At 31.1% G+C, this 72,089-nt stretch overlaps 4 protein-coding genes, 1 long non-coding RNA gene and 2 pseudogenes across 8 annotated transcripts; 4 read left to right on the forward strand and 3 right to left on the reverse strand.

Moving 5' to 3' along the window:
• The first annotated feature begins 16,311 nt into the window (after window positions 1-16,311).
• Window positions 16,312-22,161, forward strand: LOC111301621 (N6-adenosine-methyltransferase non-catalytic subunit MTB-like). 4 transcript variants are annotated; one of them, XR_016328065.1, is made up of 7 exons: window positions 16,312-19,416; window positions 19,709-19,792; window positions 19,917-20,021; window positions 20,148-20,256; window positions 20,530-20,591; window positions 20,935-21,086; window positions 21,552-22,132. XR_016328065.1 is itself a non-coding variant. In XM_022897429.2 (6 exons), the coding sequence occupies exons 1-6, from the start codon at window positions 16,744-16,746 to the stop codon at window positions 21,693-21,695; spliced, it is 3,267 nt and encodes a 1,088-aa protein (XP_022753164.2). In that variant the 5' UTR covers window positions 16,312-16,743; the 3' UTR covers window positions 21,696-22,161. The 4 variants fall into 4 exon arrangements, 3 of the variants coding, with proteins under 3 accessions (XP_022753164.2, XP_022753166.2, XP_089600537.1); XM_022897429.2 differs by lacking the exon at window positions 20,530-20,591 and having other exon boundaries at window positions 21,552-22,161; XM_022897431.2 differs by lacking the exons at window positions 20,148-20,256; window positions 20,530-20,591 and having other exon boundaries at window positions 21,552-22,161.
• On the reverse strand, window positions 22,100-23,490 carry LOC149514540 (uncharacterized). The gene is made up of 2 exons (XR_016328069.1): window positions 23,408-23,490; window positions 22,100-23,030 (listed from the first exon to the last, which is right to left on the reverse strand). It is a non-coding gene; the product is annotated as an uncharacterized LOC149514540 (long non-coding RNA).
• Window positions 23,491-24,028: 538 nt separating this feature from the next.
• Window positions 24,029-25,061, reverse strand: LOC111301913 (protein NRT1/ PTR FAMILY 1.2 pseudogene; annotated as a pseudogene).
• A 12,260-nt stretch (window positions 25,062-37,321) lies between these two features.
• On the forward strand, window positions 37,322-38,286 carry LOC111301914 (protein IWS1 homolog 1 pseudogene; annotated as a pseudogene).
• A 1,059-nt stretch (window positions 38,287-39,345) lies between these two features.
• Window positions 39,346-40,627, reverse strand: LOC111301622 (F-box/LRR-repeat protein At4g14103-like). The gene is made up of 4 exons (XM_089744196.1): window positions 40,321-40,627; window positions 39,724-39,791; window positions 39,495-39,638; window positions 39,346-39,396 (listed from the first exon to the last, which is right to left on the reverse strand). The coding sequence occupies exons 1-4, from the start codon at window positions 40,625-40,627 to the stop codon at window positions 39,346-39,348; spliced, it is 570 nt and encodes a 189-aa protein (XP_089600322.1).
• Window positions 40,628-49,041: 8,414 nt separating this feature from the next.
• LOC149514541 (aspartic proteinase nepenthesin-2-like) lies at window positions 49,042-49,809 on the forward strand. Its single transcript, XM_089744197.1, has 2 exons — window positions 49,042-49,436; window positions 49,488-49,809. The coding sequence occupies exons 1-2, from the start codon at window positions 49,042-49,044 to the stop codon at window positions 49,807-49,809; spliced, it is 717 nt and encodes a 238-aa protein (XP_089600323.1).
• LOC111301916 (aspartic proteinase nepenthesin-2-like) lies at window positions 49,809-50,312 on the forward strand. Its single transcript, XM_089744198.1, has one exon. The coding sequence runs from the start codon at window positions 49,809-49,811 to the stop codon at window positions 50,310-50,312; it is 504 nt and encodes a 167-aa protein (XP_089600324.1).
• Window positions 50,313-72,089: the final 21,777 nt, after the last annotated feature.

Here is a 72,089-nt window from a genome sequence, read left to right on the forward strand (position 1 = left end):
TAAAAAAGTTATCTGTTAAAATTGGAAGATTAGAACAGTTTGAGTCTGTTAGGACCGAAACCTGAAAGATATATTGATTCAGTAGCTTCGGGTGAGGTATATTTCTCCACTGCTTTTCCTCTGTTTGCTTTTTTTAGGGCTTTTAGAATTTTGCTCAACTTTCTTTCAAGTACCTTTTAAGCTTTTTCTATCATCTCAAGGTAATTTGCATTATCTTGCTCTATCTTTTTAGCTTTAGCCCGGGTATTGTATGAATGTATAGCTATTCTTGCACCTTGGTACCACAATTAAATATCAATGATGATGCTATGATAATGAATGAATGAATGTGATACAATGCAATGCATGGAAAGAAAAAAAATAAAATAAAATATTTACCCCTTAAAAATTTAATAAAAGTGAACTTTCATTTATTCTATAACAGTCTGTTTTGCACCAAATATAATACCGTCCCTCTATAAAAATGCTTAACTACCTTATACTAGTCTTTAGCCTCCTCAATAAAGTTCAACAATCTTTATTCAGGCTTTTTTACTAGTGTAATTGAAGCTCTCAATGTCTCATGCTCTTCTACCATATCGCCTACCTTGGTTATTGTTTTGCCTATCTAAGCTGTGAGGTGCTTATATATCTTTGTCTTCCCAACCCTTCTTTCTTGTCATACCACACCTGATAGGATAGTTCTCTATGCTTTTTTGTGAGGGTTCTGACATGATCTTTTTGTAATTTCAGTGTTAGGGTCAAAATGTAGCCTGAAAGCATTTTATTTTCCTGTTGAACTTCTTCATAATCATTTTTTTATTTATGCACATTCATTTTTTAACTTTTCATTCTCATGAGCCAAATTTGTGTTGTTTATTTCTTTGGCCTACACCTGTATACGTAACCTTTTATGCTCTTGGCTCAGATTTTTCAATTTTTTAAAGGCATTATCCTATTCTCTGACAACTTTTTGAGCCTTGTCGTATTCTTTAGCAATCTTGTGGACTTGAATTTTTAGTATTTCTACCTTGTTTTGCCACTGGTCCTTTTTTCCATGAAGCTTTAAAATTTTTTATTTTAGTTTCTCTTTTTCTGCTTCATATTCTTTTCTTGCAGATTATAGTTCTAGAAGCATATCATCTGACTCATGGTCTGTTAACTAGTGCTGGTTTGTAGGCATAGGTGCCCCCTCTTGCCCTCTTTTAGTTCTTCAATTCAAATGCTTTAAAATGGCTTTATCAGTAAATGGTCCAGAGCTTTCCCTCTTTGGGCTTCTTCCAAGCTTTGATCATGCTACCAATTCTTTGAAAAATTTTGGGCTTCTCATATGAACAATCAAACTCGCTGAGCTTATAAGTCTTAAAAGTAAACTATTCAGCTTCATGTTATCTCTTTGCCACCAATGGTGCATAACTCGTTGACCCCCATAAACCTAAAAGTGAAACCTCTACCTCATCTCTATATTGATATAACATAGGTTCCTTATTCATCTACAAAGATAACCATTTTACTTGATTAGCTATGAGCTCTTGCAATAGATGTTTTCAATCTTTTTGAGTCTTTGCTTTTGGCCAAATGCTTTAACAAAACTCTCTAATGGGTTTTAGGTGTAGAAATAAGGCTTGAAAAAGGCATTCTTTTTGCATTCAAAATGGTTTTTCATCCACATATATAGTAATGGTATGCAACCCATGAATCTTACCTTATTATTTTGTCTACAAAAGTTCAGAGATTTAATGATTTTTGCCAAGATAGCTGGAAAAAGATTACACCTTTTTTCTATTTATTTGAAAAGATCAACCACTTCTATCTCAATGTGGCCTAACACCTTAGGGAAAATGACCAACCTATATATGGCTAGAGTAAAGACATTCATCCCCTTATCATTATTTGGATGATTGACAATGAAATCTTAAAGAATCTCCTGTAAGATACCTTTATGCTCTCTTTTTTCTCGAATGTAAGAATCTATGATCTTTTTTCCCATTCCAAGAATTTAGCCCAAATTCCTTTAATTCCTTGATTTATGCTTTTTTAGATATATTCTGTCTAGATATAGTAAATGCATGCCCACTAAAGTCAAGTACTCTTTTATAGTTGGCATCAAATCAACCTTATTAAAGATGAAGCAATGGTAGGAAAGATCCTAGAACTGTACCATTACCTTAATGAGTGAGTTATCAACATCCACTGAGAAGAGATATGTAATATGCCTAAACTTCTGACATAAAGCTTTCTGCCTTGAAGGAGTTATACTATTTTGTATATCTGATAAGCTTTTCAAATAATTCTGTTTAAAGAGTCAGTGAACTTTTTTTGGTAGTGTAGAGATATGATCAGGTGGCAAACAATCCCTTTTTTTTTGCTGCTTCTTCTCTGATTCTATCTTTACATCTATGGGAGAGTCACATTTGAATAGTGTAAATAAGGTACAAACCTGACATTTTGTGGAATCCATGAAAGCTTTTGTTGAAATAACTTTTAAGGCAAAAACACTATACAATCTGTAAACATGTTTATGAATATGCATAAAAGGGAAAAGAAATAAAAGAAGATAAAGAAATTAGTTAGTCACTTTAATAAAACATATAATAAACACTATATAGTAAGTAAGATAACAACATGACCTTGAATTTTGGATTAATTACAAAAGGTGAGAGGATAAAACTGTATCTATGGTTAGGCTCTTAAGGTTGACTATATACAATTTGGGTCAATTCTAAAAGGTTTCCAAATTGTTCCTTACATCATAGTCCATCACAGACTAGTAAGGCACCCCATTCTCGCCCATCATAGGCTATAAGCAGAAAGAGTTCAATTTGAATGGGAGTGTTTCGCAAGCCTATGCGAAAACATAAAATCTCACAAGGGCATAAGAACTTCACTCGCTCCTGAAGGTAAAGCCCGGGTGGAGAGCTTATGTTATGCATATGCAAATGAATGATAGATATATATACAATAAATAATTAATTGAACATGTATAAGCCAGGAAAAGAACAAAATAAATGAATAATTAAGTAGGTATAAACAATGAAAAGAAAATAAAAAAAATAAATAATTAAGCAAGTATAAAAAATCTCAAATTTATTAAGTAAGGCCTAGATAACAAGGAATCATTTACTGGCTTGACTCTCGAGTCTCTAGCAGAGTCATCAAACTGTCATAACATATAGATCTATGAACCTACCGCTAGACATGAATTAAAGGAGTCGTCACCAATCTTTTTTGTTTAGGTGTGATTAATCACTTGATTGAATCTATCCTATTTAAAGAGAAGTCTCAAGATTAACTTAAGTATATTTAAATAGTAGATTATGATCTATGAAATCAGATGTTAGGTTTAAGAGTACGATTATGCATTGAAAATGTTATAGTACCCCTACGATGCCCTTCTAAAGGATGGTACCGATTTGACTTTTAATTATCCAAGCCTTGAACATGTTTATGCTTTACCAAATGTTTAATATTGAAAATTAATCCAAAAATTATCCTAATAGTTTAGTAGTAATTTAAGATAATTTTCTCACTTCAAGAGTATTCATGGAGACTAGTGTCCTATTCTTAAGAGGCTCCATCGTCGAATTTATTAAAGTGTTTTATTCTGAAAAATTAGTAAAATCTCTTAATAGTTTGGTAGGACTTAAAAATAATCCTCTAATAGTTTAGAGAATAAAAATTATTTTTATTTTTTATTATTTTTTGAATAACCAATTTATAGAATTTCTCAATAGTTTGGTGGATTCCATAAACTTTAAATTCATAAAAATTCTCCAATAGTTTGGTAGAATTCATGAATTTATTTTGTAGGGATTTTTATTTGAAAAAGATTTTTTTTTATATTAAAAGGATTTTTTTTATAAATATTTTTTTAAAACTTAAACAAAATTATTATTATTTTTATTATTTTGAAAACTTTATTTGTAAAGATTTTCTTATTTGAAGACGTTTTTTTTTATAGAATCATTTAAAAAAAAACTCATTTATTTTTAAAAATAAAATAGCAAAAAAAAAATGAGATAAAATAAAATCAAATTAAAAAATAAAAATAAAAATAAAATGAAAAAAAACCTGCGATCGGGTCGGGTCAAAACGCAGGTCGGCGTGTGAGTCACTAAGTCAATGTGTGGATCTTAGGTTGTCCCAAAGCAACGTCATTCTGGTCAGTATAAAAGGCACTTTTCAGTATTTTTTTTTCAGACGTCCTCTTCTCCATCTCTCTCTATCCCAATTTTCTCTGTTTTCTCTCTAGAAGCCTCTAAGAAATCCATCAAAAACTTCAACCTAAAACTGGGAATTCCATCAGTTTATGGGAAAGTCGCTGAAAAATTCAACCAAAAATTGAAAAACCCATCAATTTTTGGAAAGATTGTTGGAGTATGGTCAAAAAATTCAACTAATCATCGAAAACTTTATCGAAAAATTCATGTTCATCCTAAAAAACCTAAAAAAACCTAAAAATTTCTAGAAAAACCTAGATTTCTTCAAAATTTTTTAGATTTCTCTCAAATTTGCCCCAATTGCTCTCAAAATTATCTAGAATCCTAATTCCAACCCCAAAAACCTAAAATCAAACAAAAAAACTTAGGGTTGAACCCAAAATCCCAAAATCAAACTTTCAGAATATTCTTACTACCCAAAATTTTTCCAGACTTTTCTCTGTAAGAATTTTTTCGTCCATCCTCCACAAAGCTAATTCAATTTATAGGTAAACCTAGAACCAATTTTAAGAAACAGACAGGATCAATCTCAAGCTTGAATCATGGGATTGCATTCTATCCATCGTGATTTTTGGTCCAAAATTTCAATTTTATTGATATGATTTGCATTAAAAACTTTAACCATGTGGGATTCTAATTCTGATTCTATCTTTCATGTACAAATTAGAGTAAAAAGGAAAGAAAAAAAAAAGAAAGAAAAAAATAATGAAAATAATAATAATAATAATAATAATGATGATGATGATGATGATGATACTAATAATAGTAGTATACCATATTATTATATTATAATATATACTATAATAATAACAAAAATACTAATCAATAAAAGAAATTGACCCAATTGGACTTGGACACAAATGAGTGTCTACAGAAGGATATAAAAGTTGACAAAAAATGAATAGTGGAAGCTTTTCAAAATATCTATGGTAGTTGTAAGAGAAAAATCATGTTGCCAATGTACAAAACATAGATGCAATTGAACGATAACTAGATAAATACCATTGAGGATGATGCTTAAGCAAACTTGTGACACAAGAGATTGACACATATGAGCGATAAGGGATTACAGGTTTTGGCAACATAGTATCTCATTATCTTGACCAAAGATAAGTCTTTCAATTCATGTGATCATTGTTTATTTGGCAAGCATTGTAAAGTTTCTTTTTGTAAGAGTTTTCAAAGAAAAAAAACCTTATTGGAATTGATTTGTTTTGATATATATGGTCCTATTGAGATTGAGTCATTGGGTGGTAACAAGTATTTTATTACTTATATTGATGATACTTCATGTAAAACTTGGATGTATATGCTAAAAAATAAAAGTCAAGTATTACAACATTTTTAAAAATTTCATGCCATGGTGAAAAGGATGACAATGTTGCTCTTGAAGTGTATTCGGACTAATAATGTTAGAGAATACACATTTAAAGACTTTGAAGAGTACACATCCAAAGTATACGATTAAGCATGAAATGATAGAACTTGGAACACCGCAATATAATATTGTAGCTGAAAGAATAAACCGTATCAATGTGAAAAAAGTTAGATGTATGTTGAGGATGACAAAATTACTGAAGCCATTTTAGGTTGAAACAATCAATATAACTTGTTATTTGCTTAACAGATCATCATCACTTCTTTTGGGCTTTGACATTCCAAAAAAAGTATAGATAGAGAGAGGTGCTCCATGCTCTCATTTGAAAGTTTTCGGGTGTAAAGCATTTATGCATGTGCTGAAAAAACAAAGGTCAAAGCTTAACAGTAAAACCACATAATATGTGTTTGTTAGATATGGTGATGTAGAATTTATCTATAAGATATGGGATCCAATGAAGAGAAAGATAGTCAAAAGTAAAAATGTGATCTTTCATTGAAAAAAACCATAGCAGACCTTAAAAAAATGAAAAGACAACACGAGTTATTATTGAGTGTGATGTTTTAACATCGATTAAGATTCTATAAGAAAGAGTCATAGATGATGAAATTGAGCAAAAGACATAACTTAGATATATGAATGAGCTAGCCACAGTTAATAATAAGTCAAAAGCAATCAATTTTGAGTAGGAAAAGCAATCCTCTCTACTTGAAAGTGTTGAGTAAAGTAAGCAATTCTTTTGACCAAAAAGTGTTGAGCAAGGTAAGCTACTTCAGCATCAAGTGTTGTAAAGTCTTAGCCTAAGAGATCTACCAGAGAACACAAGCCTTCTACCAGGTGTCCAAGTTCAGATTTTATTTTAGTTACTATTGAAAGGGAGCTAGAGAGCTTCCAAGATGTGTAGACTACTTTAGATAGAGAGCATTGGTTAAAAACAATGAAAGTAGAGATAGAATCATTGTAAAAAAAAAGTACTTATGATCTATTAAACTTTCGAAAATGAAGAGGTTATTGAAAAATAAATAGGTGTTCAAACAAAAAAAATAGTGACAAGCTAGTGAGGTATAATGCTCGATTGGTGGTGAAAAGTTTTTCTCAGAAATATATCATCGATTTTGATGAGAGCTTCTCTCCAATTTTGAAAATGAGTTCCATTCGAGTAGTATTAAGATTAACAGCTAGTTTGAATCTTAAGCTTTTGTAACTTGATGTTAAGACTGCATTCTTGCACGATGACTTGCAATAGGATATTTATATGGATCAGGCTGAAGGTTTTAAGGTGAAAGGGAAAGAACACTTAGTTTGTAAACTAAAAAAAGCTTATATGGCTTGAAAGAAGCTTTGCGACAATGGTACAAAAAGTTTGATTCTTTTATAGTGAGCCACAACTATAAAAGAACAACAGTGGATGCTTGTGTGTATGTCAAAAAATTTCTTAATGGTAACTTTATTATTCATTTATTATATATTGATGATATATTGATTATGAGACAAGATGCTGGTATGATTCACAGGTTGAAAGAATAATTGTCTAAGTCTTTTGACATGACAAATTTAGGTCCAGCAAATTAGATTCTCAATATGGATATTATCTGAGATAGGAGAGTTAGAAATTCGTGGTTGTCACAATAAAAGTATGTTAAGCGGGTGCTTAGTAGATTCAACATACAACATGTTAAATTAGTTAGCAGTCCACTTGCCAACCATTTTCATTTGAGTAAGAAATCTTGTCCGATGACTAAGAAAGAATAACTAGCTATGTCTAGTATTTTTTTATTCTTCTACAGTTGATTCCTTGATGTATCTTATAATTTGTACATGGCCTGACATTGTGCATACAGTTGGTGTAGTGAGTAGATTTCTTTATAATTCAAAAAAGGTTCATTGGAAAGTAGTGAAATTGATTTTCAAATATTTAAATGGCACCTAAAAAATATGCTTGAGTTATGGAGTTTCACAACCAATTTTAAAAGGGTTATTGATGCTGACATGACAGATGATCTTAATGGTAAAAAATCTACTTTAGGATATTTATTCACTTTTACAAGAGGAGTTATGTTTTAGCAATCTAAGTTGTAGAAGTGTATTGCCTTGTTAACTACAGAGGCTGAATATATTGCAACAACCGAAATAGGTAAAGAAATACTTTGGATGAAATGTTTTCTTCTTGAATTAAGGTTGAATCAAAAAGAGCATATGGTATTTTATGATAGCCCAAGTACTTTAGATTTGAACAAAAATGTCATGTACTATGCTAGAATGAAGTACATTGATATAAAATATCATTAGTTATGTTCAGTGATTGAAAAACAGTAAATGCAATTGGAAAAAAGTTCATGCTGATGAAAATGTAGTAGATATGTTGACTAAGACACTTCTATGAAAAAGTTTGAGCTCTTCAGTAACTTGATTAGAATAGGTTCTTTGGCCGAGGTGAGTTTCAAATGAAACTATTATGGTGATTAATCTCCTCCTAATGAGATTAGAAAAGGAGATTGATAGGATATGTGAGGTCCAGACCCATTAGTTTTGGCCAATTAAAAGGCCTAAAGCCTTTTTTTTTTTTTTTTTACTTAAGAGAGCCTATTTAAATAAAACCTTAAACAATAAAAAAGGGGTTGTGTAATAGAGAAATAAAGGGTGGCATCGAAACCAAGGGAAAAAAAAAAGCCAGAAAAAATAAAGAGAAAAAAGATAAGAGAGAGTTGATTGAACGAAAATCGATCTGTGGTCCAATTGAGCTAAAATTTTGTTAGTATGTTTATGATTCAGAGTTTTACATTTTGAACGATGAAGATCAGGTTTGAAACTCTCTAAGAACAAATTCATGGTGTATTTGTTGAGTCACCTATTTATTGAGATTTTTCTAATTATCTCTCTAGTTGTTGATTAGCTTTAGTTTTAACTAGAGGTGAACTTTGTATATCCATTATTTGATAGTGGAGATTTTTTTGGTAGTCCACGATTTTTTCCTTCTACACTAAAATGATTTTTCACGTAAATCTTAGTGTGCTTTATATTTCTTACATTTTTTATTATTGATTATTGTCGATTGTTATGAATTTATTGCTATAATTATTTCTATATTATTGTGTTTATTGCTTCAGGCCCAACAGCTATTTGGATGGAAGAGCCTATGTTTGTATAAATCTAAAAAAAAAAATCCAATATTTTCAATGTGAAATTCAAGTTTCATTCTTTTATTATAATAAAATAATACCATTTATGTCATTGCTTGTAATGATCGTGTCATCTACATAAAAAAAAAGAGAAAAATAGTACTATTTTTAGTAGTTATAGTAAAAAAAGTAGAATCATGATTGTTAGCTGTAAAATCAAGTTGCACAACAGTGGTACTAAACTCCAAGAACCAAGTTTTAGGGGCTTGCTTTAGACCATATAGAGAGTGTCGAAGATGACAGACCATGTTAGAGGTGTAGATGAACCAGAATATGGCTTCATATAAACTTTCTTGACATAATAACCATTCAAGAAGGCATTTTTAACATCAATTTGATAGGTTAGTCTGTAGCAACAACTAATAGAGAATGAACAAGTGTGAGATATGTAACTAGAGCAAAAGTCTCTTTGTAGTTAATATCATATTCTTGTTTAAATTCTTGTGCAATAATATGAGCTTTGTAATGTTTCATTGACCCATTATATTGAGTCTTAATCTTGTTGACCCACTTACAATCAATCACTAACTTATCAAAAAGTCATTCAACAATATCCCTAGTATGAGTTTTCTCAAAAGTCTGAAGCTCTTCTGCCATTACTTACTGCCACATAGGATTAGAGATAGCTTCACAAAAATTTTGAGGTTCATGTAACGTGGCTAAAGCATAATAACAGTAAAAATCACGAAGTTGAGTATTAGGTTCATTTACCTTAGTGAAATGATGAAGTGAAAGTGATATGTATAGTGAAAGGATAATTGTATCAACTGCAGGATTAGTCAAATCAAATATAGTAGGAGTAGAAGAAGATAGATCACTATTTGAGTTAGAAGTACCTATAATAGTCTTTTCATTTAAAAAAATAAAAAAAAATCTATAAAAATACATGAAGAAGAATAAGGTGAATATAATGAGGACACACTAGTAAACTTTTTATGTTCTTAAAAAACTACATGTCTCGAGATGTGAAGATGTTTAGACACTGAAGCATAACACCTACACCCTTTGTGTTCTATATATAACTTAAAAAATAACACAATCTAGCTTTAGGTTCAAGTTTAGTCCTTTTATATGTAGGAAATAAAATAAAGTAAACACATAAAAAAACTTTAAGAGAATAGTAATCAGGTATCTTATTGCATAGGCACTCATAGAAACACTGTGTGCCTAATACTAGTGTGGGAACACGATTAGTAGTATAAACAGTAGTGAAAGCAGCTTCACCCTAAAAAAGTTTAGAAAAAAATGAGAAAATGATAAAGGCATGAAATATGTCATGTATATGACAATGCTTTCTTTCAGCTCAACCATTTTATCGTAAAGTATATGGACAAAACCTATAAGGAAGAGTTTTATATCCTTTAACAAGTTACAAAACTTAATTTTTGTATATTCAGCAGCATTGTCAGACTTAAATATTTTTATTTTTCTAAAAATTTGAGTTTGTATCATGTTATTGAGTTTATGAAAAACTGATAAAAGTTTAATTTTTTGTTTGAATAAATATATCTAAGTATAATGAAAGAAATCATCAAAAAATATAACAAAGTAACGTGAACCTCCTAAGGTTGGTGTGGGAGCTAAACTCCAAATATCATAATGGATTAAATAAAAAAAAGCATATGAGATAGAATCACTTATATTAAATGATAAAGCACTTTGCTTTCCAAGTTGACAAGATAAACAATAAAAAATATTATGAAAAACATTACCTAAGATAACAGTAAAAGCAAGTGAATTTATTTGAGGAATAGATGTATCTCCTAGCCAAGAGTGCCATAAATCTAAAAAAATGAAGAGTTGGTTGTTTGAGATGTAGCAATAGTAAAAAATGTTGTGGAATTTTGAAAGTTTTGAGCTAAAGTAATGTTATAATTTTACGCCTTGTCCTAGCTTTTTGACATATTTAAGGATCATATACAATACAACCATATCATTGTGAAAAATACAAATCAAGACTAGGGTCACAAAGTTGGATAATAGAAAGCAAATTTAAAGCAAGATTAAAAATGAAGTAAGTTTAAGATATATACAGTTTTGAGGTTTCAATATTACCCATGTGGCTAGTTTTTAAGATATATCCATTTGCTTTTAATAATTGGACCATTAGGTACATGTATCTTACTTTTAAACAAAAAAAATCAACAATCTTGATTTTCACAAGCAGTATCAAACAACCAAACATTACCTGATGTAGTAATAAACATGGTAAGAACATAAGATCAATATAATATTTGATTGAATAAAGTTTGAAAATTAGTGGTGAAGATTGTAATAATTTCAAAAAAAGACTCAGACGTATTTGATTTAGTGGTTGTTGTCACAGTAGTCTTGTCAATGCAAAGATGATGAATTTGATTACCGTTACGTTGATATTTAGCTCTATATTTTTGAATAAGATGATTAGTTCTCTCATATCACGAAAAAACCTTGTGAAAAGTAAAGCTAGTATTTTTTTGAGAAGCAGCTACAATAATAGTATCAGCACTATGAGTCAACTCATTCCCAATCAAGTTTCTTCAGATATCAATTTCATCAAGGCATTATTCATAGTTGATAAGAGATATCGACATAAAACTGAAGATATGGTATTTTCAAATTCATCTCAAAGTGCCATTAAAAATTAAATATGATGAATTTGATTTTAATAAGTAATAAAATTACCAACGTCACTTTCATCCTTGAATTCCCACTCAGAATTCTCAAATATGTCTCATAAATATTGCATTTTAGAATAAAAATTAATCGACTGACCTAATTTTTGCCAAAAGTGAGATAAAATGATCAAAATATAGTATTGATGACCAATGGTAGTGGGATTATATGGCAATAAAAGCTTTTTTATCCTAATTTTCTTTCAACATCTTGATCTGATTGTAGCTAGAGACTAGCCAGTCTATATTAGATAGAAAAAAGCTATCTTTTGGATAAGTTTTATTCATATCGATAAAGTTTATGTATATCCTTCATTTTTCATTGTGCTTTTTTACCATAACCACATTGGCAATTTATTCAGGTAGTAGACTTTTCTGATAAAGTAGCTCGTAATAATTTGTCAACCTCTTTCTCGATGGCCTATTGTCTTTTTAGGGTGAAATTTTTTTTTTGCCAAACTGGTTTAACCTTGAAATTAGTATATAATCTATGGACCATTACTTCGGTATCAATCTCGTGCATATCAGATGGTGTCTAAGCAAATATGTTAACATTATCTTTTATAACTTGAATCAATTAGTCTTTATGTTGGAGTTTAGCTCTCATCTACATGTGTTTTTGAAGGAATATTATTCCAAAAAAAAATTATTAAGGGGTTCTCAGTCGGCTTGGATCAATTTTTGTTCAAGTTTGACTTAATCAATTATCTCTTTTTGTTCCATTAGATCAGGATCATTTTCTATAAAAATAGGTTTCGATGTAATGATCAGTATATTGAATAACTTGTTGAGCATATTAGCAAAAATGAAGAGTATTTTTCATTTAATATTATGTTTTAGCTGACGTGTTAACTCGATCCATGTAACATTAATCTTTTATGCTGACTTAAGAGCTCGGTTGCTTCTATTATTATTTTAAAAAATTCAAAAAATAGAACAAAGTTGAACTTTTGTGGAGCTTAAGAGCACAGAATGGCTTAAGAGCCCAAAACAGCTTAAGAGCTTAAAGTGGATTAAGAGTGTACTTTTATGAGTTTGGCCTTATGTTTTGTGCTTTTGTTGTCTTTTTTTGCTCTTTGTCAACTTCATGTATCAATTTCTCTTGTCTTTCACCTTTGTATTGATTGAGCCACTTGTCTACTTTTTAGTCTTACCTTTTATCATTGTAACATAACATTGTCATATTATGGATTGGTCTTTTTGAACTTCTTTAACTTTTATAAGTGTTGAAAATTTCACTTTCAAGTGAGGTGGTAACCTTATGAGCCACATGATAAATTGCTTAGATCAGTCTAATATCATATTGTAAGTAGAGAGGATATTTACCACCATGAATTTCATGATCGATGTGATAGTCTTCGACTTCATTCCTAAAAAAATTGAGAGTTTGATGGTTTTTCTTACTAGCACCTATTCTTTTTCAAACCCAACTAGTGTTATGGTGATCGACTTCAATTGATCTTCTTTGATCCCTATTTTTTTAAAACAACTATAGTACATAACGTCAGTCGAACTCCCATTGTCAAATATGATTCTTTTGACTACATAGTTGTATACCAAGGCTATGATCATTATAGTGTCATCATGTGGATGTTGGATCCTCTCTAAATCTTTCAAGCTGAATGAGATTGGCTTTTTTCTCCAGTGTTTTTCTTTCATAGCCATGTTGTTTATCGCCATTACAAAACCCGAGTTGAACATTTTTTTGTCGAGGTGAAGATGCTTTCTGTAATCATGTTAATTACCTCAGTAATTGGCTTACTATTATTAGTTCAACCCTCTTTTTGAATCAACTCTTCTTTTTGAGCATCCCTTCTTTTCTAATCTGATATTCTCTCTTTACCCCAGGTAAGCGCTCTATGGTCATTTTTGTAGTCCCTTCTAAATTGGTTTTATCTTTTTTAAACTTTTTCAACTAACCTCGCCTAAACAAAACTTTAATATCATTTTTTAAGTCGACATAGTCTTCTATATTATGGTCGATGTATTGGTGAAAGGCGTATTTTTTGGTCAAATCCCATCTTATATTTTATTTCAGTGGCTTAAGCCTTTTAAGATTGAGATTTTTTTCAATTTGTATTAAAATCCTCTCAGAAGAAGTATTCAATGCAATGTAGCTTTTATCTTTACTGGGGCTTCTAGTATTTTGTTATCTCTCTCTTAGGGAAAAATCATAAAATTTTTTACTTTTTTTATGATCGAAGAAGGAAGATAAGCCTCTTTCACCTTGACTACTGATGAAGGGGGATGAGCCTCTTTAATCTTGATTTATTGTCATTGTAGCTTCAGCTTTGATATATTTCTCTGTTATTAATAGGACATCAACTAGAGTTTTTGGTGATTCTAGTGACAATGTCAATTTCAAGTGGTATTCTTTATCATTGAGTTCAGTGGTCAATATGACAACAAGAACCGTCTATTCTAGGTCTTTGACATGTAGGGCTTCTGTGTTAAAATAAGTAACATAACTTTTTAAAGTTTCATTTCGCCTTGATGAATTTGCATCAAGTTTAAGGTTTTTTTTAGCTCTTTGGCTACTCATTAATTGAGACAAAAATGAGTGGCTGAGCTTCTTGAAAGGAGTGATTAACCTCGGCTCCAAACTACTATATCAAGATTGAGCTGCGTCTTTCAAAATAATGGGCAAACCCTTGCACATTAGAGCTCTATTTATCCCTTGTATCATCATGTTAGTTCTATAAAGTTTTAAATGATCAAAAGAGTCAGAAATACCATAATATATCTTTAAGGTCTACATTTTTGAATCCTTTGAGAGTCATGACTTTGTTGATCTTTTTAGTAAAAGGTGCGGTTTCCAAACATCTAAGCTCGTCTTCAAATGCTGCTGACTTTATTTTTAACTTTTTCTTTATAGCCCACATTAGAGCTTATAAATCTTTGTTTGATTAAGGTTTATAGTCGTTTGTTTGGATTTTTGAGTTATGGTATGTGTAGAATTGTATCTAGGATAGTAAGGGGTTAGATTGGTTTGCTTTTCTTCTCTAGAGGCTGAAGAGGCTTTCGCCTCTTTGTAGCTCAGTTGCTTGACAACAGTTTATCGACTTGGTGTGACTAAGTCTAAAACTTTAGAGACTTGTGGTGAGGTTATAGTTTGGAGCATCTGTTTGAGGGTTTATATTTGCTCAGTTAGGGCTGGAAATTGCTCCATGGTTGGCTTAGCTTGTGGTTGAATTGGGCAGACAGAATGTTGACTCTAGTGAGTTTTTATTCCAATCGGAGTGTTTGTCTTTCCTTTTTCTTGAGTTTTTTTTTTCTGGGTGGCATTATTTTATGCTCAACTATTATGAAGATGCTAGATCCCCTATTTGGCGCACCAAATATTTGTGTCAAGCTCCGACCTGAGGGCAATCTTGTAAACATAAAAGAGAGAAACGGTTAAAGGTAAAGATAATGAGTGTTTCCTACATTTGCACTATAATGCGTAAGTCAATAAGGGTCAAGTTGGAAAGGAGATGAGAAAGCAAAAATGAGAGAAAGGTATAAGTTTTTTGAAACTGACTTCATGGTGCCTAAATCTTTATTTTTATAGACAATGTAAGGGAGACAAAAATGGGACAATTAAGACAAGGTTGAGTTGAGGTAACATTAGAGATGTCAGACTGACTTGACATATCAGGTGTCATAAATGATCAAGATATTCTTATTTATCTGCTAGAAACTAAAAAAGAAAAAAAAATTATTATGCCGTTTTGACCATTATATGCCCCTCACAGAATTACGTAATACATATATTGACAAATGTCATTTTAAGGACATTTAAGGCATTATCTTATTAGATGGGAGCTATATAAATGTTTTTAGGGTTTATTAGGTAAGGTGAAATTAGTGAATGAAAAGTGTATAAGATATTAAAGGAAATAGGAAATTGTGGGACCAATGAAAAGAGATGAGAAAAAAAGGATAAGATATATAGTAATTCAAAAATCTTACTAATGCGATAATGGAATGAAGTTGCAAATGAAAGAAAAAAAATTAAAAATTAAAAAAAAAATAAAAGAGAAACTACAAATGAAAGGAAAAAATAAAAAATTTAAAAAAATTGAAAGGAAACTGAAGAAAGATTTGACATGATTTTATTAATTGTTAAATTATTATCTATAATCTATTTATAACTTTATACAAGCTAACTATATATTAAATTATTATAATACCACTATTTATTTATTTGCTATTTGCTCTATTTATCATCAATCATTATAGAAAATGAATTACATAATAAATATATTGTTGACAAATGTCATTTTAAGGACATTAAAGGCATAATCTTTGTTAATCGAAAGCTATATAAATATTTTAGAGTTTATTAAATAAGATGAAATTAGTGAATGAAAAGTATATAAGATATTAAAAGAAATAAGGAATTGGGACCAATGAAAAGAGATGAGAGAAAAAAAATAAGATAGAAAGGAGCTCAAAATTCCTTACTAATACGATAATTGAATGAAGTTGCAAATGAAAGAAAAAAATTAAAAATGAAAAAAATAAAGGAGAAGCTATAAATGAAAATAAAAAGTTAAAAAAATTAATAGAAAGGAAAATGAAGAAAGATTTAACATGATTTTATTAGTTGTTAGTTAAAGGTTTCACATCCAATAGTTAGGATGGAGTATTTTTTTTTCATATATTATTTATTTTTTACATATTTACCGTAAAACAAATATATCCAAAATATCTTTTTTAGAAATTTTTGTTCTCTTTCTCAAAAATTTTTTTGGATGAATTTAGATTACTCGAATAGATGAATATTATAACAAAATTGTGATACGAAAAATTATGTAATTACTTTTATTTTATAATTATCATAAAATTATATATATTCCAACAACAACCGTTGGATTTTTTCCTAGTTATATTATACAAATTAAATCTTGTTAACCGCCGTTCTAACTCCTCTTTCTTTTACCTTTTACTGGATCGTCTTTCTGAAACGGAACCTTCAAAACTGAGATTAAAGCCTCCTAAGAAGAAAACCCTAGCGCTGCCATTGCCTTACCGACGTTCGACCACGGGGAACACGTTCACAGCCAAAGACAAAACTTCCTCCTCTATCTTAAATCCCAAATGAGAAGAACCTGAAATGAAATCCCTAAACCCAAGACCTCTTAGATCCTAATCTCAGCCCAATAGCACGGGGACCCGAAGACCTCCTATTTATTTGCCCTCTATCTTCCGTTTCTGCCGTTGTAGAGGTAATTTCACCCTTGGTATCCTTTCTAATTTGATATCTTAGAACAAAAATCGCTGCGAATTTCTGTAACACTCTATCAGTCTCGTTAGAGGGCAAATTAATAAATAAATAAATCTCCATTTGAATGGATTCTCCTGAGCGTAGCAGTCGTAGACACGTGAGACGTGATAGAGAGGATAGTTCAGACTTGAAAAGTGATAGGGCTGCTGGGGATGATGAAGAGTGGGATGCAACTGATAGTAAGAAGAAGCACAAGTCTAGCAAGTCTAGAAAGCCTAGCAATGTTGAAGAAGGTGAGGGTCTCGACAGTGGCAGTGGAAGTGGAAGGAGGAGGAGTTCTGGGGATAGAAGTGAGAGCCGGAAAAGGTCATATACTTCTGCCAGAGCTGATAGCGATGAAGATGATTATGACACCCGAAAACCGTCCCGTTCCAAGCAGATCAAGAGAAAACAAGAGGAAAGTTCCTCGGAAAAATTGAGTAGTTGGTACCAGGAGGGAGAACTTGAAAGCAGACAAGATGGTGCTGAGAAGTTAGCCAGTAAAGGACATGCTTGGGCTGATGAGCCTGACAGAAAGAAGGTGGTCTCAAAGCTAAGTAAAAGCAAAGAAGAAAGGTCCCATGACAGAGAACTTGAAAGGTCACCGGATAGAGATTCCAGGTATTCTGAAAGGAGGGAAAGCAGCCACGATAAGGGCCATGGCTCTTCCGAATTATCAAGGAACTCTAGAAGAAGATGGGATGAACCAGATGCTTCCAGGAAAGCTGAAGAAAATAGTTATGATAGAACTGATCTGACAAGTGGGAAATCTTATGATCTCAAGTATGACACTGCTAGAGAGAAAAGTGCTTCTGCAAGAAATCAACCTAGCGAGAGTAAAATCACTGCAGCAGATTCAAACAATGAGAAGGGTGCCAAATCCAGCAGTAGGGAAGAGAGAAGAATTGATGTTGAGAAGAGCAAGAGCAAAGGTCGATCAGATGCCCTAGAAGAAGACAGTAGGGCTAGTTCATTGACTCGTGAAGACAGATCAAGTAGGGAGAAAATTGACAAGCTCAGACAACAGAGAACTCCCCCTGGTCGATATGTCGCTGAAAACCGAGAAAGGACTTCCAATATGGATGATGATGGAATGACATGGATGAGGGATAAAAATTCAAGACAAGCGGGGCAAACAAACAGGTCTAGGAGCCCTGACAGAGGTAGTAGGCGTTATCAAGAATCAGAGCTCTCTGAGTTGGATCCTGAAAGAAGCCAGGAACACAAAACAAAAGAACTAGAAAGGGATGACAGATCCAAAAGCAGGGATGATAACTGGAGTGGCAGGACAAGGGATCGAGAAGGTTCAAAAGAAAGCTGGAAAAGGAGGCAATTGAGTAATAATGATAAAGAGTCCAAAGATGGGGACATTACATATGATTGTGGTAGAGAATGGGATTTGCCAAGGCATGGCCGTGAGAGGATTGAAAATGAAAGGCCTCACGGTCGGCCAGGCAATAGAAAAGATGGAAATCGAGGTGAAGCTGTGAAGACGTCATCAAATTTTGGAATCTCAAATGATAACTATGATGTGATAGAGATCCAAACCAAGCCTCTTGATTATGGAAGAGCAGAGTCTGGATCCAACCTTCTCCGGAGAACTGAAATTGGTCAGCAGTCTTACATGAAGTCAGCTCCAAACGAGGAAGGGTGGGCATATATGCAAGACAATAGGGGAAGGAGGAGTGATGCATATGTTTCTGGACCCTTGGATGAAGATTCAATGGACAAACATACAGAGGAAAGTAACTCAATGCGAGATCCAAATTTATGGAATGATGAACTTGATTACAGCGGAGGGAAAGGGAGAGGCCAGAAACATACTGTATCTGACCGTGGCTTTGGCGGCCAAAGTTCTAGTGCTGGATCTCAATTACCTTACGGAAACCAGGATGTTTTGGGCCAAGCTCCTCCTCAAGGTGTGAAAGAGAGTAGAATAGGTAGAGGAGGAAGGGGAAGACCTACAGGGAGGGACAATCAACAGGTTGGTCTGCCAATGCCTATGATGGGATCACCTTTTGCTCATCTCGGAATGCCACCACCTGGACCTATGCAACCAATTAACCCTAGTATGTCACCTGCTCCTGGCCCTCCAATTTCTCCAGGTGTCTTCATTCCACCGTTTTCCCCACCTGTGGTTTGGTCTGGGCTTCGAGCAGTTGATATGAATATGCTAGGTGTTCCACCTGGTCTCTCTCCTGTTCCTCCTGGACCTTCTGGCCCAGGGTTTCCTCCTAATATAGGTCCTCCAAACCCTGGTATGTACTTTAATCAGTCAGGACTTGGAAGAGGACCTTCAAATGTGTTGTTGTCTGGCTTTAATGGGGCAGGGCCAATGGGACTAGGAACACCACCAGAAAGACCATCTGGGGGTTGGGTTCCTCCTAGAACTGGTGCTTCTTCTGGTAAAGCTCCTTCTAGAGGAGAGCAGAATGATTATTCTCAAAATTTTGTTGACACTGGTATGCGACCACAGAATTTCATCAGGGAGCTGGAGCTTACCAATGTTGTGGAGGACTATCCAAAGCTAAGGGAGCTTATACAGAAAAAGGATGAGATTGTAGCTAAATCTGCTTCTCCTCCCATGTATATGAAGTGTGGCCTGCGTGAATTTGAGCTGTCTCCAAATTTCTTTGGAACCAAGTTTGATGTTATTCTTATAGACCCGCCTTTGGAGGAATATGTTCACCGGGCTCCTGGAGTTGCTGACCATATTGAATACTGGACATTTGAAGAGATCATGAATCTTAAGATTGAGGTAATCAATTTCTACGTCGCTTTCTTTTTGACTTTTACCAGAAAAGATAGCATACTGTTAGATTTGCCTTGCAGGTGGCGTTTTAATTGAAAAAAATGGTCTCTGTTTGAATTTGTGGGTGTCATGTGCTAACATCTGGAGTGTTGCTGTTCCTTATATATTAGCATCCATGGAAGCTCTTTTTACCTAGTCAATGGATATCAGAACTATTATTTTCTATTCATATTCTTTTTTACCTCGTAGCCTTTTACTGACTTGAAATGTACCTGTTGCTTTTACCTCATGTATACAGGCAATAGCTGACACACCGTCGTTTATATTCCTTTGGGTGGGTGATGGTGTGGGCCTTGAGCAAGGCCGTCAATGCTTAAAGAAGGTACATGATTAAAATTTAGTTAGAATATGACTTGGCTTTCCTTTTCCTTTGGCACTAATAAAATTTATAGTTTTAATAGCATTTATTCATTCTATATTTTGTTTGCCTTTTCTATGTGTTGCAGTGGGGTTTCCGGAGGTGTGAAGATATATGTTGGGTGAAGACCAACAAAACGAATGCAACTCCAGGCTTACAACATGATTCTCATACTATATTACAGCACTCAAAGGTTTGTAATATTGTTTTTTCTACATTTTAAACCTTTTCTACTCTGTTACCTATGGAACTACCTTGGGCATTCTGCAAATCCATGCACTGTTTCCGAAACTGTTCTCACCTTGTCATTTCACTGAAGGAACACTGCCTGATGGGTATAAAAGGAACAGTTCGTCGTAGTACAGATGGTCATATAATTCATGCCAACATTGACACTGATTTAATTATCGCTGAGGAACCTTCCTATGGTTAGTACTATTGTATTTTTTTGACTTTAATGACCTTGGGTTTGCATCAGACCATATGGTATCTGCATGCTATTTCTTTCTTTATCAAAATTTCGGAAATGAACCTGAATGATGGTATTGCAATTAATTCCAATCCTATCTCTCTCTCTACTGCTTTCATTTTACTCCTTGTCTTGCAGTTTTGCATATAAGTTAACAATAAGTTTGATGCATCAGTTTGAGATTTATGTTTTCTGCTTCTTTTCTATTTCTTTTTGCTCCTTTCTATGTAGAAATTCAATGTGCAGCAACAAAAATAACCCTGGCACTCAAATCATAGGCTGGGGAAGGATTGGGTATCAGTGTACTTGGGCATTTACCTAGCCATTAGTGTATTAGTGTATTGGGGCATTTATCTCACCATATTGCTTTAACTAGAAACACTTTTTAACACTTAAGCTTTGCTTGGTAAGAAGTGGTGAGGATTGAAAACTTCTTAATCTAATGGTTAAGTTACAAAGTAGGAAAGTAGTTATGAATTTTAACCATTGGATTAGCAAGTTTTTGATCCTCACCACTTTCCATCCTTCTTACCAAGCAGAGTTTTAATGTCTTATTGTGTGCTCTCTTCTATGATTTTACAATGTTGATTGTGTGAAAGAGAAATTGTTTGAAAATTTCATGCCAACTGTTGTGTAGGTTCAACTCAAAAGCCCGAAGATATGTATCGAATTATTGAGCATTTTGCTCTTGGCCGCAGAAGGCTTGAGCTATTCGGTGAAGACCACAACATTCGAACTGGTTGGCTGACTGTTGGTAAAGGACTGTCCTCATCAAATTTTAATAGAGAGGTATGCTATCCTTTGGAAACAGAATATACATTGATTGTTGAATTATTTTCCCCTTGGCTGATGCAATTAACAGAAATTGGCTGATCATTTCAAATATTGACTTGCTATATAAGAAATGAAGTATTGCTGACTGTAAAAAAAGTAAGAGGTTCATCGCATTGTATACCGAGGAAAGTTATGCTTTCTTGGGCATTTAAATGCTGTGAAAGTCAAACAGCTTTACAAACTCTTTTGAATAAAGATCCTGCTGTTGGCCATTTTTTATAATGTGCTTCCAATGATACTTGGTTCTCTCATTCAATCTAAGATTTGATTCTGTTCAACTGCGGTTTGCTTCTGCTGTGGGTTGGCTGGCTTTCTATAAAACCATGTGGAACATAAAATTACAAGCGAGGTCATGTTTTCTGATTTCCCTTTTACTGGTTTTATTAAATGACTTAAACTAGGAATTCTGGCTCTTTACAGGCATATATTAGAAACTTTGCGGACAAGGATGGAAAAGTGTGGCAAGGTGGGGGAGGACGAAATCCACCCCCAGATGCACCTCATCTAATCAAGACAACCCCAGAAATAGAGGCCCTGCGTCCCAAGTCGCCCATCAAGAACTAGCAGCAGCAGTCTACATCTATTTCTCTGACATCCAATTCCTCCAACAGAAGGCCTGCTGGAAATTCACCGCTGAACCCAACTGTCCTCGGTTTGAATCAAGAAGCTTCTAGCTCTAACCCATCAACTCCTGCTGCTTGGGCTTCGCCAATGGAGGCTTTTAGAGGACGAGAAGGCATGAACATGTCCTAAGATGATAGCATGTTTGATATGTATCGGTATGGTGGCCAGGCAAATGCGGATTACCTGGATTTTGAGTCCATTAGAGCAATGAATTTAATGTGACAAATTCCTGTAAAAAATAATACACTGTAGTGTTTAGATTTTTCACCATAAATAACCTGCAAATGGATAGTGAAGTGCATTATTCTGCTATTAAACGATGATGATATTATTCTCACGGGGAATAATAACCAAATCTTGACTGATTTTATTCATTAGTTAAAGCCTGGAATTTTCTTTTAAAAAGATGAGGGATTTGCATTTTCCTTCTGGACGTTGAAGTGTACAAAAATTCTAGTGGATTGTATCTTTGTGAAATCAGATATGGTATAACTATTTTGGATCGTGCTCAGATGGCCGATTGTAAGGCGGTTGGAACACCAGTGACCTCTTAAGTAAAAGGGATAATGTCTTTATATGACCCCAAACTATTATAGTTTATTGAATTTGACGCTTAAACTAAAAAGAATTTTCAAGTAGGTATTTAAACTCTTGATCCATGTACCAATATAGTTTAGGATTTAATTCCGTAGCTTACTTGGCTACTTCAGCCAATAAAAAAGTGACATTTGGTTATTTAAGACATGTTATCTTCAGTGATTGTTTACATGTCATACTTTTGTGACAAAGTATAAAAGGATAAAGGTTTTTTTTTTTTTTTTTTTCAATTCATTTCTTTCCTCCTTAAAAAAAAAAAAAAGCTTCCCTTCATAAAACAAATAGACCACTAACTCTCCCTTAACCTAGATTCTGGCGATTAATAGCCCGTCGGACCGCCGCTTGCCATTGTCGACCGTTGCTTTTAGGCGTCGGTTGATTTCAATCGAACTGAGCTCTCCTCCTCCTCTTTTTTATTTTTCACCTTTGTTTTCTCCCAAAACGTTTTAAAGTTTCGAGATCTAAAGTTGAAGCCTGAAACTTCAAACCTCAAAATCTCCTTCTTCCACTGTCCGATCCTCCTGTACTTTATGTTGTTCTCATCTCTTCAACTTTCATCTTCACTGGTTGGATCTCCAAAAACCCGCACCACTTGAGCCTTCCTTAGCTGCTGCTCCTCTGCCACAATTGATAACGGCCGCCTAAATGGCCTCTTTTTTTGTCTTTCCTTAGTCCTCCCTTCATCCAAAAAATTAAGATCTAAAACTTACTCAAAATTTTTCCATATCGAAACTCTCTTTTTGTGTGTTTACTCGAGTAAAAGTGAATGTTTTTTATTGGTATGGTACCTTAATGGTGTCGGCTAGTTGGTATTGAATGAAACAGTGGCTTAAGGTTTGGTGATAGGCTGTGATGATGTTAATTGGTTAGTGATTTTGATGAGTTGATGATAATGGTGGTGGGATGAGGTTGATGATGGTAATTTCTTAACTTAGTGGTTCGGGTATAGACAGATTGAAATTTTAGCAGAGTTTATTTGCTTGTAAGAATAACCCTCACATTTGGTTTGGCTAATTTACAAGTAGAAATTCTAAAAAAAGTTCAAGAAAAATTACCTCCATGTAAAAATCCAATTTCGGGTTTAGTTGGGTATTGATTTGGGGTTTTCGATGTAAGAGAGAATTAAATTTTTTTTGCTTTTTTTTTTCTTTAAATATATATGATTACGTAAACATGGCATGTAAGCATACATGTCATTTTGTGTTTAAATGATAGATTTTTATCGGTTAAAATAATCAAGGAAGCAATTTTAACTAATAAAATCAACTTTTAGGCCAAATAGATATATAATTTCAGAGTTTAGGTACCAAATCTAATAAATTACAATAATTCAAGGCCATATAGAACATTATCCCAAAGTAAAAGCACCCGCAAATGATCCACCTTTTCATGCGGAGCATTTGAATACTTAAGACTTTCACAAGACCGGACATTACCTTCACTGTCAGTTTATGTATGAATCAACCAAGTATTTTTCATTCTCAGCTCGTGAATAAAGAGGTTGCTTCGTTACAATATTAGAGTTACACTGAGTTATGGTGTACACATTTCTTCCTGTTATTCATACACTAATTAAGCGGCCTTGCCACTTCATACTTTATATAGTAACACAAATAATAAATTTAAAAAAGAAAAAGAAAAAGAAAAAATTTTAAGCACAAACTGTAGGTAAAAAGTATAGCATTCAAAGAGCATAAATAGTGGGGGATCCCCTGGCATGGACTTCTGCTTCTTCCTCCTTTATTTCTTCCCATTCACCTCACTCTATTTTGTTTTCGTTCTCAGTAGATCCAACGGCCCAAGTGCAGACCAAGGAATACAAGACATTAATCACGCTTAGAATTGTAAGAAGCCAATAATAATAGTCATAATGACCCTTATTAAGGTTGTTTGATACCCAACTCACCTTCCCAAGTTTTTTAGTCTCAATATTCAAAATTTCAACTATAAGACTCGCAACCAAGTTTCCCACAGCCATGCCAAGGGTAAAAAGTGCCACTCCGATGCTAGCCATGCTCTTAGGGAACTGAGAGTAGTAGAACTCTCTTTGCCCAATTGCATTGAGACCTTCGGCTAATCCTATCAGGCTGTATTGTGGTACTAACCACATTGCAGACACGTGCACCATAGCATTGGGATTATCAGCCAGTCCTTGTCTGATTGCTGCTGCTCGCCGCTTGCTCTCCACTATTGCTGCAACTGCTGTTGCCACACACGAAATTGCTAACCCCATGCCCATTCTTTCTTTCATGGTAAGTCCTCGTGACCGTTTAATGAACTTAGATAGCAAGGGGGCTATAATTCTATCATAGATTGCTACCCATATTGTCAAAGTAATCATTGCAAACACACCAAAGGAACCTGCTGGAATTTGTAAGCCTGCAAATAAGTGCCTGTCCATGACGCTCGCTTGGAGCACTGGAAATGACTGTTGGCTTATGGTTGCGGTAATCATGATCCCAGTAGACCAAATGGGAAGCACTTTGATCAATGCTTTCAACTCTTCAACTTGTTTTACCGTGCAGAGATTCCATGGATCTCTAGCCCAACCATCCAAGTCTATGCCCTTCTCTGGGTCTCTAATCACGCAAACTTTGTTAAGAAACCTGACAAAAAACTTGACAAAATCAGCTCTCTCCAACATAATTTGTTGTTGTAGAGTACAAGTAGTATTTAAACAAATTCAGAATATTATATATGCAAATACAAGTAAAGCGTTCAGCAGATGCTCCACATACATATATAATTTGTATAAAAGTAGAAATATTACTCCACCTTGTTGAAAGAATAGATGTGCGAATTGCTTCTTTCAATGGAAGGAATGAGATTATGTGACAAAGAAGTTCGTCAGGTAAACTATGATCCTGTCTACTTCTTCGCTAGCTCTAACTCGTTTAGCCATTAGTAAAAATCTGCATTCAAAGCCAATAGCCATGTGAACTTGATAAAATACTGAACTTTTAATTTCAGTGACTAAAATTCAAATTCTAATAGTCTCAATTATAAAACAAAATCCATATTCAAAGGCTTGGCAAAACATTGTTTTCTTTATTTTAGATGAAAGTTAGTGTCTATATACGGTTTTCTTTTAGTAAAGAGTGATAAACAAGAAAATGATGAAAACTTTTATTTTAATGACTTGTGTTTTACAATGATACTCAAAGTCTATTTATACAGATATAAAATGTCACAAAATAGTAAATACAATAAATAGAAATAATGACTAAATCAATTCCTATAATTTATTAAATCAATATCTAATATTCGCTAAATCAATATCAAATCAACTAAATCAATATCAAATCAATCTAAAATATTACTAAAATATTACTAGAATAATATCATTGAAATTAACATAGAAAATTGCTAGAATATTATTAGAATATCATTGACACTTCCCACAAACTCAAGATGGTAATAAAGAGATTAACTTGAGTTTGGAAACTTAGACAAGAAATTGACCAAGCGAATGTGATTTGGTGAAAATATCTACTTTTTGACCAACACTGGTAATAGAAACAAGTCAAAGAGTTTAAGTGAACGGATGATGATGTATGAAGTGGTAGTTAATTTTAATATCTTTAGTATGCTTATGAAAAACATCATTGTGAGCTATTTGAATGGCACTTTAATTATCACAAAATATAATACTAGAGTTATGAGGAACACCCATTTCTTGAAGTAACCATCATAACCATAGAAGTTTTGATGTGGCATCTGTAAGAGCTCGATACTCAACTTCAATACTAGAGTATGATACTACAATTTGTTTTTCACTTCACCAAGAAATAAGAGAAAAACCAAGAAAGAAACAGTAGCCTGTGATAGAATGACGATAAGTAGAATTTCTTGCCTAATCAACATCACATTAACAATGCAAATCCAAAGAGAAACTAGAGGAAAAATGCAAACCATAGAGCATGGTACCTTGACATATTGTGGGATCTAACAGACAACAGTAAAATGAGTAGATTGAGGAGCAGACAGAAATTAACTAATTAAATGAAGAATAGAAGCAATGTCTGAAAGAGTAATTATCAAATATACAATACTACCCACCAGAGTTCGATACAAAAAAAGGTTTCGAAGTGGTGTACCATCAAAAAGAGAAAGCTTTAAATTCTATTCAAGTGGTGATGATGTAATCTTACTATCAATTAGACTTGCTTGAGTAATAAGATCATAAGTATATTTTGTTTGAGACAAATGTAAGCCAATAGAATCACTAGTGACTTCAAAGATCAAAAAATAACTCAAACGACCAAATTCTTTTATTTCAAACTTATAACAAAGAAAAGTCTTCAGATCTTGAATACCATTTGCATCATTACTCATAATGATCATGTCATCCACATAAAGTAAGAGAAGATTAATACCATTTTTAGTAGTTTAAGTAAAAAAAAACAAAATCATGATTGTTAGATGCAAAATCAAATTATGCAACAATGGTACTAAATTTTGAGAACCAAGTTCTAAAGGTTTGCTTAGGATCATATAAAGCACATCGAAAATGGCAGACCATGTTAAAAGGTATAGATGAACCAAGAGGTGGCTTCATATAGACTTTCTTGACAAGATCATTCAAGAAGGCATTTTTAACATCAATTTGATATGTTGGCCACTTTCTAGCTACAACAACAATTAATAAAGAATAAACAAGTGTGAAACGTGCAACTGGAGCAAAAATCTCTTCATAGCCAATGTCATATTCTTGTTTAAATCTTTGAGCAATAAGATGAGCTTTGTAATGTTCCACTAACCCATCAGATCGAGTTTTAATCTTGTTGACCCACTTACAATCAATCATTGACTTATTATAAGGTCATTCAATAATATCCTAAGTATGAGTTTTTTCAAAAGTCTGAAGCTCTTCTACCATTGCTTGTTGCAACATAGGATTAGAGATAGCTTTATGAAAATTGTAAGATTCATGTAACGTGGCTAAAACATAATAATAATGAAAATCATGAAGTTGAGTATTGGGTTCTTTTACCCTAGTGAAACAATAAAGTGGAGATGATATGTATAGTGAAATGACAACTGTATCAACACAAGCCTCAATCAAATTAGATATAGTCAAAGTAAAGAAGATAGATCACTATTTGAGTTAGAAGTACCTATAATAGTCTTTTCATTTGAAAAAAAAAATCAAAAGATAAATTTATAAAAATACATGAAAAAGAACAAGGTGAATATAATGAAGACATACTAGTAAACTTTTTATGTTCTTGAAAAACTACATGTCTTGAGATACGAAGACGTTTAGACATCATATCATAATATCTACACCTTTTGTGTTCTATACCATAACTTAAAAGAATAACACAATTTAGCTCTAGGCTCAAGTTTAGTCCTTTTAAATGTAGGAAATAGAACAAAACAAACACATCTAAAAACTTTGAGAGAATGATAATCAGGTACCTTATTACATAGGCACTCATAGTGAGACTGTGTGCCTAATAGTAGTGTGAGAACACGATTAGTAGTATAAACAGCAGTGAAAGGAACTTCACCTTAAAAATGTTTAAGAAATGAAGAGGAATGATAAGGGCACGAAATGTGTCAAGTATATGACAATGTTTTGTTTCAACTCAACCATTTTGTTGTGAAGTATATGGGTAAGACCTATAAGGAAGAGTCTCATCATCCTTTAACAAGTTACGAAACTTAATTTTTGTATATTCAACAACATTGTCAGACTTGAAGATTTTTATTTTTCTAAAAAATTGAGTTTGTATCATATTATTGAATTCAAGAAAAATTGATAAAAGTTCAGTTTTTTGTTTGAGTAAATATATCCAAGTAAAACGAAAGAAATCATCAACAAATATAACAAAGTAACGTGAACCTCCTAAGGTTGGTATGGGAGTTAAACCCCAAATATCATAATAAATTAAATAAAAATGAGCATATAAGATATGATTAATTGTATTAAATGGTAAACCATTTTGCTTTCCAAGTTGACAAGATAAACAATAAAAAATATTATGAAAAATATTACCTAAGATATCAGTGGAAGCAAGTGACTTTATTTGAGAAATAGATGCATTGCCTAGTTTAGAATGTTATAAATCTGAAGAAATTGAAGAGTTGATTGTTTCAGATATAGCAACAGTAATCAAATGCTATGGAATTTTCAAAGTTTCAAGCTAAAACAATGTTCCAATTTTATGCCCTGTCCTAACTTTTTGACATGTTTAAGGATCCTATACAATGCATCCATATCATTGTGAAAAATGCAAATCAAGACCAGGGTCACAAAGTTAGCTAACAGAAAGCAAATTTAAGGCAAGATAAGGAACATAGTAAGTTTAAGATATACATAATTTTGAGGTTTCAATATTACCAATGTGGCTAGTTTTTAAGATATATCCATTTGCTATTTTAATGATTGGACCATTAGGTACATGTATCTTACTTTTGAACAAAGAAGGATCAACGGTCTTGATTTTCACAAGTAGTATCAAACAATTAAATATTACTTGATGTGGTAGCAGACATGATAGGAACATGAGATCGAGATAATATTTGATTGAATAAAGTTTGAAGATTAGTGGTGGATATTGCAATATTTCAAAAGAAGACTTAGAAGTATTTGATTTAGTGGTTGTTGTCAAAGTAGTCTTGTTAGTGCATGGATGATGAATTTGACTACCGTTATGATGATATTTAGCTCTCTATGTTTGAATAAGATGATTAGTCCTACCACATCACGAACAAGTCTCGTGAAAAATAAAGCTTGTATTTTTTTGAAGAGCAATAGCAATAATAGTATCAACACTATGAGTCTAACTCATTCCCAATCGAGTTTCCTCATATATCAATTTCATAAAGGCATTATTCATAGTTGGTAAAAGATATCGACATAAAATTGAAGATCTGGTATTTTCAAATTCAACTCAAAGTGCCATTAGAAGTTGAATATGACAAATTTGATATTACTAACATCACTTTCATCCTTGAATTTTCACTTAAATTCTTAAGCATGTCCTATAAAATGTTGTATTTTAGAATGAAAATCATTAATCAATTGACCTAGTTTTTAACAAAAGTGAGATAAAGTGGTTAAAATATAATATTGATGAGTAAGGGTAGTAGAATTATACTATGTGACAAAAAAATTTCAAGCATCTTTAGCAAGTTTAAATCGCCCTAAATGTACATTGATAGAAGAAACAATGGCATTCATGAACCATATAAGAATTTTATGATTCTTACTTTCCCATTCCTCTAGTCAATCTGTAAATTCATCATTAGATTCTTCTTTTTTCCTTTTTGGTGTCTTACATTCTTTGATAACAATAAGCCATAATTTCATCTCCTTTATATAACTTTGCATTGTCGTAGTCCACTGATTAGTTATTTTCATTAAGGATAATTGAAATTGGCTATACATTTTCTCATTGAATACCTACCATTAAGCTTTTGATTGAAAAAAGAATGAAATGGAGACATAGGAAGTTATAAGTATTGATATAAAATATGAATATTGAAGATGGGAAAAGAAACAAAAAATTTGAAGCACGGAAGTCAAAAATGAAGTTAGAAATGAAAATCAACCAAGAATGGTGTTAGAACAATTTCATGGTTCATTTAAAAAATGATTGAAATCAATCTAGTAATATTATAGATTATCATTGACAAAGAGAAACCATCTTTATTTTATTGTGTATCAATAAACCTAGTTGATTTCTTCATAGTGACGTCAACTTTTTTTTAATGATATTATTATAAAAATAAAAAAACATTATGGTAAATAGGATAAAAGCTATTATTTTCACATTAGGTTTTATGAAAGAAAGGAGTTGATTAATAACAAGTTCAATTTTATCCAATCTAGTGAATATTATGGAGGTACAACTCTTGTAGAATTTGGTAATTGGACTTTCAAAGTAAAAATTAGTTTTTTGACACTATGATTGGTTCTTTTAGGGTTGTTCTGAAGGTTCAAAGATGGTGAAAAGGTATATTACAAATTGTTAAAGGTGCTTTTTTGTGAACAATTGAATTTGAGATACGAATACACATAGCTAAAGCTGATTGGTTAAGGCTAAAATTCATTTTTTTTCAAACTTTTTAATCAAAACTCATATGCGTATTTTTTTAATCAAGGCTTTTTTTTTTTTTTAAAGAAAAATCCAAAACTTTGAGAATTCTAATGAAAACTCAACTTGGGTATTTCTTAAAATCTTAAACAAGTTATCAAGAATCTAGACAAGACAAATAAAAAGGGGAGTTCTATTTACACCTTATTTATTACTCTATACACTCCACTTCTAAATACACCATAAATTCAAAACTCAATTTTCTATATCTACTAAATACACCTTACTTCTTACTCTTTATTTTTCGTTCTTACCATTTTTCTCTTTTTCTTTCTTCATTTTTTGAAATCTAGTTTATCAGAAATGGATATTCGAAAGGCTTTGAGGATTTTTGAATATTTATTTTTAAGAAGCCTCAAAACTTTTTAGATATCCATTTTCGAAAAGCTTCAAAACTTGTCGGATATCCATTTTCGAGAAGTCTTAAGTCTTCTCGAATATCTATTTCTAATAACACTCAAAATTTCTCAGATATCTATTTTTGATGAGCTAAATTTCACTTTTAATCAATAGAAACTTTACTCATGTGTTTATGAACCCATTTACTTGATCATGTGTGTGAATGAAATTGAAATCAATGTTCTTAAACACGAATGGTACAAACTTATTCTTTCTTTTGAGATTTTAGAAAATCAAGAACACCATTTTCTGGTTTTGTGTAAGCAAAAAGGTGTTCTTGGTTTTTTGGTCTCAAGATAAAAACACCTTTATACTGATACATACTTTGAGAACTAGCATTTTTCTTCTATTCATACATATGATCAAGTAAGAATAGGTATATTGATGACTCATACATGTGCATGCATGCTAGTCCAAGCTCGATCACTTTATAGAATATTAACCTTGACAATGTTATCAGCAAACTAACAAATTCGACAGTAAAGACCTCTAATCTTTTGGCCACCAGTATCATTAAATGTTCCTATTGTCGGAATTAAGCCTTGCCTCAAAGAAATCATTAGAGACGTTTGGAGATCCTAGCACATTAGATTTATTTATTTTAGTATTATTTATTTTAAGATAAAATGTATTTATTTTATTTAAATTAAAATTAAATGTTATCAAAAATTTATAATTAAATATATATTTTAACAAAAATTTATGTATTTTCAGAAATGGATTTCCAAGAATACAATATAACTCTTAGAAATTTATTTTCAAGAAAGTAATATAATTCTCAAAAATGGATTTTCGAGATTTATGAAGGTGGTTTTAAGGTGTCTAAGTTATTGATGGGTTTTTTTGTCATTTATTAAAGGTTAAAATTCGTTTTTGCTATGTGGATATTTTTGGAAGAACATTTTGTGGGTAAATAATGAAAACTTTATGGCGTATTTAAAAGCCCCCAAATAAAAATCAAAACTTTGAAATAAGGCTGCCAGTAATTATGAAAATACACTGTCATCCATGACCTTTTTTTTTCAACCTAAAAAGCTAATTTAATTAAGGATAAATTAGATATATATATATATAAATACACACTCTATGGTTAAACATGATTTGAGTTTATCCTTTAAAGTTTAAAATGTGATACATAACCACCTAAGATATTTTTTTCATGTCATTTCATTACTATTCATTGACGCCGTTAATGTCTTAGTCATATAAATCGAAATCTTTCCCCATTTCATTCTTTTGTAAAAGTTTATTATTTTTCTCTCTCTAGAGCTAAAAAAACCTATACTCGACAAACAATCATTTTGGTTTTAAACTAAAAAATTGCATTGTAACTAAATTTGGTGTTTTATATATGCTATGTGATCTTTTTCGTGATTGATTTAATGGTAGTGAAGAGGAAGAAGATGAATTGAAGTAATTTTTATGATTCAAAGTAAATAACGTCAATTTTTTAGTATGATTTGACCTACAATTTGATATGGTTTTGTTTTTTTGAGTTAAATTTGATTTAGGTATTTTGTTTTTATATTTAATTTGACATTTTTATTGAATAATAATTTTTTTAGTTGAATTTTTGGATATGGATGCAAAAGTTTTTTTTTTTTTTTGTATATTCTGCATATGGGTCATTCAGCATAGAAGTAATTTTTTTAGCAAATCATCAGCCATTCAACGATAAGGCACTTCAGAATAAACTATCACACTTCGAGACTAAGACGCATTACGGTCATATTACCTTAAAGTAAATCCTCAAAGTAATATAAAGTCTTTTTAATCATTCAAAATTCTTCAATAAACTAATAATAAATCTCCATATACCCAAAGACAAACTACTAGAAATACAAAATCATTTTGTAAGATCTCATTGGTCAACATTGTCTCCATTGACTAAGTAATCTTTTTCATTTTGATATTCTAACTTTTCACAAGATTAAAGAAACTTATCACTCATTCATTTGTAAAAAGAAAGAAAAAAGAAAATGAATAAATCACAGCTCAGCAAGTATAGACTCACACATTTTACCGAAGCAAGCATCATTATCATACATATCATATTGATCATTTAAAACATTCGTCAAATTATAATGTCAAAATATTTTAAAGATCATCATTCTCTCAAACATTTCGTAAATTCATAAATCAAAATCAAACATATCAATTCATAAATTATTTCAAAATATGCTATCATTCAAATATTGTAATTAAACTAAATCATGGATCAATCTTTAAAAATATCATAATCATCATCATCATAAATTATCATTATCATTCATTTATCATTAGCTACAGTCACTATTATAACCCATAACATTGGCTATATTAACAATTTCATTCTCATGATTATTGCTAATTATTATAACCTGCTAACCAAGATCTTATGTTAACTACTATAATCTGTTAGCAGGGCTATATGATATGGCTATGCTAACTACTATAACATATTAATTAGGGCCGTATAACTAGTTCTGGTGTCAATAATTTTACTTTTTAAGGATATAAATATGTAGCTATCATAAAATCATTATTTAAACATAATTCAATTTCTCATTTCAGTCATAAACATGATCAATGTTTATATAGAGCAATACAAAATAATCTTATCTTTGATCCTATTTTCTTACATTGAAATAAGAAATAAAATATTCATTCATTTAAAAATATACATACATACATAGATTCAAAAATAAACAAAGTATGTGAGATTTTACTTACCTTCTTTTGATTCTACCACAGTTTTTTCTCCAAAATAATTAAAGGCCTATTCAAGATCATTTCAATATAACAGAAATTAATCAATCCATTTTGAGACCATTAATACTAAAAACAACTAAGTTATACAATGGTTAACTCAACTAATTAATTCTGGCAGCCTATTTTACTTTTACTAAAATGACTATATCTCAAGATATACAACTTGGAATTAAGATTTTTTAGTGCATTAGAAACTAGACTCGATAAGCTTTCTAACCATATATGGCCTACCTTGTAATTCCTTGTCAACTAATTGTAATAATTTTTACAATCCTAGTCATATGCTGCTACTAGATAGCATGCATACCTTTTAGTAAAAATTACATATATAATTATAGGAGTCTCTGAATTCAATTCTGCTTTTTTCGTTGGAAAATAGACTCAATAAGATTTTTAAACATCTAAGGCTCAATTTGTAATTCCTTGTATAAAATTTAAGACAATTTTCATAATTCATCATTAATGTTGCTGCCATATAACCTGCATATCCTTAAGTAAAAATTAGATAACTCTTCATTAAAAATTCAGAATCGACTTCCGTTTATTTTGTTAGAAAGTAGATTCAACAAACTTTCTAATGATATATAATACTTGTAGTAATAATCTATCTATTAATATAGAATTATATTTTAATTCACTATTATAGATAAATAGCATCTCATCCAAAAAAAGAATTTCTCTTTCAATATTTAAAAACCCAAATATCTACTTTTAACCTTTAAAATCCACTCAATAATTACCATTAAATCTTAATGACACGAAGTAAACAAAGCCCAATAGTTTTCCCAAATATATCATGAAGATTAATGAATGATTTTTTAATTTTCTTAATTTTTCTCTCATAACTTCAGCTCAAATTAATAGCAACTAACATGGTATTTTTTTTTAAATAAAAAGAGGGTATATACTCACCTTTAGGGGATTAATCCAATTATAACCTCTGATTTCGAATCTACAACTTGATTTTTAATGCTCTCTAACCCTAAGGAAAATGAAAATTTTTTTTTTCTATTTCATGATAGCTTGCTTTTATCTAGTAAAACACCTTTTTTATTATTTTTTTTAGTAATTAACCTCTTAATTAAATTAATGGGCATTGGTAATAGTCTAGCACAACTATCATTTAGACTAGGATATTTTATAAACAAAGCAATTCAATAATAAGCAAACTAAGCAATCCCAGCATGATTGATAGAAGTAATGCGACAAGTAAAAAGCAATTCATAGGGAAGCAATCGAGGAACACAGAAACAATTAAAAGCAATCAATCAAGCATCAAACAAACAATCAATTTCCATTCAGTAGCCACACCAATTTCCAGGGACAACCATCAACAGTGCAAATAACCTTGAAGAAACCCTAAAACAAACCTAGCAACCATTAGAAAAACTCACAGATCTTGAATCCACCTTGAGTTACCCACACCCAGTAAACCCACAAAGCAACCACAAATCCACATAATAGCCATAACAAGTTTTTTTTCTGTGGGTTTCGATTTGAACTTTTTTAAAATTTTTGAATTTTTAAAACAAAGACAAAAAGAAAAAAAAGGAAAAGATCAACTGGCAGTATAGTTAATGACAAGCAACACACAAATAGTGAAATCGACAATGATTGGTGGAGGCTATGAAGGGCTTTATCAGAAACTAGATTTTGTTCTTGGCATTTGCTGGGTTGAAATAAATTAGAGAGAAGATTATAGCACGTTAGAGAGAGAAAATAGAAACCAAAAAGAAGTTTGAAAAGAAATAAAAAAACCATTATGATTTTGGATAAAAGAATAATAAAATAAATTAAAATAATTAAATATCAATTTTTAAATCTCAAGAGTCACTTTCAATCCACTTCAAATCACAAAATAGTTTATATAATTTATCCTTTAGTTAACGATCAAGGCAAAATAAAAAGAATGATCAAGGAAAAAATATATAAAAAAAAAATTTCTTTTAGGTTTTTTTGAAAAGTTTTGGGCTTTTTGGTGGATGTGACAACAAGGCGGCGAAAAGGTTGCAGAAAAAAACGAGATTGTTTTATAGGCTCAGAAATCTCAGTCCAAAGCCCCTTTTTTTTTTCGGTTGAAATTGAAAATCAAATCAACTCTTTGGTTTTATTTCATGTGAAAGTGCCCACAGCTCTTTTAATATTAAAGTGATTGGATTGTACATACGGTGTATTCATGTAACATAAAGTATTGATAATTTATATATTTATATTTTATTTTATATAAAAATTATTTATTATAATTTTCTTTGATAAAAAATATATAAATATATTATATATAATGTTGTTAAAATTTTAAATTATTTTTCTTACATATTTTTTATATTATTTTATATTATGGTATTATATTTTAGATTATTTGAGATTGATATACCACTTCCCCCGTTGACAAAGTGTTATCGAGAAGAAAGTTGGATTTTGTGGGGAGGTTTGGTTTGAGTGTGGTGAAGTGTAGGTTTATTGTTTTGTTGTAATTATATTTTGGCCAATTATATAATGATATGTTGTCAAGTGGTTGGGGTTGGGAACGGGGTGATGACAAGACATGGCAATTTTAGACTAGGAAAGTAAGAGCATATCAGTAATTTTCTAAAATTTTCTTTTATTTAGGGTTTTGGATTTTATTATACACAAATTCATTTACTAAGGTACTGCTCTATTTTTGGCTAGATGATTCTGCAAAACAAAAGCTGACCAAATGTTTGAAAGAACAAGAAAATGATGATAATTTTCAGTAAATAAAAAAAGAATGATTTCGGGTTTTCCTGTGTTTTTGAAAGGAATTTAACTGTATTTGAATCTTTGGCTAACAGTTATGCGTTTAGTACTGTTCATTGACAAAAGCTGAACAGTCAAGTGGATCATGTAAGAGTTGGCCTGTAAATACATTTGAGAAGATTTGATCAAGGAAACATTACTTGCATATATCAGAATTAAGCTAGAATATTTATAGTAACAGACCCGTGAATCTAAAAGAAAGATTGAGAAGGTTGGACAACTATAATTAAATTGGCATTTCTTCAAAGTTTTTGGTACATCAATTCAACAGTTGTTCAGTGATCTTGAGCTGCTGGCTCTTTGGCGCAATAAACCTAACACCAAATTCCCTAAAAAACTTCAGCATGCATGCAAAAAATGCTTAATTATTTTGCAGTTCATATTTCTTCCTTTTGGTGTAACAGAAATTTAATTGCTTTGATGTGAGATAACAAACAAGGGGTCACTTTCTTTTTTTGATTCATGGTTCTTTGTTGAGAGCATTCCAGGCTGATTAATCCAAAAAATATTGAGAAGGTCAGACAATCATGACATGGCGTTTCTAGCAGATCTGCTGCAGCAGTTTGATAAAAGGAGGTGAAAATAATGGGTCCAGGGCTTCAACAGGAGACTGCAGGTTCAGCAATGAGTAGTGTTTTGCTACCAAATCAAACGGCTCCAAGTAGACAAGACTTGGTGCGTTAATCACAAGTTTTTGATGAGGATTCGAACATTTAATACTTCTTAAAGTCAGTCTCTTGAGTCGGTTTGCATCCCTGGGTCCTGACAGTTGGCTTTGGAAACTTCCTAATCCCTTTGGTTCAGGTATTCATGTCAGTCGCATTTCTACTGGGATAAGGCTTATTCAAAAATCTATAAATACACCCCCTTTAAAGCCTCGAGCCAGAAGTAATATCAAAAACATAGTTGAGAGATAGAGCATTCTTGATTGAGATCATGGAAGGAGAGAAGAAAAGGAATAGAGGAAAGGTTTCTGATGGAGTAGACGATCACGACCGAGAAATCAATGCCATTTTCGGTGTAGTTAAAAGGTGGAAGAAGAGTGAGAAAAGTTGTGAAGAAATTGCTTTGTTTGTTGAGAAAAGAATGGCTGAGCTTGAGATTGTTGTGGAGGATGATGCACAACTCAACAGAAAAGGCCAACCTGCCATCAATAAACTCCGGAAGTTGCCTCTTCTTCTCAAGGTTTTACGCAAGAAAAGTCTTCAACTAGAATTCTTGGATCATGGCGTTTTGACCATCCTGAAGAGTTGGCTACAACCCCTCCCTGATGGAAGCTTACCCCTCACTGATGGGCTGCCACTTTGAACATCTTAACTGATTTTCCAATTGATTTGGAGCAAGCAGATCGTAGAGAACAGTTCAAGAAGAGTGGCATTGGAAAGGTTTTTATGTTCTTATCAAAATCTGATGAGGAAATGGCTTCGAACAACAAACTTGCCAAGGATTTGGTTGAAAAGTGGAGCCGAATCATATTTAACAAGAGCACAAAGTTTTCTGACCTGAGGAACATCGAGGCTCATGACGTTCCCTTCATGAAACAGCCTGTGAAAAAACCCACAAGGCCTGCAACCATTGAATATAGGGAGTTTGATTTGGATTTTAGAGTCACCAAAGAACACACGTCGAGTTCTCAACCTTGTTCCTCAAGCCAACGTGTTAAAATGCCAGAAGCAGCCGCATCTGTTTATCTGGTCCGTCCTCACCCCAACTACAATGCCATAGTCAAAGCCTCTGCTAAGCAACAAGTACATGGGGAGTGCCGTCAAAGGATACTGAAGAGGCTGAAGCAATTGAAAACATTAAAAAGGAAGCCGCTAGCTGCAAGCCGCAAAACCAAGTCATCTCATGTCTGTCTGAAGATGACCCATGTTAAACAAGTCAAAATATGTGACCTTTAGAAATTTGCTGTAGTTTTAATTTGCAATATTTTCGTTTTTGGTTTTAATACATTAAACCAAGATATTCTGCTTGCTGTTGCCATAAATTTTCATTAGTTGCTGCTGTTGTATTTTTTTTCATATATATTCTGCTTTAGATATGCAAATTGAAGGTTGTATTAAAGCATTGGATTTGTTCTTATTATTGCATTTACAGCTTGCCAAGTTTCTTTTGATTTAGTCGAATCAATGACAGTGGATCTCTTGCAAACACAAATTCGAAGAGTCTCCTACCTATTGGCTAGAGGTAACTGCAAATAATAGGTGACAAGATTGATCTTGATCATAGAGTGCAGCTATTAATCTCACAGACGGAAAAGATTTACAGAAATTTGAAGATCCTTTTCTTAGTAATTCTCACATTCTATGGCTTCACAGTGCATATCAGTGATTTTGAGCGGCAAATTTTTCATGAATCCATATTTGAAGCGAAACAGCTTTGATATTTTCAATTTATAAACTGCCTTAAGGTTAAACGCATGGGTTCTGGTGAAACCTAAGATTAAAGACAAGGTTAGCCATTAGTGAGACCAGCATGTTAAATACATCACCAAACATGTTCAAGCATTGCACAACAATTTCCTGCCTGATTTTTTTTTTTTTTTTTTTTTGTGTTGCACTAGGCACAAATGTTTAAAAAATTGAAAACCAGAAGTACTTAGTAATCTTCAAGCAAAACTAATTGATATTCAAATCAATGCTGAAGTGGAATTAACTAGTCATTGATAACATATGGTTGTGAAAATCTGGCAACCATCATTATCTCTTATCAAAAAATAGTTAGAAGACTAAGACTTAACATTTCTCTGAGACTTTTGGTAAATTCAACAATGTCTTAGTGATCTTTGACCTCCATCTTGATGGCTTGTGACTTCTTCTTGGTCTAATCTATACTGTGATATTCTCCAGAACTTGAGCATTCTTCAGAAATTACTCAACCATTTCCAGCTCATTTTCTATGCCTTCGAATAACAAAATTTTAAGTGTCTTGAGTTGAGACCACAGAAAGGAAGGAAATCTCTAGGATAGTAATGTAACTGCGCTTCTGTTGCTTGCATACTGGAGATTGACCTGAACAAGAGACAAATATATGAACATTTGCCATTTTAAATTAATATATGCTGTTAATACAAATTATATAAAATTATATTTCATTTCATGAATCTAACCTTAAAAACAAGAGCTTCTAGACAAGGAAAACATGCGAGTAAATGTGGTCGCACTCTTTCCCACCCAACAAAGAAGTTGCCATTGAGACTAAAATAAGTCAACTTAGGCAACTCATGGATTATGCTACTACATTCTAGGAAAACCTACAGGAAAAGATAATCTTTGTCACTTTTTAGTGCACTTTTTAGACTAGAAAAATCAATGAATTTGGGGTTGAACAAAACTAACCTTTGTAAAATTGCCAGATAAAGGAAGTGATTGAACATTACTAATGCCTTTAAAGAGATTAGTTGCAGCTGTATTATAAGAGACAAAAGATTGATAAGAATCAAAGATTCTCCCAAAATCGATGCATGCTTCGACAAGAGAGTTGAGATTTTTGAGGGAGAAGCGTTGTGGTAGGTAACAGCATTTGAAGCAAATAAGGCTAGGGGCATATATCACAATCTCATAATCTTCATGAAATCCCCCTGTATAGGCTATGGTCAGTCTCTTCAGTGTAGGGTTAGAAACATGGAAATTGCATTGTTTTTCAAGATGCATCTATCTACAACCAACTCCTCAAGCACTAAGCAGCTAGAAAACAGTCTTTGACTTGAATCATCATCCGGTATTCAAATACTGCAAAGATGAAGAATCTTGAAACTAGGAAAACCGATCTTAACAGGCATTTTCAGGACAAAATTACACTTGCTGTATATATCAAATCTTAATACCACCAATGTCTTGAAAGTAAATACCCGAATAGGCAGCATGTTAAACTCTTTACAGTTAAGGCATAAATCAAGCTCCCTAACACTGTTCTTTAATGCATATCTTATCCACCCATCAACCCTATAAGATCAACAAATTCTCCACACTTAAGACGAAATTTATCTACAACTCCAGTATGATAAAACAGAACTCGATCCACAAAATTCATGAAACTAAAACTATCTGAATTTCGCCTTTTAAAACGATCTTCAAAGTTAAGATCAGATAGAAAAGTATAAATATTACTCCACCTTGTTGAAAGAATAGATGTACGAATTGCTTCTTCCAACGGAAGGAATGAGATTATGTGACAAAGAAGTTCGTCAGGTAAACCACTGATCCTGTCTACTTCTTCGCTAGCTCTAGCTCGCTTTGCCATCAGTAAAAAATATGTATTCAAAGCCAACAGCTACTTAATCTTGATAGAATACTGAACTTTTAGTTTCAGTAATTAAAATTCAAATTTTAATAGTCTCAATTATGAAATAAAAAAATCCGTTTTCAAAAGCTTGGTAAAACTTGTTTTCGTTGTTTTAGATCAGAGTTACGGCTAGATATGATTTTCTATAGTCAAGAGAAACCATGTTTTGTTTTACTGTATATCAATAATCCTGGTTGATTTTTTCATGGTCAAGTTAATTTTTTTATTGATATTATTATCAAAATAAAAAGGTATTGTGGTAAATAAGATAAAAGCCATTATTTTCACATTAGGTTTTATTATAGGAAGAGGTTGCTTGATAGCAAGTTCAAATTTATCCAATCTAGTGAATATAATGGAGGTACAACTCGTGTAGAGCCCGGTCATTGGACTCTCCCAGCAATTTTTTATTTTAAAATTTGTTTTTTTTTCTTTTTTGCAAAAATCTAAATTATTAGGGAATAAATATATTAAAATATGACAAGAGAATTATATCTAAAAGTAAGGGGTAATATATATTAAGATCGGATCATATTTGATTTGAATTTTTAGATAATATATAATATTATAGATTTTCAAAATTCGATCTAAATTTGACTCTACTTTCACTTGAAAATGATTTGATCTGACCAAATTCTATTATTAATTTATTAATTTATTAATTTTGATATTATTTTAATGTAATTTTAAATAGATATAAATATATTTAAATATAAATAATTATTTTTATTTTATAAAATTTTAAAATATATAAAAACTAATAAAAATGAATAATTCATTTTGATTCTTTCACTTTTTATCCGTAATCCTATCAAACCTAACATAAATATTTAATATGCGAACTTAAAACCAAACCGAATAAAAAAAAATTGATCCTAACCAAATAACACAATTTCAAATTAATTTTTAATATTTTTATTTTTTCTCACTCCTATTGAAAACCAATTATTCGAATGTGAGAATATATGTCTATATATACCTTACAAAGAAATCTCATACCTTTGATGTGAAATTCAAGTCCCATACCTTGCAATTAAAATCATAATAATCCATCACATTGGTGCACCCATAAACTGACTTTCAATCTATGATATCAATTAATATGAACCTTAGAAAAGCCATACCCCAAAAGCTAGCTATTGTTAGGATATTTGGGGTCTAACCCCATTGGTTTTGGTCAATTAAAAAGTGTAAAGTCTTTTTTTTTTTTTGTTTCACTTAAGAAAACCCTATTTAAATAAAGCCTTAAATAATAAAAAGGAGTTGTGAAATAGAAAAACAAAGGGTGGCACTGAAACCAAGATAAAAAGAAAGTAAAAAAAAATAGAAAGAAGAGGAAAAATGGAGAGTTAGTTGAATCTATAGTCCGATTGAACTGAAATTTCATCAACAAGTTTATAATTTAAAGTTCTACATTTTGAACAATGAAAATTAAGTTTAAAGCTCCCTAGGAACAAATCTAGAGTATATTTGTTGAGTCACCTATTTGGTGAGATTTTTTCAATTGTCTCTCTAATTGTTGATTCGCTCTAATTTTAGCTAAAAGTGAACTTTGTATATCCATTATTTGATAGAAGAATTTTTTTGGTGGTTTGTGATTTTTTTCCTCTACACTTGAGGGTTTTTCACATAAATCTTGGTGTGCTTTATTTTTTTTGCATTTCTTATTATTGATTGTTGTCTATTGCAGTGGATTTATTATGGTATATTATTTCTGTATTATTGTGTTTATTGTTTCAGGTCCAACAAGTAGTATTAGAATGAAGGTTATTTTGAGATATTAATGCAATGTTTGAGATCATAAAAGGTGATACAAGTTCTATGATAAAATTGACAGCATCAAATTATTCAATTTGAAAGCCTATGATGGAAAAACATTTATCCTATAAAGATTTGTATCAGCTGATATTATGTGATTCAACTAAATCAGGAGATATAAAAGATAAAAGTTGGAAGAAGTTAGGCAAAAATATGTTAGCCATAATAAAAAAATGGATTGATATCAGCATGTTCCGTCATATAGCGCAAGAGATAGATGACCATACTATTTGAAAAAAATTGGCAGCATTATATAAAAGAAAAATATATATGAATAAAGTTATGTTTGTTAAAAAACTTACAACTTTACAGTACAAGAATGGATGATCGATTCCAGAGCACTTGAGTGATTTTCAAGATATATTTAATCGGATTACTATTATGAAGCTTAAGATGGATGATGAAATGAAGGCATTATTTTTTTTCGATTCATTGCTAGACAGTTAGAATACTTAAGTTGTGATTTTCTTAATTCAGCTCCTGATTACAAGGGGACATTGTATATAGTAAAAGACAACATGCTTAATGAATAAGCAAGGTGAAAAGATTTAGACCTTAGGAATCAAGCTCTTGTCATAGAAAATAGGCATAAAAACATTGACAGATGTCAAAACTTAAAAGGCCATAGTAAGTTTAAATATATATCCAAGTCTAAAGATAAAGTGAAGTGGTTTCATTATGGTAAAATAATTTATATAAAGTGATACTACAAGATCTTAAAGCAAGAGCAGAAAGATGAAAAAGATAAGAGTTTAGATAATGGCAATGTTGTAGTAGTGAATTTAGATAGTGATTCAATTACTTTGATTTATACACATAATTATTGTAATTATGTTGGTGATCCTGATATTGAATGGATAGTTGACACAGAAGCGGTATATCATTATGTTTCTAAGAGAGAATTGTTTACAACTTACAAAGCAAAAAACTTTGGTTACACCAATATAAGAAACAAGAGTATATTGCAAATTTTTAAGACTGGTGATATTGTTGTACAAACTAGTATGGGCTGTATGTTGACTTTGAAAGATGTTAGACACATTTCAGATATAAGAAAAAACTTATTTGCTATTAATATCCTTGATAAAAAGGGATATGAAAATTGAAAAAAGAATGGATAGTGAAAGTTTCTCAAAAGATCTATGGTAGTTGCAAGGGAAAAATCATGTTACACAATGTATAAGACATATATGCAATGGAACAATAACTAGATAAATGCCGTTGAAGATGATGTTTCAGCAAACTTGTGGCACAAAAGACTAGCAAACATGAGCGAGAAGAAATTACAAGTTTTAGCAAGGCAGTCTCTCATTATCTTAACAAAAAGTATATCTCTCGATTCATGTGATCTTTATTTGTTTGGCAAGTATCTTAAAGTTTCTTTTCATAAAAGTTTTCAGAGAAAAAAATAGATTGAAATTAATTTATTCTGATACATGTGGTCTTATTAAAATAGAGTCCTTGGATGGTAGCAAGTATTTTGTCATTTTTATTAATGATACTCACGTAAAACTTAGGTGTATATGTTGAAAAACAAAGCCAAATATTATAGTATTTTCAAATATTTCATGCCATGGAAAAAAGAATGATAGAAATGCCCTTGAAGTGTATTTGGATTAATAATAGTGAGAAATACACATCCAAATACATTGAAGAGTACGCACCTAAATCATAGGATCAGGCATAAGATGACAAAACTTGGAACACCGCAGCATAATGGTGTAGCTAAAAGGATGAACTACACCATAGTGAAAAAAGTTAGATGTATGTTGAGGATGTAAAATTATTGAAGCCATTTTGGGGTTAAGTAGTCAATATAACTTATTATTTGATTAATAGATCACCATCACTTCTTTTGAGCTTTGACATTTTAAAAAAAGTGTGAAAAGAGAAAGATGCTTCATACTCTCATTTAAAAGTTTTCGGGTATAAAGCATTCATGCATGTACCTAAAGAGTAAAGGTTAAAGTTTAATAGTAAAGACACACAGTATATGTTTGTAAGATATGGTAATGAGAAATTTAGCTATAGAGTATGAGATTCAGTGAAGAAAAAAATAATTAGAAGCAAATATGTGATCTTTCATTAAAAAAATATAGCAGACTTTAAGAAAAATGAAAAGATTACATGAGTTACTATTGAATGTGGTGTTTCAATACCGATAAGGTGCCACAAAAAAGAGCAATAGATGGTGGAAATGAGTAAAAGACATAACTTAGAGATATAAATGAGCTAGCCATAGTTAGTAATAAGTCAGATACAATCAAGTTTAAATAGGAAAAGCAATCCCCTCTACTTAGAGTGTTGAGCAGAGTAAGCAATCTTTTTCACCAGAAAATGTTGAGTAGGGAAAGCTATCTTTAGCATCAAGTGGTGTAGAGTCTTAGCCTAAGAGATCTACCAAAAAACACAGGTCATCTATCAAGTATCCAAGTTTAGATTTTATTTTAGTTATTAGTGAGAAAAAACCAAAGAGCTTTCAAGATGTATAGATTACTCCAGATAGAGAGCACTGGTTAAAAATAATGAAAGTAGAGACGGAATCATTGTGAAAAATGGTACATATAATCTTATTAAACTTTCAAAATGGAAGAGACCATTGAAAAATAAATGGGTGTTCAAACTAATAAAAGATGATGACAAGCTAGTGAGATACAAAGCTCATTGGTAGTGATAAGTTTTTTTCATAAATTTGGCATCGATTTTGATGAGATCTTCTCTCCAATTGTGAAAATGAGTTTCATTCGAGTTATAATGGGATTAGCAGCTAGTTTGAATTTTGAGCTTAAGTAACTTGATTTTAAAACTGCATCCTTGCGGGTCCTTAGTAGATTCAACACGCAACATGTTATATCAATTAGTAGTCCAATTGCCAATTATTTTCATTTAAGTAAAAAATCTTATTCGATGACTAAGGAAGAGCAACTAATTATGTCTAGTGTTTCTTATTCTTTTGTAGTCAATTCCTTGATGTATCTTATAGTTTATACACTCTTGACATTGCTCACACAGTTGGTGTAGTAAGCAAATTTCTTTCTAATTCAGAAAAGGTTCATTTGAAAGTAATGAAATGGATTTTCGGATATTTAAGGGGCACTTTAAAAATGTACTTGAGTTATGAAATTTCATAACTAGTACTAAAAAAGTTCATCGATGTTGACATAGCAAATGATCTTGCTAGTAGGAAACTACTTCAAGATATTTATTCATTTTTGCAGGAGGAGCTATATCTTAGCAGTCTAAGTTGTAAAAGCATATTATCTTGTCAACTATAGAGGCTAAGTATATTACAGCAACCGAAGCGGGTAAGAAATGCTTTAGATGAAACATTTTTTTTTGAATTAAGGTTGAATAAAAAAGAATATGTAGTATTTTATGATAGCCAAAGTGGTTTAGATTTGAGTAAAAATGTCAGGTACCATGCTAAAACGAAGCATATTGATATTAGATATTACTGGTTATGTTCAGTGATTGAAAAATAACAGATGCAGTTGAAAAAAGTTTATACTGATAAGAATGTATCAGATATGTTGACTAAGACACTTTATAGAGAAAAGTTTAAACTCTTCAATAACTTGGCTGGAATAGGTTCATTGGCCAAGGTAAATTCTAAATGAAATTGCTATGGTGATGAATCTCCTCTTAATGAGACTGAAGGGGGAGATTGTTAGGATATATGGGGTCCAAACCCTTTTAGTTTTGGCCAATTAAAAAGCCTAACGCCTTTTATTTTTTTTTGTCTTTGACCTAAGAGAACCCTACTAAAATAAAACCTTAAACAATAAAGGAGAGGGCTGTGTAATTGAGAAACAGCGAGTGGCGTCGAAACCAAGGGAAAAAGAAAGCCAGGAAAAATAGTGAGAAAATAGAGAAAGGAGAGTTGGTTAAACAAAAGTCGATCCGTGGTCCAATTGAGCTAAAATTTTATTAACAGGTTTATGATTCAAAATTTTACATTTTGAATGGTGAAGATCATGTTTGAAGCTCTCTAAAAACAGATCTATGATGCATTAGTTGAGTCATTTATTTGGTGAGATTTCTCCAATTGTCTATCTAGTTATTAATTAGCTCTAATTTTAGCTATAGGTGAACTTTGTATATCCATTATTTGATAGTAAAGATTTTTCTGGTGATCTATGATTTTTTTCCTCTACACTAAAGGGGTTTTCCATATAAATTTTGATGTGTTTTATTTTTCTTACATTTTTTTATTATTGATTGTTGTTTATTATTGTGGATTTATTGCAATATATTACTTATGTGTTATTGTGTTTATTACTTCAAGCTCAACAGCTATTTAGATGGAAGAGCCTATGTTTGTATAAATCTAAAAAAAAATCAAATATTTTCAATGTGAAATTCAAGTTTCATTCCTATATTACAATAAAATAATGCCTTTTTTTCATCCATTGTTAAAATCATCCATTATAGATTATAGAACACTTTAAAAGAGAGATTCATGTACTAGTCTACAAAAATGTACACAATTTTCAAATTAGTAGGATTGGGTCCTGAAAATGTACAACCCAAGGCATACCAAAGTTGATTTAGAAGCCACAGGTGAGATCTGACCATTCTATATTCAAATTCCAGCACATATAATTTCATTCCTTATCAATTATTGTTTAATCATTTATTAAGAGCCTTAATCAAATTATTGAAAAGGAGAATAATATACAGCAAAGCAAGCAAACTGTACTTTCGCAAGTAAAGAAAACACACACCAGGAAACTGGATGAAAGGCGCTTTGTTACAATCTAAAAACTTCAGATAGTCATAGTAGAATTCAGCAGCTAAAATTTATGACACCAAAAGACAAAGAAATGTAGCTTGAAGTCTTACATGTTTACATCATTTTTCCATTCCTCAACCTTGTCTGTAGCAATTTCTCCATTGGGGGGAAGTGCCATACTCGAAATCCTAAGGATAGAACTCAATTTCACAACTTGTCAAGTCTCCAAGAACTTGTAACAATTCATAAGTGATCTCCTCTAACTTTTTCGAATCCGTTATCAAGTCATAGGTGCAAAACATAGCGATCCTCTTCAAAACAGGTGCATGCTGACACAAATACTTTAAATAATGTACATTTGCTGCAGTGCCCTCGATATATATGGGAGATGCAAAAGGCATGCTTAATGAAAATTTGGTGAACTCCCCTTAAGAAAGCTAAGAAATTCAAGATATGGTGCCTTTTGAAGAAGATACATCAATGCTCTGATAGTATGAGCACCAGGAATGGCATGATCGGGACAAATTCAAGATCTCTGCCCAAATACTGTACGGAACAATTTGATCAAGCAGATAATTTTGGCTTGATAGACGAGGCAGATTTGGTGGATTAATCTTGATTTCACAATTGAGTGAATAATTTTCTTGTTCTTGCAGTAAACTTCATTAGAGTAGGAATATTAATGTTGATTCTGTTTATATTGTTCCAATTACACTCATATAACTCCAGCTCTTCTAGGACTAGACAAATGAGAGAGCCTTGGCACGAAACACAATATAATGTTAAATTGTTAGTCTTCCACAAAAATCGTTTAAAGCCTATAAGAAAATTTTTTTACCTGATTCTATGTAATATATGGAAATTGGCAAGTTTGACATACCTCAAGGATGTCATTTAATAGTGCAAGAGATTTAACACCATGAATTCCAAAAAGTAATTCAAGGGTACGATGAGCATGTGGAGCTCTTCCGCAGTTCATAAAATCAATGTATGCAATATGAATCAGTTAGGGAAGATTGGTTAAAAGATAACAAGTTCAGTTGACAGATCAATTTGGCAGTTAACAGATAAAAGATAGGGTGCAGAAAGAAATCTTTATCAGGCTATGGAGTACATGTTCTAGAAACCAAGTACCATGGTAAGTTTTCAAAGATTTATAGTTGATGCAATATTAGTATCTAGATACTATACACTATCAGTGGATTATACAATGATATATCATTAAAAAATTAATTCTAAATGTATTTTTATGATCAATGTATTTGTTTTTTAAAATTTTAAAATTATTTTTTTATGAGGTATCATTATATAATTCATTGGCCATATATAGTGCTTCAAATATAAACTCTAAATTTTGATGCATGAAGAATGGGGAAAAAATGGTAATGATGTTGGCATTAGTCCAACTTCAATCACAACTTGGCAAATTATTGTGTTTTATTTTGTGATTTTGGAATTTGATTGCATATGGAAGTAGCTTGGTCCATTAAAAGCATGGCCAAATTTATTTGCCTATTTCGAGGAAATTAATTCATTGTTCATCAATTCATGATGAATCATCCTTCCTCTTTGACTCCTATCACTATCAATACACAAGAAAAATAAATGAAGAATGCCAATTAATAAACAAAACCAGAGGATTCTTATTCACAAGCCTACCAAAAGTAGAAGAATATTCAATTTCAAGAGTGTACTGAAATAAATTTGGGTCAAAATTTGCTTTCAATGTTGTCTTTATATAACAACAAATTTGCTTTCAATATTGTCTTTATGTAACAACAACTAGCACCATTGGATCACAGGCTTACTTTTCTCCTCTAAAATGTCTGTGACCCTTCATTTTCTCAATTCTAAATTGTTGCTTTGCCTCTTAGTAACGTTATCCCAACACTATTTTACATTTGCTACCTCAAAACCAACTATTGGCCTGAGTATAAGGGCTATCCTCGATGATTCCCCAGGGTCTCCTCTATACCTTATCGAAAACCTCACTAGAGCTGAAAGAGTAGAAAGGTTTATCAAAATTAAATATGCTAGAGCCAATTATTCCGATTTGGTTTCTCGTTCTAATGCAAAGGTTGTTCATGATAATATCCGCATACCGATACTTCGAGATTATTTGTTCTATGTTGTAATGTTTACAATAGGAAGCCAACGACAACCTGTGAAATTGTTGATGGACGCCGGAAGTGGTTTGATTTGGACACAACGTCAACCGTGGAATCTATGATCCTAGAGCCTCCGCGACTTATGGCACATTCCTTGTAGTCGTCCTCTCTGCCATGGCGATGACAGACTCTATGATTGTGTAAACGGTGAATGTGTCTATGATGTTCTGTATGGTGGTGGAGCCACTACCAGGGGGGCTGCATCCCTGGAATCATTCCAATTCTATATTAGTAATGCTGATACGAAAACTTTCACCAACGTAATCTTTGGTTGCTCGAATGATAACAGCGACTTTGTGTTCAACGGCAGTGATGTTTCAGGGATCTTTGGATTAAGCAAGTCTCCGGATTCAATGGCGAGCCAGTTTTCTCCTTTAACTCACACTCGATTCTCATATTGTTTGTCCCTTTTCGCGATGTAATGCCTCGTCCAATCATCCTAGGGTTCCGAGAGGACATTCCGCAGCTGCCTCCAGGACAGGTTCAAACAACATCATTCCTGTACTCACCGCGAAGACCCTACCTTTTCTACCTCGAATTGTTGGATACAAGTGCTGCAAACCATCGTTTAGGATTTCACCCTGATACGTTCAGAATCAGGCCAGATGGCTCAGGTGGTTGCTTCATAGACTCTGGAACTTTAGTCTCTGAAATTGATTTCAACACTTTAGGGGTCAATGCTTATGAAGCAGTAATGAGAGTCTTTGAAGCTTATTACGGTTCACGAAAACTTGAAAGAACAACAGTTTTAAAAGTATTTGAGCTGTGTTATAAAAGTCCAGCAAATTATCATGATTTCGCAGCAATAACATTCCATTTTAATGGAGCTAATTACAGCGTAGATGGGGAACATGGGCTTTTCTTCGACCCTGTACAAGGGTTTTTCTGTGTAGGAATACTAAGGGGAAGAGCCGGACTGTGCTAGGAGCATAGCATCAACAAAATAAGCGCATCATTTATGATGGATGAATTGGTGTACTCCAATTTGCTGATGAAATTGGTGGACTCCAATGCACGTGTTTAATCGAATTTAATCGATAATAAATAAATTGGGAGATGTGGGGGGATAATGTGTTAGAAAGTGGGGTGGGCTGTGATGTGGGGCATGTTTCAAAACCGCCGGAGGGTGCTTTGTGCGGATGATGCTGAGTCGACTTGGAGGATTGGGAAAATGCTAGGAATGCAAGCCAGTTATGATAATGAGATAGTGATTAAAGCATTAAAAGATATGCAAAAGACGGCCAAGCACTGAGGGTGCAAGCAGGTATGCAGAATTATAGGAGTATAGACAGTAAGTGGAAGAAAAAATTAGGCGGGAGATTCGGTTTTGCGTAACTAGGTAGGAAGTGTTGGTGAAAAATCCAAGATGAGAATGTTATCATGGGATGTGAGGGTCTGGGCAGTATGGTGAAAAGGGGTATGCTGAGATCTGTTGTAGCTTCCAATAGAGTTGAAGTATAGTTAGCACAAGAGACAAAAATTAAAGATTGCACGGATTATACAATACATAGGATTTGGCCAGATGGGAATTTTGAGTGGGTTCATGTGGAAGCAGAAGGTAAGTCAAGAGGGCTGCTATAGGTGTGCGATAAGATCAACTGTTTTAAAATGGTTAGATCTTGAAAAGGTTATGGTATAGTGCTAATAAAGGGGTGCTGGACCCAGAATAATTTTGAGTGTGTAATTTGCAAAATGTATGCTCCATTTGAAAATAAGCTAAAGAAGAAATTGTGGGCAGACATGGTGGACAAAATGAAGGAAGTGGGTAGTGGTTGATACGTTGCTAGCGACGTCAATACAGTTAGACCACCTTCGGAAAGATTGGGGTGCGTGAACATGGGGCTGATTACACTGGTAAGACTCCCCTCAAAAGATTTTCTGGCACGCAGGGGACTGCCATTGTCCCATCTCCATAGCTTGTGCCCATGGTGTAAAAAAGACCTGGAAACCACGGATCATGTACTGTTTACCTGCGCATGGGTGTATAAAATCTAGGGATACTTTTTAAAATGGTGGAACATTAGATGGTGACAACCGAATACATTGAGAGGTTTCATATTAAACTATTTGGATTCTCTGCTCACTGGGACATTGAAACTGTGGTGGTTTGCATCTTTTTCTGCTGCTTTGTGGTCATTGTGATTAGCAAGGAATGAACTGGTCTTTGAACAGAAGAGTTTGACGGCGGAAGACATGGTCTTAGTGATAAAATTAAGAGCCCTTCACTAGACTAAAGATACTATGGAATATGAATTCCCAAGGGAATCGGTATTGTGGTCTGACCCTTGTGCGGGCGTGCCAGAGGTTAACGAGATACAAACAAGAGATTTCATTGAATGGTTGCCACTAACGGTAGGATTTGTAAAGTTTAATATTGATGGTTCAGCTACAGGGAATCCGGGTCCTGCTGGATGTGGAGAGGTACTCCGGAATGTAAAAGGATAAATGTTGGCTATGTTCTCAGGTCCATTTGGAGTTCAGGATCCAAATATGGCGGAATTATTGGCAATTAAATGGCGCTATTAGTCTTTAAACAAACTGAGTGGAGGCATAGAGCGAAACTAATTGTAGAATTTGACTCAAAAATTGTTGTTGGTTGGGTGATGAATGAGTGCTTACATCCATGGAGATTTTGGAACGTATTCTCAAAAATTGACTTGGCTGTCAGAGAGTTGGGTGATGTTAAATTTGTTAACATCTACTGTGATGCGAATGGCATGGCAGACGCGCTGGAAAAAGCAGGGGTAAAGCGAAAGATTTATGGCCTAGTGGTAGGCGAGAGGAAATGTTTTATAGCCTAGTGGTCGGGGGATTTATAAGGTCCATAGCTGATTCAGGTGGTGGAAAGCTCAGAGCAATAGCAGATTTCAGTTTGAAGTACGATTGTAATTCATTGTAATGTTTTCATTATTTTCTGCTGTATGGGCTGGTATATCCTGTGCTGGTTCTATAATTTTCTGCTCTATGGGCGAAGGTGTAATGCTGTTTCTACATGTAAAGGTTGTGAAGCTGGCTTCACACCTGAACATTCAATTTCAATAAATTGGACTTGATTAAGCAAAAAAAAAAAAAAAAATTGTAATGCAATTTAAAACTTGTCCTCATTATAATATCATTTTAGATAGATCTAACAATTTTAAATATAATATAATGACATGATACGAATACGATATAAAAAATAATATAAAAATAAAATCATAACTAATAATGGTAGAAGGACCCTTCCTCAATTATGACTACACAACCAAAATCTTGTGTGGATTTATATCATTGATAACAAAGGGAAACACACCAATATCAAAAGGAAAAAATTTGCTTGACCTAATTTTAGAACAATAGTTTCTTGAGTCTTATTGTCTAGGACCCTACTATGAGTTTCCCCAAAGTTTACTTCTCCATATCCTTTGCATGTCATCCACATTTTGGTGATGGTAGGTATCGTTTAAGTTATGCTATCAATTGCCTTGAAAGACCTAATAGACCTAATGTACCAAATGTACAAGTCGATTAATGGACATGCACATGCTTTGATGACATATATGGAGTTTGATTAAATACATATCTAAATCTACTCCCACAAATGTCAAACCCTAATCCTCTTTTGCAGCCAAATTTAACTTTTCTCTCCAATCCATTTGGCCCACAACCCACCCAGATTCCAAACTGAAATAAACTTCCACTATTCTCAACTTAATTTTCTATTGTTTTTCTCTCTAGTCTCTACTATAAATATAAGGGTTTATCAGAACTAGTCTCATTTCTGATCTCTTCTATATATCTTGTTTAAATAGCTAGAATATGGAGAGTTCCATGAATTCTGAGAGCAGATCATCACCAGGACTAGGAGGAGCAGCTGATGAATCTCCTGTGGAGAGTAGTTGGACAATGTATTTTGATATGAATTATCAGCAGCTCTTTTCTTTCTGATATCAATTAACAAGCCTCTTCTCTAGTTTTATACAAGACTTGATTTTGGAGCTTTTTAGATCGTAAGAGCTATAGCAGGTTGAGTTTCAAGAAGAGAAACAAGATTTTATTTTATGACAGATGATGTCGATATTAAGGGTTAGCATTAACTGATGACATTTATTAATATATATATATATATATATATATAGAAATTCAAGAAATATTAAATCGGAAAGTTGCAAAACACTACTTGTTTTAATCATCCTCTAGGCTACTCTTTTAAATCATTTATTTTTATGGATTCGAGTCCATGGAATCATGACAAAAAGAACAAGCCAAATGATGGATTACCTAGTGATTTTAGTAAGAAATCAAACCAAGAAATATGACAAGAGAATTATAGCTAAAAGTCAAAGGTAATATCGGATCGTATTTAATTAATTTAGTTTTTTTTATAATATATAATATTATTGATTTTTAAATTTCGATATAAATTATAATATATTTTCACTTGAAAATGATTCGATTTTAAGTGAATTTTGTCATTAATTCATTGGTTTTTGGATTTTTTATATTACTTTAACATAATTTTAAATAGAATTAAATATAAAATAATTATTTTTATTTTATAAAAAATTAAAATATATAAAAATTAATAAAATATATAATTCGATTTGGATATTTTTAATTTTTCACTTCTTAATCTAAAATTCTATCTAAACCTAATAAAAATTTGAATTTAAACTTAATCGAATAAAAAAATTTCTTTCAAACCAAACATTATGGTTTTAAATCAATTTTCGATTTTTTTTTATTCCTACCAAAAACTAACTACTTGAATGCGAGAATAAATGTCTATAGAAATCCAATCCAAACCTAATAAGGAATTTTAATATTCAAACTTAAATCAAATCGAATAAAGAAATTAATCTAAACTTAATATTATGATTTGAAATTAATTTTCAAATTTTCTCTCTTCTATCAAAAACTATGATGCAAAAATACATGTCTATATGTAAATACCTCAATTTGTCTAGGATTTTTCCAAATCAAAAATGGGCTTTCTGTAGTAAATTGGGCTCAATTGGAAAGCTTTGAACACAATAGAGAAATCTTCATTTTAATTTTAATTTGATTTAAATTTTAGTGTTATTTATTTATTTTTAAAAGGTCAAAAACAAAAAAAAAAGTTCAAAAAACAAGGAAACAAAATCAAAAATTTTGAAAATCAATTAAAAAATCATGGTTATTTGAAATTGGAAACAAAATCAATTAGAAAATCACTCACCACGATCCCAAGAATTACACAATCTTCTGGATAGAATCTATTCAATAAAAGATTTTATCTTGCTTAAAATCCCTAAAATTTCTTAAAAGAAACCCTATAAATCATACTCAAAAGCACACACATAAAAGGGACAGAACTCATAAAAAGGGGAAATCTGGACACAGAAATCACACAAGGAATAAACAAATTTGAATGATAACTTTTTGGATTTTTCTAAGATTTTTTGGTTTTTTGTTAATGGGTTTAGTTTTGAATTCTGCGAAGGTTTTTTTGGTTCAAGGTAGATTTATGTGGTTTTTGGGAATCATTCTAGGTTTGGGATCTAGAAGTAGTATTGAATTAGATTTTTTGTTTTTGGATTTGGTTAATGAAATTAAGTCTTAGGTTCTAAGTTAAATTTATTTATCATTCTGGGATTTGGTAAATGTTAATTTGGGTTTAGATTCTAGATTGAATTTCTAATGATGATTTGAGTTTATAGTTTGCTGAAATCTTACAAAAGTTTTGTGGTTTTTTACTTTTCTAGAAAATCCCATATTGGTTACTTGAATAGTTAAGTTTTATGGGTTTGGGAAAATTCTTGAAAATTTTGGGTTTTTTGATAATTTTTTGGGTTTAGTTTAGTTTTTCCAGTGAAGTTTCAAATATTCTAGCGATATTCACCATGGTCAAAGAATCTTAGATGATGGTTTTTGGATTCATTTGAAAATCCCGACAGCCATATAAAGATTTCAACACTGAAATCTAGGTTCTTGGCCAATTTTTAGAACAAGTTGAAGTTTCCGGTGTGGTTGTTTAGAGAAAGGTTAGAGGAAATTTTGTTTAGAGAAAGAAGGAATTGAGCAAGTTTACAAAATAGAAACTGATTTTTGGCTTTTACAAGGAAGTAAAACAACGTCGTTTTCAACTAGGTTGGGATCCAGTTGACTCGTATGGGATCCATAATTTGACCCGATTCAAACCCGACCCATACCACAGGTATTCCTTTTTTTCTGTATATTTTCTGTTTTGATTTTTTTTATTTTCCTTACATATATTATTTTTATATTTATATTTTAATATCTATTATTTTAAATCGATGATTGAATTAATGTGATAAAAAAAGTTTATTTTTGTATGATGTCTTTGTTAATTTCTTTTTAATTTTTATTTTAGCATGAGTTTAATATATTTGCATGATTTTTTTAAAATATCTAATTGCTTGTTTTTATACTTATTGTGTGATTTATTAAATATTTGCATAATTGCATGATTATAATTTATTGCATGATAATTTTTGTTCATTTTTTTTTCAATCTTAAGAAAAAAGGTTAAAAAAATATTTTTCAATCCTACCAAACTATTAGAGAATTTAAATTTTGAATTAAGTCTTACCAAACTATTGGAGGACTTAATGAATTTCTTAAAAATATATTTTTTAAAGAAAAAATCCTACCAACAGATTGGATAATAATTCTTAATAGAAAATCTTATCAACTGATTGGAAGATGTTTTTGAGAATAAATTATTTTTATAAGTAAAAGTTTTTTACAACAAAAAAAAAAAAGAATCCAACAATGAAGCCTCTTTAAAGTGAGACACTAATCTCTATAAATACTCCTAATGTGAAAAAATTATCTTAAATTGCTACCAAACTATTTGAGTAATTTTAAGGCCAATTTTCAATAATTAAATTATTTGGCAAAATTACAAAGAAACTTTATGGCTTGAATAATTTGAAATCAAACTGGTCTCATCTTTTAGATGAGCGCAATGAAGGTGCTGTAACCTTCCTTATACATTTTTTACTCCTGAACTTAAATCTAACTTCATGGACTAGAATCTACTATTTAAAGATAGCTAAATAAATCTTAGAACTCCTATTTAAATGGGATAGATTTAGTAGGGTGGTTAATCACACCTTAACAAAAAATATTTGTGGTAACTCTTTAAGTCTATGTCTAGCAATGGGTCCACAGATTTGTATGTTATGATTATTTGACGATTCCACTGAGGACATTGAAAGTCAAGTCAATAAATGATTTTTTGTTATTCAAGCCTAACCTAATAAATTTAAGATTTTTTTTCTTTTTTAGTTTGTATTTTATTTGTTTTATTTATTCATTTTATATATTTGTCATTAATTTGCACATGCATAACATTGGTTTTACATCCAAGTTCTGTCATTTATAAGGAAGTAAAGTACCTATACTTTCAGAAGATTTCATATCTCTACATAAGCTAGTGAAAAACTCCTACTCAAATTGAACCATTTTCGCTTGTAATCTATAATGGGTGATGATTGGGATGCCTTACTAGTTTATAATAGACAAGGATATGTGGAACAATTTAAGAACTGTAGACTGTCAAACATTTGAACTTAGCATGTAAATAAACCTTAAAAGTTCAAACCTAAGTTAAAGCCATGCTTCCCTTGTGTTAGAAAATCCTAAATATGACACATAATGGGACGTTTATTCTACTTGTAAATTTATGTATTTTTTGTATATATTATTTGCATACTAACCCTTTATGCTTTTTATATATATATTATATTGTTTTTTGTATATATCATGTTTACTAAACTTTTTCTTTTATTGGATATGCATTCATTCACATCATTAAATTCTCTTTATTGCATTCATGCATTTTTTATATTTATCCTCATCATAATCTAATGGTTCCATAAATATAACTTTAAATTTGCACCCTAATTATGAAAAATCAAGGTTGAATGATAGCTTAACACCAATATAACACTCAAGCTCATGCTAAAAGAATAGAACAAGATAATGTAAGTAGTGTTGAGAAATTAAAAGAAGCCTAATAGGAGATTAAATGAGAGTTGAGTAAAATCTTTGAAGCATTAAGTAAGTTGAATAAAGGAAAGGCAATAGAAGAAAATGTTCTATATAATGTTACTGATCCTCTATATCCTTTAGGTTGTAGCCTGTATTAAGCCCAATCCATTCAAGGCACTTCATTACAGCAGTCTACATTTCTTGTAGGGTATACTTACACAAAAATACCATCTACACCAACTCATGGGCAATTTCAAAATTTTGCCAATCCTATCTTCATTGAAAAGGTAGTAGAGCCAATCCTAGTCTCCAACTTAGATGACTTCAATGAGAATGAAAAGTTGAAATTGAAGGCAGTTGAAAATTTAAAAGACTTTAAAGCTGATTACAATATGAACATGCTGAAAGAGAGACTATGAGTTTTAAAGAGATAGATTTTTATAGCTCTATGGATGCTGTCAGCCTTTGTTTGGTCTTAAATATTGTGATTCTTTCAAATTTTAAAGTTTCAGAGTTTGAAAGGTATAATAGTACTAAGTATTTGATAATTCATGTCATCATATACTGTTAAAAAATAAGTGCCTACACAAGTGATAAAAGCCTATTGATGCATGTATTCTAAAACAATCTTACTGGCTCAGCTGTAAAGTGGTACATTTAGCTAGATCAAACTCGTATCCGTTCTTGGAATGAGCTCGCTTGAGCATTTATCAATCAATATCGCCATATTATAGATATGGCTCTTGATGGCCTTTCTTTACAAAGTATGGAGAAAAAGGTAATAAAATCTTTTAAATAATATGTCCAATGATAAAGGGATATGGTTGTTCAAGTTCAACTTCTCTTGACTGAGAAAGAAACAACTATCTTATTCATAAGCACCTTGAGGGCACCCTATTATGAGAAAATGATAGGGAATGCAATAAAAAATTTACTGATATGGTGATCTTATAAAAGATTATTGAAAATGTCATCAAGAGTGGTAAGCTTGAGGAAAGAAAAGTCAGCAGTACTAAAAATGGTGGGATGCTTAAGAAGAAAGAAGCTAAAGCCCAAGTGATGAGTTTTGAGAGACAATAATTTAAAAGTTATAATCCATATCCACCATATGTTCATTCTACTTACTACTTGGTAGTTAATAATATTGCACTAGTTTCTTGCCAGCCTCATTTGGTAACTATGAATAATATCTACCCAAGCCCTTATCAACCAATCTTTCAAGTACCTATCTATGGGCCCAATCTTGTCACTTCAACAATTTCAAGGCCTAACAATCAAGAGAGTGGTTTAGGAAGATTCAGGGCAACCAAGAGAAAGCTCGCATTGATTCTATCCCTATAACTTATACTAAGCTATTCCCAGAATTAGTTAAGAATGATTTGGTATCTCCAATTCTTTTGTAACCATTGAAATCACCTTATCCCAAATGGTACAATGTTAATACCACATGTGATTATCGTAATGGGAATATGGTAGAAATCTCCCCTGTTTTCAAACATAAGATACTTGATTAAATTTCATTCTGGGATTTGGGAAATGTTAATTTGGGTTTGGATTCTGGATTGAATTTCTTAGGATGATTTAAGTTTAGAGTTTTTGAAATCTTATTAAAGTTTTGTGGGTTTTTATTTTTTAAAAAAATCCTAGATTGGTTACTTGAATAGTTAAATATTTTGGGTTTAGGAAATTTCTAAAAAATACTAGGTTTTTTTTTTTTTTTTTTTGTAGGTTTAGTTTGGGCTTTCTGGTGAAGCTTTGAAGATTCTGGCAATATTTACAATCATTGAAAATTTTTGGGCGGTGGTTTCTAGGTTCATTTGAAGATTCCAACAACCATTTAAAGATTCTAACACCAAAATCTTGGTTTTTGGTCAGTTTCTGGAACAATTTGAAGTTTTTGGTAGGGCTACTTAGAAAAAGATCAGAGGAAATTTTGTTTAGAAAAAGAAAGAACTAAGTAGGCTTGAAAACAGAAACTAATTTTTGGCATTTATATGGAAGTAAAATGATGTTGTTTTCACCTAAGCTAGGATTTGGTTGACTTGTGTGGATTTGCACTCAGACTCAATTCAAACTCGACCTGCAGCACATGTATTCTTTTTTCTTTTTTTTCGTTTATTTTTTGTTTTGATTATTTTATTTTATTTTATTTATATATATATATTATTTTTATATATATTATTTTAAATGGATGATTGAGTTAATGTGATGAAAAAAAGTTTTTTTTTTTTTTTTGCATGATGTCTTTGTTAATTTATTTTTAATTTTCATTTTAGCATGAGTTTAATATATTTGCATGATTTTTTTTAAATATCGAATTTTATGTTTTTATACTTATTGTGTGATTTATTAAATATGTTGCATAATTGCATGATTATAATTTATTGCATGATAATTTTTGTTTATTTTTTTTTCAAATTTAAAAAGAGTTTAAAAAAAAATGTTTGTTAATTCTACTAAACCATTGCAGTATTTAAATTTTGAATTATGTCTTATCAAACTATTTGAGGACTTAATGAATTTTTTAAAAAATATTTTTTTTAAAAAATCATACTGATAGATTGGAGATAATTCTTAATCGAAAATCTTACCAACAAATTGGAAGACGTTTCTAAGAATAAATTGTTTTTACAACAAAAATATTAAATGATTCAATGATGTAGTCTTTTTAGAGTGAGATACTAGTCTCTATGAATACTCATAAGGTGATAAAATTATCTTAAATTGCTATCAAACTATTGAAAAAAATTTTAAAGTTAATTTTAAATAATTAAATTATTTGGTAAAATTACATAAAAAAAAACTTTATGGCTTGGATAATTTGAAATTAAACTGGTACCATCTTTTGGATAGGTGCAATAAGGGTGTTATAACTTTTCTCATGCGTAATCATACTCCCGAATTTAAATTTGGTTTCATGGACTAAAATCTATTATTTAAAGATACCTAAATAAATTCTGAGACTTTTCTTTAAATGGGACAAATTCAGTCAGGTGACCAATCGCCCCTCAACAAAAAAAATTGATGGTAACTCTTTAAGTTTATGTTTAGTGGTGAGTTCACAGATCTACACGTTATGACACTATATAAACCCTAGAAAGAAATCTCATACTTTTGATGTGAAATTCAAGTCCTATACCTTGCAATTAAGATCATAACAATCCATCACGCTAGTGCATGCATAGGCTAGCTTTTTACTAGCCTAATTTGGCCTTGAGCAAACATTACTATTTTGAGGTAACCACCCGTGTCACACAATTTAGATATATGATGGATGACCGTGATATCAATTAATATCAACCATGGAAAAACCACACTCCATAAGCTAGCTATTTGGATGGAAGAGCCTATGTTCATAAAAATCCCAAAAAAAGAATCAAATATTTTCGATGTGAAATTCAAGTCTTGTTCCTTGTAATTAGGATCATAAAAAAATACTGCCTTTTTACATCCATTGTTAAATTCATCCATTATAGATTATAGAACACTTTAAAAGAGAGATTCAAGTACTAGTATACAAAAATTTACACAAATTTCAAGTTAAAAGGTTTAGGTCTGAAATGTTGAACCTGAGGCATATCCTAGTTAGCTCATAAGATATAAGTAACATTTAGCAGGCGATTTATGTATTCGTATCTTAAAATATTGAAATTCATGTATTGTTGTCTATTTTACACTAAAATTGCATGTCACAATTCATGTTAACACAAAAATATAAAATACTTTTTTTATTTTGTTACACTAATATATAGCCATTGCTAAAATTTTAAACTATATTAGTTTTTTATTCTTTTTCATATCTTATTCGTATCATGTTATAATATTGTATTTTAGATTAACAGGTTTAGTTTTGAAATTCAAATAATAACACATATAATTCCATTCCTTTTTTATTATTGTTTAATCATTTATTAAGAACCATTCCTTTTTTATTATTGTTTAATCATTTATTAAGAACCTTAATCAAATTATTAAAAAGAACAATTAATGCATCAAAGCAAGCAAACTGTACTTTTGCAAGCAAAGAAAATACACACCAGGAAACTGGTTGAAAAACCCTTTGTTACAATCTAAAAACTTCAAATAAGTCATAGTAGAATTTAGGAGCTAAAGTTTATGACATCAAAAAACAAGAAATGTAACTTGAAGTCATATATTTTTGCATCATTTTGCCATTCATCAACCTTGTCTATAGCAATTCCTCCGTGGGGGAAAAGTGCCATACTCGAAATCCTTAGGATAGAACTCAATTTCATAACTTGTTAAGTCTCTAGGAACTTGTAACAATTCATAGGTGATCTCTTCTAACTTTTTCGAATTTGTTATCAAGTCAGAGGTGTAAAACATAGCAATCCTCTTCAAAATAGGTGTATGCTGACATAAATATTTTAAATAATGTACATTTACTACAGTCCTTATGATATACATGTGAGATGTAAAAGGCATGCTTAATGATATTTTGGCGAAAAAGATCAAAACTCCCTTTAAGAATGCTAAGAAAGTCAAGATATGGTGCTCTTTGAAAAGGATACATCAATGCTCTAATAGTATGTATGGAGTCTCACATCCAACTGTGAAGAATTGTCTGCTTTGACTTAAAAATCTCACAATTTTGTCTCATAAAAGGTGTCTTACAAGTTTGGGTTTATACCTCTACATTTATATTATAATAGAAGTTCAAATTATCTCGATATGGGATTGGGGCATCACAAACTCCCCCCATTAAAGCTTGACATCCTCATCAAGCCTAACACAAAGTATATAGATCTTCTAAATCACACCAAACATTGGGCAAACCCAATACAAAGCACACTCAAATCACAAGATCACACCAGATGTTGGGATTCTAAAGGTGGCTCTTATCGTGTAACATTTAGCTCCCGCAAGATTTTAGAGATGGTTCTCATAGTGTACCACTTAGCTCCCATTTAATTGGTGATCGATTTGATACCATTTGTGAAAACTCACACCTAACCTATAAGGTATTATCCATTTTGACTTGAAAGTCTCATAATTTTATCTCATAAAAAGCTCTTCTAGAATTTCAACATCTAGTGTAATCCTATGATTTGTGTGTGCTTTGTGTTGGACTTACCCAATGTTTTGATATAATTCAATGGATCTGTGCGCTTTGTATTAGGCTTAACGAGGACATTAAGTTTTAACGAGAGAAGTTTGTAACACTTCAATCTCATATCAAGATAATTTGAGGTTCTGCTATGATATATATGTAGAGATTTAAACCCAAATCTGTAAAGCGTCATAAGACTTTCAGATCAAAACAGACAATACCTTGCAAGTTAGGTACGAGTCTCCATAATTGAATTTTTTTTTTATGGTGCCATCGGTGATATAGATGCATGCCATAAAACACTTAGGCCAAAACGTTAACCAAATAATTCAAAAATATTTTGGGTAATTTTATATTATCTAACATGTTCTCAAAACTAGATTCTCATATCACAAAACAAAATCAAATATAAAAAAATTATAGATTTATTTAGTCTTCTATAATATATTACGACTACACTTAACCCTTGTGGTAAAGTCAGAATCAAAATATTATCTCCAATGCAATAGGACAGAAATATATCAAAAGCAACTAGATCATTGCACTGACAAATATAATTAACCCTTAGTGCAATGGGACAAAGTAAAAATCATAGTAACCCCTTTAGTGCAATATGACAAAAATATATCATTGATGGCATGGTGAATAAAAATCACTATTTTTAACCGATATCAATGTCATAAAGTACATGTCGACATAGCCAACAATTAGCCCCTACGAGCAGGGTTAAAAGATAGTCATATAACAGGAGATAAAAACCACAATATATTTTCAGATTACCTAACATATACAAATTCAATATTTATAAATTTTCTCAAAACATAATACATACAAAGTAAATTCCATAATCATTCCAAAGCAAAATTTCATATTCTGACAAACAATGGATATATAAATATATTATTATGAAATCATATTCGAAAATTAAAAAAATATATATATCAAACTATATTCCAAACTCATAACAAAGAAATCATATATATACTTTGCATACTCAATCCAATTTACAAAACAAATGGACAAAATAATAAAAATTATATATTTCAACTCTAAATATATTGAGGCTAATTTTTAGGGACATAAAAACTAAAGGGATATCAAGTCACTTACTTGATGCGCTAAACTAAAACTTATGCAACAAATTACTCAATTCTCTTAATATCATAATAATTTAAGAAATATTCAAAAATTAGAATTTAACCCAAAAACATAAATTTAATAGGGCAAACCTTCCGCGGGTCATCCTAAGTAAATTGGGTTATGTGGCAACCTTTTTTGACAATTCGAAATTATTTGAAAGTATTTTTTTTAGCATATAAAACATTTTCTTTTAATATAGCAAAATGCCTAAAATTGAGTACAAATATGAAATTAAGAATTAAAATATAAAAATCAATAGCAATATAAATTTTTAGAAATCTTTAATTTTTAACATTTAATAGTAATCTTTTTTTGTAAATCTGAATATAATTTAATAACCTTTTAACAATACTAATAACATGAAATTAACACAGTAAAAATATATTAAAATAAGTAAAAATTCATTAAAAATAATATAACTAAAATTCAAGTAATTATAATTAAATACATCAAATATTGGCTGGAAATAATTCTTAAAGTAATTAAAAATATAATTTTCTATGTTATGAAATTTTTGCATTCCATAATCATATAGCTTACTTTGAGCCACAAAATCTCTAATATCTTATAATTCCTAGAAACAAATGAAAACAGTAGTTTAAAGTTGGAATGTAATACTACAACCTAAATTTTCATTTCACCAAAAATGATTTTCATTTTGCATCAACAAAATCACTTGTCCATAATATCCCTTATAGTGAAGTTTCTAGTTCATTTTCATAAACCTTTTCACATATGCCCTTAAATCCTAGCAACAACATCATCAAATAGCTACCTCAAAGATATCATATATTGATTCTTTTTTTTTTTCTATTATAAAATTTTTTTCTTAACCACTATAATATTATGATAAATGTCAAACCAATACAATTGATTATATTCAAAATTCACTATAAAAATCTAAACATAAAACTTTGAGTTCATCATATAGCTCTTTGTTCACATATTATTACTTTCCAAATTTCAATGATCAAATTGCACATAATTATTTTACTATTCAATAGGCTTATAACCATCTAATATCCCAAATTTTCCTTTAAGAAAGCATATTATTTATTAGCTACAAATCAATGTTAAAAATCTATTTACAATAAGGAATCTTTTTATCAAAATTTCAATCCATATACTCTAGGAGTATAATTCATATCAAAAGTACAATTATAAAATCATCCCAAATATATCACTTCATATCATAATTTTCTTAAATTCTTCGAAATTGCGTCCATACTCAAAATTATCAAATAACAAAATCATCACTAAAATTGACTTTATAATTATAAAAATCATTCTTCGTACTTATAACATGTAGTCTTTATTCAGAAAATACTTTATAGGCACATGATAAGTGCAATCTCCATAAAACATTATTTATCAATTCTCTTATTGCCCTTCATTTTGAAATTATAATTACAACCTAATCACATTGACCATTTCAAATTCCAACTACTCCAAAATAGAAATAAAAAGATCGACTTCAAACAATTCCATGAAACACCAATTCACATAATCAAGTTTATAATTTCTTATTTTGACTAACAAAATATTTCTCATCAATATAATCATAGTAAATTTTAATGAGGATCAAGACAATGTTGTAAATCATACCTTAAGTTCCTTGGCACACAAATTCAAACATAGTCTATTGAATTGCCAATATAACTCAAATTCATATATAAATAGCTTTCGATTCTATAAGCCAAATCAAATAACAATCAAAATCTTCACCAAGCTTATAACATCATAATGTTCCAAAATTTCCTCTCCAATATGTCCTTTATTCATAACAATTTAGTCTGAGCAAAACATAAGTCTATAATTCTTAATACTTAGTCAAAATCCACTTTTTTTAAATGACATTTTTCAATGACTACAACTTTAATTTCCATGCAGTAATCATAACATATGTCTTGCACCATAATATGTTATATTCTCTATTAACATTACTCAAACAAACTCATATTCTTTCTTAATAAAAAATCATAATCAATATTTTATTACACAACCATTAATAAATCTTTTGCCTTCCAAGTACAAATTTAATTTTTCACACTTTACCCTAATAACATAAGAATCTGATTCTTGTCATCAAGGATAAATAATTTTCAATAAAATAAAGTATGTCAATATAGAAAAATATCATTATTTATGCGTATACTACTATTTACCACCAATAAAATATAATAAAGAAAATCCATTAAAATAAATTCTAAAATTGTAATACCATACCGATATAATAATCAAATTCTAGTATATTCTCGAAAAGTCAATTCCTACCATCAAGTTATAGATTACTCATTGAAATCAAAATCACACTAATATTATTGAAATCCTCATTTGCATCATAATTTCTATTGATCCTAACTATAAGTCTAAAAACCACAAGCCGTAAAGAAAATTTACAATCAATAATAATAAATATCTCTAAACTTTATATCAATTGTTGTCAATCTAAATTTTCATACTTTATCTTGACAAAAATATTTCGTATCCATGATAAAAAAATTCAATAAAAATCCATCACAAAATTATGAAATCTTAATTGATCGAAAATCTAACTTCGATACCATAACACCTCAAAAGGTTCAAATCATTCTCTATACTAACTCTTAAGTTTAAAATATCCAACTTATATAAAAATCCTACCAAAGTCACTTCATTTAAAGGAATATCACTTCATCGCATATCTAATGTTTCATACTTTGGCTCTAAATGGTACAATAAATATCATGATTAAAGATTCATCAAAACCCATAAGCAAATACAAAACAAGCCACCAAAAATAAAAAATTTCAACCTTAATTCTATAGGATCTCCAAAGATAAAAATCCACTATCAACTTGAGCTTAAAGTACCTATCTTATCAAATTTCCACACAAAAATCACTTACAACTTATCATTACTCATAATCAACTTTATCATATTTTCTTCTCATCATAATTCCAAAACTGATGTGTAAAAATCAATCAAATTAAGAAATCTAGGATCCATAAAAATCACAAAACATATAAATCTCTAAGGATCGAAAATCTAATTTTTCTTAAACTTATAAACTTTCGACAGATCAAAACCATTCTCCATAATAATCATTGAGCTTAAGATATATTTTTCACTAAATTCATATCAAAATCATTTCATTTACAGCCACCAATACTCCTTATCAAACTAATCCAATTTTTTTCCTTAATACAAAATTTCAAAACTAATATCTTTGTATTAATCGAACAAAGTAACCAAAAATCTCTTGAATCACAATTTGATTGATAAGAATCTCACAAAAGGCAATTCACAGATTTGGGTTTAGATTTACGCATATATATCATAGCAAAATCTCAAATTATTCTGATGTGGGATTAGGGTGTTACAATACGAACACCAAGATGGGCATGATCAGAACAAATTCAAGATCTCTACCCAAGTACTATATGAAGCAAGTTGATCCAACAGATAATTTTGGCTTGATAGACAAGGCAAATTTGGTGGATTAATATTAATTTCACAATTGTAGAAACATTAATGTTGATTTTGTTTATATTGTTCCAATTACAATTATATAACTCTTGCTCTTCTAGGACTAGACAAATGAGAGAGCCTTGGCACAAAACACATAATGTTGCATTGTTAGTCTTCCATAAAAATCATTTAAAGCCTATAAGAAAATTTTTTTCCTTGATTTTATATGTAACATATGGAAATTGGCAAGTTTGACATACCTTAAAGATGTCATTTGATAGTGCAAGAGATTTGACACCATGAATTCCAACAAGTAGTTCAAGGGTATGATGAGCATGTAAAGCTCTTTCGTAATTTATAAGATCAGTGCATGCAATATGCATCAGTCAAGCAAGATAAGTTAAAGATAACAAGTTAAAAATAACAAGTTTAATTGATAGATCAATTTGGCAGCTAACAGATAAAATATTAGGTGAAGTGTCATAACGTCTAAATCAATAGACCTATCGCTAAACATTGACTTGAGGAGTCGCCACCAATCTTTTTTATTTAGGTGCGATTGACCACCTGACTGAATCCATCTTTTAAAGAAAAATCCTAAGTTTGACTTAGGTATCTTTAAAAGGTAGATTCAATGTCTACGAAATCAGAACTAGGTTTGGGAGTACAGTTACGTGTGAGAAAGGTTATAGCACCCCCACAACGCCCATCAAAAGATGGTATCAGCTCAATTTTGTTTTATCCATTAAGCTTTAAAACTTTTACCAAGTAATTAATTATTGAAAATTATTTTTAATTGACTTCAATATTTTTGACAGAAAATTAAGAAAGTTTTCTCACCTCAAGAGTATGTAAGAAAATTATTGTTCTACTTACAGAGACTCCATCTTTGGATTATCTAACATTAAAAAAAATTTCAAGAAAAAAATGAAAAATAAAATAAAATAAGAGGAATAATGATTCGACTTTTGATATAAATCATTTTTTTTTTCACTTTATAAGAAAAAAAACTCATTGTTTTTATATAAGAAAAATTAATACTTTCAACTTTTCCTAAAAAATATTTTTCTTGATAATTTTTATTTTTTAAAAAAAATTGATACTTTCAACTTTTCCTCAAAATACTGTTTTCTGAAATTTTAATTTAAAAAAAAATTGATACTTTCAACTTTTCCTAAAAATATTTTTTAAAAATTTTTGTTGTCAAATAAAATTGATACTTTCAACTTTTCCTTTAAAAATATTTTTCTTTAAGTTTTATTTTTAAAGAAAATTGGTACTTCCAACTTTTACTCAAGAAATCTTTTTTTTGAAAATTTTATTTAAAAAAAAAATATTGATACTTTCAACTTTTCCTTTAAAAATATATTTTTTTAATTTTTATGTTCAAAGAAAATTGATACATTCAACTTTCCTTCAAAAAATATTTTTTTTTAAATTTTCATTTTAAAGAGATCATTGAAAATTAAAGAATGTTTAATTAAATAAATAACTTATTTTAATTTAGTCATTAAACAAATAAGGGAAAAAATAATCAATAAATAAATAATAAAACTAAATGAAAAACAAAAACAAAAACCTTTGGCACGACTCGGTTTACGGCTCGGCTCGACTGAAGCCCAGGCAAGGATGCAGGTTGCTGGTTCAAGTCACACTATGGGTCAAGTCGCTCATTTGAAAAACGCACAGATTCTCTAAGATTAGTAAAGCCAAAACGACGTCATTTTCAATGGGTATATAAGGCTAATTCTCAGCCATTTCAACAGAATTCTTCTTCCCCTTCTCTCTATTCCCCTTTCTTTCCTCTCTTTCTCTCTCTACCCAAATGAACACCAATTGAATCTTTATCGGATTCTGAAAAGTATCGCCAGAATCTGAGTTGTGTCACTAGAAGTTCATCAAAAAATTCAACTTTTACCAGAATCATCATCGAATTCTGAAATTCCTCGTCAAAAAATTCAAATTGCGTCAAAAAAATCATCGAAAAATTCAGCTGACGCTAAAAAATTCAACGAAAATTGAAAAATTTTTGGAAATTTTCCAAAAAAAAAAAAGCCAAAAATTCTAAGAAAAATCCAAAAAATCTTAAAAATCCTAAAATTGCCTCTAACACCCTTTAGAAATTTTTTTCAATTCTACCTTCCATATTTTTGCGTGTTCCCTTCTGATTTGTTCATAAGTTGTATTTATAGAGAACACTCAACAGAGTTTTTGATCAATTAGAAATTTATTTTCAATCGGATTTTCACATTATCAGAAACTTTAAGAACTATCCTATAGAGATTGAAACCAATTGCAATTCTGCCAGTGCCTATGCACGACAAAATTTACAATCTTTTTTTTTTTACTAATAAAATAAATAATAAAAATTCAAAATAAAAACAAGAATAATAATAATAATAATAATATAGTAAAAAAAAATAAATAGTTAGGCCTATCACTTGGACCCCATTGAATCAGGCCCTATGGGTTTAGGCCTAGACCCTATTGAATCAAGCCTAATGGGCCAACGTCCGGACTAATTAGGGTGTCTATAGTTGTCTTTCTTTGTACATTTTCTATGCAACAGGAATTGTACAAAAATGTAGACACCCTAGATATGTTCATCCCAATACATTCATCTTTTTCATTTTTTTCTTTTTTTTGTGAAAAAGTAAATAAAGTTCTTCTAAATAGAGACTTAACGACTTTGAAAAAAAAATAAATGCTCCTCTAAACAAAGGCATCATAACTTTGAAAAGTAAAAAGCTCCTTGACAACCATGTCTATAGGTGTCGTAGATCAAACCTGATAAAATTTGTCATGAAAACTCAAAATTCAAAGGTTCAGATTTGCAAGAACTTATTAAAATTTAATTCTCAAAATTTCATATATGCAAGAATTCAATTTTGTAAGATCTTAAGATTCGCATTTGTAAGACTCACATCCAACATTTAAAGATTCTCATTCGAATTTTGAAGATTTTCATCCAAAAGTTTAAAGCATTTCTTTTGAATTAAAAAGGTTCACATTCAAGAAATCTTAGAGTTTCAAATCTAAGTTCAAAGGTACTCACTCAAAAATTTAGAGATTCACATCCAAAAGTTGAGTTCAAAGCTTTTCATTTAAATTTTTGAGATTCACATCCAAGAAATCTTAGAGTTTCACATCTAAGTTCAAAGGTTCTCACTCAAAAATTTAGAGATTCCCATCCAAAAATTGAGTTCAAAGCTTTTCGTTTGAATTTTGGAGATTCAAATCCAAAAGTTTAAAACTTTTCATTAGTTCAAAGCCCAACAAACTTTAGGGTTTCACATCTCAAAGATTCTCATTTGAATTCAAAGATTCACATTCGATAAATTTTGGGTTTCACACCTCAAAAATTCTCACTTGAAATTCAAAGATTCTCATTTGACACTAAAAAATTCTCATTTGAGGATTCCTTAAAAATTCTCATTTGACACTCAAAGATTCTTATTTGAAATTTAAAGATTCTCATTTGATACTCAAAGATTCTCATTTGAAATTCAAAGATTCTTATTTGAAATTCAAATATTTTCATTTGAATTCGAATATTCACATTTGATAAATTTTGGGTTTCACACCTCAAATATTCTTATTTGAAATTCAAAGATTCTTATTTGAGGATTCTTTAAAGATTCTCATTTAAGAAATTAGGATTCTTATAAAAAAAATCATAATTTCTTCTTCGAGTAACTCAAAATTTTATATGTCATGATCAATGATGCAAGTGCAATAATCTGAATTCACACAACAATGTATATGCCATATCCTAAATCATAATTCCAATATTTGCTGGCTAATGCATGTCCAAACAAAACTTTAAATATTCACCGAATCATATACATGTATTGTTCAAATGACGAAGCAAACATAATGCATGTAATGCAAATAAATGTCATGAAATTATGGTAGTATGATTCTCAAGACCCTACCATATCACATTTCACGAGTTTTATCAACTGATCTCTATTATTTTCATCATTTGACCACCATTCATAGGCTTTTCGATAGTAATTGTTTCAAAACAAATTCTGTCAGGTTTCTCAGCACTAGCTATTCCAGAATGAATTTCATCCATTGATTCTCATCATTTGATCATAATACACAGGTTATGTTGATCAATCTATCACTATATTCATCTCTTGATCACATCATCTTTTTAGATCTTATTGAGCAATCTATCACCATGTTCAACATTTGGCCTTCTCATGTGTCATTTTTCAAGTTTCTGTAATCTCTTCATCATTTTTGCCTTCGATCATTATGGATTTCTTTTCAACAGAATGCAAGAACCTCTTAAACACATATTCATTCATTCATTATCATTTCCATTCTTGATAAACACAATGCAATCATATATTTTCTTGATTCATTCTAAGAATTTACGAATAAAAGAGCATAAGGTACATTGAGAAAAAGGTAATTAATAGGGATTGAGTCCAGTACAAAACAAACGGGAAAAGAAACAAGTTGGATGCGTGCCATTGGGATGAATGGTATATCTAAACAATGAATATTCAGACAATTCTAAACATTAATCCATGATTCTTTTTTTCAAAACTCATTCCATTAAGTATCAAAATCATTTTGAGCTCATCAAATTTTGCTCTAGCTTTGGAAGATCTTTAGATACCTTAATCTTTTATATATTTAAACTATTCATCCAACTTTCAGCTCAAAGATTTGTCTACCCCAAATCGCCCTTTTGGGTTTTCAATTTGAGTTTTTCTTTTTATCATTTTTTCTCTTTTTTTTTTCATTTTTCATTTTTTCTCTTTTTCTTATTTTTCCATCCATTTTTTCTTTCCCTTTTCATCTTTTTTTCATCCTCTTTTTTTTTTTTTTATCTTTCATCCATTATTAATATCTCTCACACATTAATCTCTAGAGTAATATAACATGATTTCATTATTTCATCATGAGCACACCTTTGCCCAACATATGATCATTCAATTCGAGCATTCATACTTGATCCAAATGAATTTTTCAAGGTTGTAATGTAGGCCATAGTGAGGGATCATGAAAAAAATGGATAAATAGGCTTAAAACATGTGTTTATAG

The sequence above is a fragment of the Durio zibethinus genome, chromosome 15, assembly GCF_047325235.1.
Source record: "Durio zibethinus cultivar Kanyao isolate XHJ-2024 chromosome 15, ASM4732523v1, whole genome shotgun sequence".
Classification (NCBI taxonomy): Eukaryota; Viridiplantae; Streptophyta; class Magnoliopsida; order Malvales; family Malvaceae; genus Durio; species Durio zibethinus.

Excerpts from the sequence above, each read along its gene's own strand:
- LOC111301622 (XM_089744196.1), bottom strand. The coding sequence starts at position 40,627 with ATGGCAAAGCGAGCTAGAGCTAGCGAAGAAGTAGACAGGATCAGTGGT. Across the intron at positions 39,639-39,723 it reads TATCTGGCAATTTTACAAAG|GTTTTCCTAGAATGTAGTAG; the intron begins GTTAGTTTTGTT and ends CTTTTCCTGTAG. Across the intron at positions 39,397-39,494 it reads TAGAAGCTCTTGTTTTTAAG|GTCAATCTCCAGTATGCAAG; the intron begins GTTAGATTCATG and ends TCTCTTGTTCAG.
- LOC149514541 (XM_089744197.1), top strand. The coding sequence starts at position 49,042 with ATGTCTGTGACCCTTCATTTTCTCAATTCTAAATTGTTGCTTTGCCTC. Across the intron at positions 49,437-49,487 it reads ATTTGGACACAACGTCAACC|TCGTCCTCTCTGCCATGGCG; the intron begins GTGGAATCTATG and ends CATTCCTTGTAG.
- LOC111301916 (XM_089744198.1), top strand. The coding sequence starts at position 49,809 with ATGCCTCGTCCAATCATCCTAGGGTTCCGAGAGGACATTCCGCAGCTG.
- LOC111301621 (XM_022897429.2), top strand. The coding sequence starts at position 16,744 with ATGGATTCTCCTGAGCGTAGCAGTCGTAGACACGTGAGACGTGATAGA. Across the intron at positions 19,793-19,916 it reads GCCGTCAATGCTTAAAGAAG|TGGGGTTTCCGGAGGTGTGA; the intron begins GTACATGATTAA and ends TATGTGTTGCAG. Across the intron at positions 20,257-20,934 it reads CGCTGAGGAACCTTCCTATG|GTTCAACTCAAAAGCCCGAA; the intron begins GTTAGTACTATT and ends ACTGTTGTGTAG.